The 68,641-nt window shown below is 49.5% G+C and overlaps 3 protein-coding genes across 6 annotated transcripts; 2 read left to right on the top strand and 1 right to left on the bottom strand.

Annotated features, from left to right (window-relative positions):
- The first annotated feature begins 16,393 nt into the window (after positions 1 to 16,393).
- Positions 16,394 to 34,379, top strand: RPN2 (ribophorin II). 2 transcript variants are annotated; one of them, XM_039728166.1, is made up of 18 exons: positions 16,394 to 16,443; positions 16,526 to 16,728; positions 17,672 to 17,767; positions 18,420 to 18,595; positions 19,432 to 19,507; positions 19,888 to 20,022; positions 22,051 to 22,227; positions 22,676 to 22,794; positions 23,164 to 23,269; positions 25,648 to 25,739; positions 25,848 to 25,962; positions 26,294 to 26,488; positions 27,000 to 27,086; positions 27,561 to 27,656; positions 28,784 to 28,859; positions 29,765 to 29,894; positions 31,509 to 31,592; positions 34,011 to 34,379. In XM_039728166.1, exons 1-17 carry the CDS (start codon positions 16,431 to 16,433, stop codon positions 31,558 to 31,560), a joined length of 1,944 nt encoding a protein of 647 aa, XP_039584100.1. In that variant the 5' UTR covers positions 16,394 to 16,430; the 3' UTR covers positions 31,561 to 31,592; positions 34,011 to 34,379. The 2 variants fall into 2 exon arrangements, with proteins under 2 accessions (XP_039584100.1, XP_039584101.1); XM_039728167.1 differs by lacking the exon at positions 31,509 to 31,592.
- Positions 34,380 to 36,472: 2,093 nt separating this feature from the next.
- On the bottom strand, positions 36,473 to 44,901 carry GHRH (growth hormone releasing hormone). Its single transcript, XM_039728172.1, has 7 exons — positions 44,775 to 44,901; positions 41,760 to 41,859; positions 40,818 to 40,949; positions 40,037 to 40,141; positions 39,313 to 39,450; positions 38,922 to 39,018; positions 36,473 to 38,075 (listed from the first exon to the last, which is right to left on the bottom strand). The coding sequence occupies exons 2-6, from the start codon at positions 41,837 to 41,839 to the stop codon at positions 38,955 to 38,957; spliced, it is 519 nt and encodes a 172-aa protein (XP_039584106.1). The 5' UTR covers positions 41,840 to 41,859; positions 44,775 to 44,901; the 3' UTR covers positions 36,473 to 38,075; positions 38,922 to 38,954.
- A 7,675-nt stretch (positions 44,902 to 52,576) lies between these two features.
- MANBAL (mannosidase beta like) lies at positions 52,577 to 61,051 on the top strand. 3 transcript variants are annotated; one of them, XM_039728195.1, is made up of 5 exons: positions 52,876 to 52,962; positions 54,242 to 54,289; positions 55,971 to 56,165; positions 58,633 to 58,742; positions 58,864 to 61,051. In XM_039728195.1, the coding sequence occupies exons 3-4, from the start codon at positions 56,016 to 56,018 to the stop codon at positions 58,738 to 58,740; spliced, it is 258 nt and encodes an 85-aa protein (XP_039584129.1). In that variant the 5' UTR covers positions 52,876 to 52,962; positions 54,242 to 54,289; positions 55,971 to 56,015; the 3' UTR covers positions 58,741 to 58,742; positions 58,864 to 61,051. The 3 variants fall into 3 exon arrangements, with proteins under 3 accessions (XP_039584128.1, XP_039584129.1, XP_039584127.1); XM_039728194.1 differs by lacking the exon at positions 52,876 to 52,962 and adding an exon at positions 52,577 to 52,613 and having other exon boundaries at positions 58,633 to 61,051; XM_039728193.1 differs by having other exon boundaries at positions 58,633 to 61,051.
- Positions 61,052 to 68,641: the final 7,590 nt, after the last annotated feature.

The following is a 68,641-nucleotide window of genomic DNA, read 5'->3' as shown; positions in this document are numbered from 1 at the left end:
GGGGATCTGTGAAAAATGAGTGGGAATAAGCCTGACTGACCCACTGGAACCCAGCACTGTGCTGGGGCAGCAGGAGCCAGCCCTTTTAGGGCTGCAGAAATTCCTGAGTTCAGTGTGATGTGGCACAGTGATTTTTCTGCCCTACAGAAGCAGTCATCTCAGGCAACAGCCCACAAAATGGCTCTTCTCACAGAAGGCCCTCAGGGTATTAGCAGATTTGGATGGGGAAGGGGGTCCTGGAATTCTTGTTGGGTTTTCATTGTCCTCACAGCTGGAATGACCCTGTCAATTTACACAAACTTCTCCAGACACATGCTGGGGTTTATGCTCTACTGGCATTTGCATTTCTACAGTCTGGACTCAGGCTGGGAACTTTTATGGGGTGGATTCTAGCAAAACAGAAGGCAAGGAATAAAAATAACTTTTTCTGGGCTGTGTTGATTGCTCTCACACCGGCAGAAATCCAGGCCAGCTCTATTGATTCTTAAGGAATAACTGGGTTTATGCTGGTGTAACTTTGTCCCCAGAGCTGCATGAAATGTTCACAGCAAAACCTGAAATTGCATGGAACTAGCAGAGCTTCACTGTTGGGGTTTCATTACAAATTTGAATCTCAGACCGAGCTTGTCAAAAAATTCCTTAAGGTTCGTGAACCTTTCAGTCAAGCCTTGGCCCAGAGTCAAACCGAGCCCAAGCTGATTTATGGCTTTGCATGGAAATAATGTGAAATCAGTGGGTTTTGTTTGGTCTCTAAGCTGAAGCTCAATTCTTGCAGCTGAGCTTGGCTTTTGAGAGGTCAATTCTCTTTGAAAGATGAACTCAAACCTGAATCTGCAGTGGGAGCTGTAGGAGATGCTGTCAGGATTAAAAACACAGGCTGGATTTGCAAGGGTAATGAGAGGGGTGATTCCTACCCAGCCCTTCGAGTATGAAAGAGCTGTGCTGCTGCTCCATGCTCCGAGCTGGGCAAGGAATCAAATGCAATTCATTAGGACATAAGGGCATGTAAGGATCATTTGATTCAGCTGGCTGCTGAAGTGAGCTAAGTACTATTAGTCCTAATCTCCGACAGTCCCTGCGACAGCCTCTTGGAAAGGCAGGAGATAGCAGTGCTCCTCTGATACTCCACTTCACACTTCAGGGCTGGTGCAGCTCCTGCTGGTTATATATTGCCCGTGGGATTAGGGTCTGCAGGCAGCAGGGAAGCAGTTGACAGTGTGGTTTGGCAGCACAGGCCTCCTCCCCAGCCAGAGCCAAGAGCACAGCGCTCACGGCAGCCCCGGAGCAGAGGGAGAGAAACCTCCCTTAGCTGTGTGGGGCCACGCTCAGAGCCCAGGCAGCTCAGCTGGCTTCTCTTCATGGCCATTTTGGGGTGAAGGAGGCCAGGAATGGACCTTGTTCCTGGATTTGTGTGGAAATGGCCATGCCAGGAATGGACCTTGTTCCTGGAGCTAACGTGGAAATGGCCATGCCAGGAGTGGACCTTGTTCCTGGAGTTGTGTGGAAATGGCCATGCCAGGAATGGACGTTTTTCCTGGAGTTGTGTGGAAATGGCCCTGCCTTGGTGGTACCAGGGCCCAAGAAGGGCAGTGTGACCCACAGCATGGGCCAAATCCTGCTGTGGCACAGCTGGGCTTGGGTTTGACCTCCTCATAAGAAGACCTGTGTTCTCTTGGCAGCAAGTGTAACAGCCTGGTGTGGGCTGGAGGGAGGAAGCATTTCTGCCCCAGAAGGAGGACAACAACCTCATGAGAAGACCTGTGATCTCTTGGCAGCCTAGTGTGGGCTGGAGGGAGGAAGCATTTCTGCCCCAGAAGGAGGGCAACAGCAACCCTGGACCCATGGCACCATGTGGCCTCTCCTTGAAGGCTGCTGGGATGAGGAACATCTCCTCTGAGACGTGCCAGTCGGGTGCCTGGGTCTTTCAGAGTGGTGGTGGTGTTGTTGTTTTAGTGCTCTGGTGGTGCCTGGGGCACCCAGATGCAGTGAGAGCCCTGCATGTCCCAGCCCTTGCTGGGAAGTGCCGTCTTGGCCGTGTCACTGGGCTTGCCACCACAGAAGCAATTTTCAAATTGACTAGAAATTAGGAAAAGAATCTTCATTGAAAGGGTGGTCAGGGATTAAAAATTGTGAAATTTTTCAAATTGTGTTTGAAAAATATCTGGATGTGGACCTGGGGATGCAGTTTAGTGCTGAACATGGCAGTGCTGGGTTGACAGCTGGAACTGATGATTTTAGAGTTGTTTTCCAAACTCAACAGTGCTATGATAAACCAGGAGCTGAGGTGTGCTGGGAGGTCCTGCAGAAGGCACTGAGATACCCCAGGCAGGGTCTGAGGAGCCCCAGACAAGGAGTTGCAGCTGAAGAGCTGGGCCAGCCTCACCTGCTCAGGGAGCTGTGGCCTCAGTGATGGAAAACATCCCCAGAAATGGGACCCGGCCCTAGGGCACTAAAGCCAAACCCTCCAATTCCCCAGCCCTGTTTGAGCAGCAGCACGAGCCTTCCTCCTGCAGGACTATTTACTTGGACCTCTTGGATGGCTGGATATGTTCTTACTTACATTTGTTGTGGTTTTTCTTTTGAATATATGTGAGTACTGTGTCTGGTGGCTTAAGAGCAGTCCTGTTGGAGCATTTTAGGTACTGAGACTCCCTGGCAAAACCGTGTTTACCTAATCTGAGACCAGAGAGCAACATGTAATCTTCCTGGGCAATCAAAGCTAATGAGTGGAGTTCACATGTTAACTTTTGGCCAGCCATGCACAGAGCAAACAAGCCAAAATGAGATTAATTGAAAATCAGTTGAAGGGACTTGACATGTGCTCACAGAGATGGCCCAAGCAAAACGAAAGGCGAAATTCAATGGATAAATAACTCATTGTGAGTTATTTGCTCGGCTCTACTTAAGTGGTTGATTATGTGGGTCTTTGGTTAATTGACTTATTGAGTGGCTGGCGTGGGTTTTTGGCTGCTCGCTCACTCCCTGCACGTTTTTGCTATTAACTCAGCTGTTTGATGGAACAAGTAGTCTATTGTCTGTTTTTTGCTGGCTAGGTTGGTGTTTGGTTGGATGTTGGCTCTTGGGCTAATTGAACACATCTGCTGCTGGCTGTATGGTGGCTTGCTGGGTTCATCACTGGCTCTTTGTTTTGTTGCCTGTCTGGTGTGTTGGTGGCCCAGTTTGTCACGGGTCGGATGCATGCCTACCTAATTGCCCTCCTAATTTCCTGCTCCTCTGAACTTGCAAACCAGGTTCTTGCTTCTCCCCGTTGCCATTTGGGGTTTCCACTGCCTCTTCCATCATCCTTGGGCTCCCAAGAGAGGGCTCCTCCTCCCTGCCCAGCTGCACTCAGTGTATCATCTCTAGGACATCTGGGCATTGTCGCTGGGAAGGATGGACATTTTCTGGAAGTCCATTCCCAGCTGTAGCTGTGTTCTGCAGCCCTGGCACGGCTCCAACCTGACCTTTTACCTTTTCCATTGAATTCCTCATCATGTCTGCTGGGAAATGTGGCACAGGAGTGTTTGGGTTGGAAACAGGTGGGATGTTGGCTTGTAGGGAGGCTTCAGCTAGAGCAAAGAAAGGGGAGGGAAAGAAGAGGAGTAGAAAAGAGATGAGACCTGGGGAGGAAATTATCTCTGGAAGTCTATTAAAAAGCTCACTTGATTTTGACAAGCGTTCTTCCTGCTCTTCTATTTGTCTTTGGCCCTGACCTAACTTTAATTTTGGGGTGAAAGAATATTTTCCCACTGTGCTGAGAGCCATTCCTCAGAGTTTCATGCTGGGTAGGGTAGAAATTGGCATCATGCAGTGAAATGTATGTCTGAGAGCCAGGAGCCAGCTGAGGGGACGTCATGAGGGGCGAGGATGGGAAGGAGGGCGAGCATTCCCTGTGCTCTTCCTCCATGCCTTGCTGGAGCACCTGAAATCCATTAGCAGACACGTCCCTGCGGGCAGCCTGGCTGGGCTGGGCCCTGGCTGATGTGGGAGGTGTTGACTGGAGCTGAAGCTGACTTGACAAGGCCCCGGGGAGACATTCAAATGAGCTTCTTTACAGCTCTCCTGCTCTTTTATTTCATCTGCCATGCTTGTAAAACACTCTCATGGAGGAGATGGCAGCGTGTGTGTCCTGCTGCGCTTCCTGCTCCTCTGGGGAGCCTGGCAGGACGCTTGGCAGTGTGAGCAGCTGTGACATGTGATGCAGGTGGCCCCTACAAGTCCCAGGGTGGCCCTTTTGTATGCACCCTGTCCCTCAGGCACAGGGAGTGAATTGGCTCTCTGGGTCAAGGGTAAAGTCATGGCCAGGGTAGGAATGCAATGAAATATGCTCTTGAAGGAGTCGTGCCTCAGATGAATTCACCCCTGGGCTTTGCAGCCCTCAGAGATCTCATCCCCAGCATGGCTCAGTGGCCCATCCTGAGGGATGCTTGCTGCTCCTCTTGACACTCAATGAAACAATGAAACCCCTGGTGTAGATGCAGAATTAGCTGCTTCCCTGGCTAGGGACACAGAGGAAGAGATCCTGCATGTCTGGGCAGTTTCTGCTGCCCCAGCCTCCCCCTGTAATGCCACACACAAAATATCCTTGGACCTTTGCTATCCTCTGCTCCAAGCCTGGGTTTTCCCAGTGAGCTGCAGCACTGGGTTTGTCCCAGTCCCTCTGCAGCACTGATCTCCAGCTTGGGGACAGGAGACAAGTCATTTTTATCCTGTGACCTCCAGGCCTGGCTCCCAGCAGGGGAGAAGGATGTCTGTGCCCTTGGGCAATTCCTTGGAGGAAAGGGGTGGGATAAAGAGGTCAAGATTTCTGCTTCAGACCTTACCTTGGATTTCTCCAGCTGTACATTGGCCAAAACCATCTAGGAGAATGTGATGAATGCAAATCTAAAACTCTGGAGTCCCCCTGAGCAGCCACACTCACTCAGTGGGGATAAGGAGCACATCTGGTATTGAAAGATCTTCCTCCAGCCATTTGGTTGCACGAGGAATGTGCATGGAAACAATTCCTACATTAGCAGTCGGGTCATCTTCTCCCCACCTGTCTCATTCCTTCTCTTTTTCCTTTTCTGTGGCTCATTCCCCAGCAGGCAGCCTGGGCTGGGCTGGCAGGAGCTGTCCTGGGGCATGACAGGGAGCAAGGAACACGCTGCCTAAAGCTCCCTGAAGGTCACCAAAAGGTAAGGGAAGAGAAATAGGCCAAATTCTACACATTTTTGTTGCTGTCTGAAGTTTCTCCTGTCTTGGAAAATGCCTGCAGGGCTGTCTTGCTGGAAGCCCTCAGAAAAACACAAGGCTTTGGGAGGGCAGATGAAATGAAGGTGATCCAGGGGGGTAGATTTGTTTGTTTAGCTTCTTGGAGAGGCAGTGAGGAAGAAAAAGGTGAATGATGGGGTGATTTCCACTTAATGTCAGTTGAAACAAGGGGGAGAAAGACAGAAGAGAAAATGGGAAGAGACGAGAGTAGCAATGGATTATGTGTCTGTAGTCTTTGAACTTCAGAGGGTCAGACACGTGTCCTGCAGAGCTGGTCCTTGCTCCCACTTGGAGCCATCAGAGGCACCAGAACAGTGTCCCCATAATTCCTGGGAGGAATGCCCTTGGAAAGGAGCCCTGCCTGTATCCCATGGGATTATCAGTTTACTGGGGAGTGTGTGGATAGCACAGAGCCCTCCAAAGTGCTGCTGCAAGCACTGGATCAGCTGCTGCTCCTGGTGGCTTTACTGTGATCCTTTGTGCAGATTAAAATAAGACATGACCTGCCCAAAGCCAGCACCCCAGCCACTGGAACAGCCAGGATGCAACCTCTGGATCAGCTCCACAGTGTTTCTGCAGGCTGGTGGTTCCTGTGGTGCTGGTACCTCTGTCCTCCCTGGCTTCCATCAGCCCCTGGCAGGATGGTTCCTTAGCTGCTTCCCCAGCACATGCAGCAGAGTGTGGCTGCTTGCTCCAGTGCAGCCCAGCTGAATCAAGCAACGAGCTTCTCCACAAAGCTAAGAGCTATCCAGAAGGTTCTGTAAGGATGGGGATGCAGGAGGAGACCAAAGGGGAGCTCGGAGTTGTCCTGGAGCCAGCAGGGTCTGTGAGTGCTCAGCCCAGCAGAAATTTCATTTATCCTAGGCTTCCAAACTGAGTTTTTTAGCCCCAGTGAAGTGAGGACAAGTATTAATGTGTGGATTTTTATTCTATAGTAAGGAAGAATTTTCTGGATGAAAGCTTTAATTAGATTTGTTTGGACCATGTTCACATGCCTCCTGGGCTCACTTTCTCTGAATACTTTAAATAACAGTTTTATTGGCAGGAACATTTGTGCAAACTGCAAATTTGGGGTCAGCATCTCAGCTGATATCAATCAGCATGGGCCTCTCTGAGGTGGTGGAGGTACACAGATTTACACCCACAGAAAGGCAGACTCCCTAAACGAATATTGAGAAATTAGTCTTGGAACACAACCTTGGAGAGAAAACCTCCAAGTGTTTGTACTGGAAACCCTATCCTGAGGCTGCAGCAGCTTTTGAATTGCAGCAGGGAGCATCAACCACCGGTCAGGGGGGATCCTGGCATTGTCCTGCACCTCCTCACCTCCTCTGTCTCCCACACTGCAGTGCTCTGCTCCCAGCCAGCCCTTCCACACTGCTCACCCTCCTGCTGCCACCACCCAGGCTGAGCTCACAGTCTGGACTGGTTGCCCCAGCTGCAAGGAGAGCCCTCACCCTTCTGGGACATGGTCCAGCCCAGCTCCTCGCTGGGGGTTTTGGGGGTGTTGAGTTTGGAGGCTTTGAGGGATGGAAAATTAGGGGGGCTGGGACTGAGCCTGGGGATGGCAGGAGAAAAAGGAGGTGAGGGGCCCTCTCATTGCTGCCTCCTGGAGGAACTGGAGCATGCCCAGAAACAATAAATGTCCAGCGATGATTTGATGTGAGTTAGGATGGAAAAGCATCACAGAGGGTGCGTCTGAGACAAACTCATTTTAAACTGCAGTGAACTCTTGAACAAATTATTGTGCCTTTGCAAAGCTGTGTTCCATATGGGCCAGGAATCCTTGGAAAGGGGGCTGTTCTCTCCCTGGGATGCAGAACCTGCTCAGGACACCTTTGGCTAGCACTGCAGATGGGGAAAGGTGAGGTCAGGGATGGCTGGGCTGGTGCAGGAGCACAGGAGGGAGCAGAGGTGCTGGGTGTTGTGCAGAGAGGATAAGCTGCCTGAATTCCCTGTTAATCCAGGGGGCATTCAGGACCAGACTCAGCAGGGATCAGGTCTAAAAACGGCATTGCTGGCAGGATACTTCACTGGGTGCAACAGTCTTTGCACCCAAAATGTTCTCCAACACATACATCTTGCATGATGCAGACTGCAACATATTGTAAAAATTATCTGTAAATCTAGAAGAGGCAAAAGCTACTCCCAGGTTACTGCAGGTAAAATTGGAGACAAGCATCTCAGAATCATGAAAAACCCTGAGCTGGAACAGACCCACAAGGCCAGAGCCCAGCTCCTGGCCCTGCACAAGACAGCTCCAAAAATCACACCACATACCTCAGAGCATTGTCCAAGAACTTCCTGAACCGTGCTCAAGGTCTTTGTGGACACAAGTGACAAATCCCACACAGTGATGGGGGACAGAACCTCTCTGGTCCCACACAGAGATGGGGACAGGACTCCCAGTCCCAGCTGGTACTGGCCACTGAAGCAGCACTGGAAGAGGACTCAGGTGGGGTTCAGGCACCTTCTGGGAGCAGCCTTGCAAAGCCCCCATGTGATTTCAGCACCCGTGGCTCAGCCTGGGGCTGAGCTCTCTTGGGAAGCCCCAGCTCCCTCGTGCAGCAGGGCAGCTTTCCCTGGGTGAAACAGACAGCTGGAACTGGAGCCCCTCAGCACTGTGCCAGTCTTGCAGGGCTATCACAGTTGGCTGGCTCTCACAGCCCTTTTCAGGCAAATTTTGCACATCTGGCTGGAGCTCCCAGCTCCAAAACCCCCTGTGCAGGACTGCAGGTGGACAGAGGGTTTTCATCCTTCACTGACCTAAGCAGATTATTCTTTCTTCCCAGGCCAAACCTCTTGGAAAGGAAGAATGGCATTGGGTGTGCAAAGCAGGCATAAATACCACCCAAACCAATTAATCACCTTGATCACCACTGCTCTGCGTGCAGGGCCAAGGGGAGCTGCTCCCTGCCTCCCCAGGCAGCCAGAGCCACAGGGAGTTACTCAGAGAAGGGAAAGTCCTGTTTTGATGAGGGGGGCTGAGAGGGGCGTGGGGGATCCAGGCCAGGACTTGTCCATCACTATCCACCCCCAGAGCACTGGAGCTGAGCCCTGGGGTCAGCAGGTAAGGGGCTCTGGGTCTGTGCAGTCACCTGGAATAAGAGGGGGAGGAATGTGCAGAGACTCTGACCTCACTGAGGGGTTTGGGGTGATGGGAGTTAGAAGAGGAGGGAACAAGTATCTCCTGAGGCTTTGCAGGGGGCACTGCCCTTCTGGGAACTGGCTGTCAGTCCTCAAAATAACAATGCAGTGGAGGGAAATGCTGCATCCCACACATCCAAGGTTTGTCTGACATCAGGGCTCAGCAGGCAGCACCCGAGCAGCCCCAAAGCCACCTCAAAGAGCAGTTTGGCTTCTTCTCCTATGGCTTCCCTGCAGGGCTTCCACAGCACAGCAAGGGGGTCCTGCACACGAGCACATCTGTGCAGAAGGTCCTGGCACACACAGCAAAAAGTATCCCATGCAAACAGTGTGAGTCCTCCAGCCCCACTGCAGCAGGGTTTTGGGGAGGGAGTGGAGGAAGGCCGGATGTGGGCAGCCCTGCCCTCACACCCTATAAAGTGAGCCTGTGTCTGGTTTGTATCGAAGGCAAAATGAGAGAGAAAAACCTCTCCAAAACGAGATTCCTTACATGACAGCATGCTGACATGCTCCGGAGTGATTTTGGCAAGAAAGGGGAATACTAAGCAGGAGCTGGGGTTTGTAGGATTGCCCAGGCACTGGGGGAGCTTGGGGAGGGCTGCTGTGCTCCCCCTCCCCAGCCCTGCACCCTCCTGACACCTCTTGCTCTGAAGCTGCCACCCAACCTTGGTGCTGATGTCCCCAGGGCAGTGCCCTGCTGAACAGGAAACTCTTTATAATGCAGGGGATTGAGGTTTGATTTTTTTCCCGTTTTCTCTCCCTATGATCCCTTCAGCCCTGGCTAAGCCATCAGTGAGGGTGCCAGCCCCCCTGAGCTTTGCAGGCGCTGGTGGTGCAGGTGTGTCCCCAGTTGGTGACAAGTCGAGTGGGCACATGAGGTGGGTGGTGCTGCCCCTATCCCTGGGGGAAAGGGAGCAGGAAAACATCAATCTCCCGTGCAAAATATCTCCCTGTAACTCCATCCCCCCTGGACTCGGATGAGCTTTTGGACTCACTCTTGGACAGCAGACCGAGAGGGAGCAGGCAGTGCGCTCGGGGGAGCAAGCATGAAAAAAAACCTGCATGTCCCGGGAGCCGCTGCACCCCCGTGGCTCTCCGGGAGTGTCCCTCCAGAGCCATCCCTGCTGTCCAGGGCATCCCAGCCCGCAGCCCCTCAAGCTGTCCCTCATCCCCGCCGGGTACCCGCGGGCTGGGGAGCGTTTCGGCACGGCGCTTCTTTACGAGCTGCCGGCTCTGGCCCGGCCGTGTGCTGTGCCTCGTCCTCGGCACGGGCCGGGACGGAGCTCGGCACGGGCCGGGACGGAGCTCGGCACGGGCTGGGATGGAGCTCGGCACGGGCTGGGATGGAGTTCGGCACGGGCTGGGATGGAGCTCGGCACGGGCCGGGATGGAGCTCGGCACGGGCCGGGACGGAGCTCGGCACGATGCGGCCGGGATGGAGCTCGGCACGGGCCGGGACGGAGCTCGGCACGGGCCGGGACGGAGCTCGGCACGGGCCAGGATGGAGCTCGGCAGGATGCGGCCGGGGACCGCGGGCGCCGCTCCCACCGGCGCGCGGGGGAATTCGCAGGCGCTTTTTCAAGCATCTGGTGGTTGAATATTTATGAAGTAGGAGAGCAAACCAAACACGGGGAATCAAAGAAAGCTGAACCTAATACTTGCAGTTGCTGAAACAGTCGGGAACCGGTTTCTTCCTGCCGGCTGGAGGGCAGGAGCAGCGTGTCCCCGCGGACATGGGGCGGGAGGGAGCAGAAGAGCCCATCAGCCAGCTCCATTCCAGCAGGGCCAAGCCGGGCTGTGAAACCGGGCACAGCTCATGGCAGCCCCGCTGACTTACACCCCTGCTGCTGCTCCAGCCCCAAACGATCCATCTCCTTCAGCAGGATCCAATCCTAAGGTCCTTTTGAGAAATTCAGTGCTGTCTCTGCATGGGTCTGGTGCAAAGAAATGCCTGCTGCTTCCCTGCCTGCAGGCAACAGAGGGGCAGGGACGGCCTCATCCAGCCAGGAGAGGAAGAAACCTCTAGGTGACTGTTCCTACCTGGGCTCAGAAGTTTTGGGATCTCTGTGCCACAGCCTTGGCTGCCATGCCAGCAGCACCAGCATGGGCAGGGACTTGGACTGGACTCCAGTGCCAGCAGCACTGGAGGCTGGGACTTGTGCAGCCAGGATGTATTTCTTCAATCTCTCTGCATTTGTAACAGTTTTTCTGAGTGGTCCCTGCAGCCTTTTTTCTTAGTTAGGGACTTGAGCAAAGCTGGAGCAGGAGGGAACTATTGTCAGCCAAGCTGGGATTTCTAACACATGCAGGGGTTTTGTGGCAGCCCCACGCCCATCAGGAGCACCCCCCCACACTCACACACTGACAAAAGCTAAGGAAAGGGTCTTTTCCAGTCACTCAGCCCTGGGAGCACAGCATCCTATCCTGTCCCTAGCTGGCTGCTACCTTTGTGTCAGCACCAAAGCTTTGCTGGTGACTTGCCTGTGTCCCTGCTCTGAGGCCATCAGGAGGACACTGGGAAGAACCCACCCACCCACTGCAGCAGGCAGTGCCAGGGGTAGTGATAATTTTATTCTCCTCCCCAGCAGAGAGAGGACCTCAAGCTCAAATATCCCACATTTCCAGGCTTCTCCATGCTGCTGGTTCCAGCCCCATCCTGATGATGTCCTGCTATTCCCCAGGCTGACAAGCCTCACCCCAGTGATACAGCAGCACCTTGGACACAGAGCCCATGCTGAACCATCCTTTGCTTGCCAAGCAGAGCTTTCTAAAAGGCTTTTGAAGACAGATGTGCCAGAGTACCCTACGCTTGCAGATTTCATCCCTCAGAAGTGCTCTAGGAGCAGGGGATATCTCTTACCCCTCCTTGTCTCCAGCAGTGTGGAGGATGGAGGCAATCCTGGAGCTGCTCAGCAGTGGTACCCATGGCCCTGGCAGGAGCTCAGTGCTGTGCTGTATCTTGGCAGCTGCTGCTCCCAGAGTTGCAGTGGATCCAGCACAAACCCCAGCCCCTCTTAGAGGGTTTCCAGCTCCAAAATCTCTGGGTTTCCAGCACATCTAGGGAGGGCTTTGCTGGGATAAGTTTCCAGCAGTGCCCATAACCCTTCCCTGCCACTGCTCCCATGGGATGTGGAGGGAAGGTGTGGAAATGTTCCCCACATCAGGAGCACTACTTTGGGCTGCTGCACATCTTCAGAGAAGGCAACGCCAGGAGTTGTGTGTGTTCCCTCCTGCAGAGGAAATCCAGCCAAGGAGCCCAGATCTGACATCCAGGAAAACAGGAGAGTTTCAACATGTTCAATGGGAATGATGCAAACAACCCATCTGTAGGAGACTTTCATGAGTTCCCATCCCACTCCCAGCTCCCATCCACCCTCCTGTCCAGGGCTGGGCAGTGCTGGGATGCAGCAGGTCTTATCACTGGGGCAGCACAGAGCAGAGCAGATCAATAAATCCTTTGCCAACAGGAGATAATGCTGGAGGGGCTCACATGGAGGCTGTTTCCTGGGAATGCTGTCAGGATGGCATGGAATGCTGGAGGCACTGCCAGCCCCAGCCCTGCCAGCTGCCTGCTCCTGGAGGGACTGGGCTGACTGGGAGAGCTCTGCAGCAGCCAGTGCTCCCAGGGGATGGGTTTGGGTCCAGGCAGCCTGGCAGGGGGATCTTAGTGGGGCACAGAGTAGGACGGGAAGGGGAGGACTAATGGCTCTACAGAGAAATCTATATCAATAATTTAATAAGACCTAGGAAAAAAAAATGTCTCCCAGCTGGGATTCATCAGCAAGAGCTTTCCAGGATTAATAATAAAGAAAGCAGACTCCTGCCAGCACAACAATACCTTCGTGCTGGCTGGGTGAGGTGTGGTCCTGGGAAGGCAGGTTGGGCAGCTGATCAGCTGAGTATCGGGGTGCCCCTGCAGTGGGGCAGGAGCTGCCAGGCACAGAAGGGCTGTCTTGGAAAGCCCTTTGCAGGCATCTGGAGCAGGGACTGCTTCCCTGCAGACAGCCCCTCAGCCCAAAGCTGGGCTGGGGAACAGCCTCCTGCTCCTTCCCAGCACTGGTGGTATTAAGCCTAAAAAGGGAATTGTTGGAATCTTTACCAAAGAAGGAAGGCCAGCTGCGCTGCTGGCAGGCAGAGCTGGGGGGAAGGATGCCACACCCAGCCCACAGGTCTGGGGCTCACTGCCCTGCTTGTCCTGGGCTCCCCTCGAATGCACAGGGGCCAGATGCAGCCCAGAGGTGCTGCAGGAGCTGGTGCTGTGCAAGGGCTGCTGCAGGGAAGGAGCTGCCTGGCCCCTGTGTGCAGCAGGTGTTGGGAGCAGTGTGGGTGAGAGCTGCACTTCCCTCCAGAGATTCACCCTGTTCCTTCCCTGCCTGCACAGGTTTAAACGAGGTTCCCACAGGGGGAGAAGGAGTCATACCCCAGCTTCTTCCCAGTCCTCCTCTATGCTCCACCTTCCACCTGTTCTAAGGCTCCAGCCTCAACTTTCCATCCTCCATCTTCTACCCTGCACATCCCACCCACCATTCTCCATGTCCTTCACCCTCACTGCTCCCTCCCCAAGCCCCCTGGCAGCAGGTGGAGCAGCTCTGCCCTGGGTGTGCAGAGACTTTGCACTGCCCTGCACCCCACAGAGGGGCCCTGGCCCTCCTCCCCAACTGGCAGATGTGTTCCATCTCCTCATGCCTCTGTCCTTGTCACCACCAACAACCAACCGAAGCTCAAGCAGAGACAGGCAAGACACCCTGAGGCTGCAGGGCTGTGCCACGAGGGCAAACATTGGAGTGTACCAATCCTGCCCTGATCAGTGAGTGCTGCTGTGTCCAAAGGTCCCAGCAAGGACAGCCAGAGGATCTGGGGGTGACACTCCCTGGCTTTTTTATAGTGAGAGATTGCAGCCCTTGATGGGCTGCAGGTCAAATTCACAGTTATTAGAACTTAGTAAATGTGGTTTTAACAATCATCTGGTTCTCCTTTTATATGCAATAACCATCCCATTACATCGAAATAAAATCCACATTTAAGGCTCTTAATTGCACAAATGGCCTTTAGCTTTTTTCCTCTCATCTCAAAAAAAAAAAAAAAAAAGGAAAGGAAATGTCCCATTTCCATCTGTCATAGCAGAAGAATTTGGCTGAGAGTCTCCAGCCTCCTCTTGAGGCTGGGCTGGTGCACGTGGAGTGTTTTAGCCCTGGGAGAAGGCACTGCAGCCAGCCAGGCTCCCCGTGGCCCTGAGGATCCTTCCCCCAGGGCAGTGGTGGGGTCAGCCCCCCTGCAGCCTCCCAGAGGAGTCCCAGCTTCCCTGGGGATTGTGTGGCCATTTCCTGATATGGACTAGAACAGGGGGAGGTTAAAGACTCACCTGGTATCTTGAATAGAAGAGAACGCCATCTCACAAAGGGTTTTGAGTTCATTTTAGTTTGGCTTTGCTCCAGTTCTGGGCAAGTGATCTTCCCCTCAGCCCAGTTTCTCACCAGGAAGGGCAATGGAATGGGAAATGCCATCTCAGACAGCCAAAATGTGACATTTGGTTAATGCAAAATGTCAGGTGAGACAAACCCAACCTGGCAGAGCAAAAACACTTCCTCAGACAAAACAGTAAAATCAGGCACACTTATGCAGGACATTTTCTTCCTTCCCCCAGGAATGCTGACAGGACTTTGCACTTCAGAGGAGCTACATCTCCCAAGGGAGACCAGGACAGGAGCAACCCAGTGCAAGGGAGCATCCTCAGCATGGCACATCTCAAATGTGAGCATCTCCTGCTGTCTCAGACGTGTTCAGGCTCAGTAATTGGGGGGGTTTATGTGAGATTGGTGGTTCAGCACACCTTGGCTGGGCTTTAAAAACCACCAGGGAGCCCTTCCAGAGCTGACACCTCACCCTTACTCTGGCACAGAGGGGGAGGCAGGGGCAGAGCAGGCTGATTTGTCAGCAGTGGTTTTTCCACATTAAGCAGCTCCATGTTCCTGGCTTTCCCCCAGGAGCCCTGTCCATGTCACACCAAGTGTCCCCAGCTCCAGGGCGAGCAGAGGCAGCAGGGAGGGTGTGCAAGTGGCAGCTGCACCAGCTCCAGGGGACATTTCCCAGAAAGGAGAAAGAACAAGTTCCCAGTGCCATCTGCAGGAGGAATCACAGCCCTTTTCCCCACATTTTGGGGCTTTCCAGGAGGACAGTGAGCAGTGGGATGGGTGTCTGTCACCCATGGCTTGCCGTGTCCCCTGTGGGGCCAGGGACAGGGGGGCCCATTGCCCACCCCCAGGGGCTCACAGGAAAAAGCCATTTTGCACCTTGACTTGTACATTGCTTTGCTGAAGGAACTCCAGGACCCTGATAGCGTGGCCATGGCCATTCCCAAGAGCCACCTGAAACAATCTCTGCTATTTATCCCCACAGCAAATCCACCTTGGTTAAACGAGAGGTTTGGGTTGTGCCCAGCAGAGCTAGGGCTTAACATTACACTTGGTTTCTTGTCTCTTTTTATTTGGTACTTAAGGAAAAACAAGGGAGAATAAATGAACAGATAGAAAACAAGACTGAGCTCTACATGGCCTGTGGCACAGGACTGTTGTCCCAAGCACAGGCTTGTTCCCTAGTGTGCAGCACCAATTCACACACCAAGGGGACGTATTTTGGGGTTTTTTTCTAATTTGCATGAAGTAGGGAGCTGGGTGATAACCCACAAAAGGTTGGCTCCCTGCTCATCAAGATTTACATTATTTATACATTTTAACAAAGCTATTACCATTCACTGGTTGTAAATATCAGAACTTTTTGTTAACTAGCACTCAGTCTCCTACGTGCTAGTTAAATCTTTTGTGTCTCATTGTAATTAGTCCACAGGCAGAGCCTTCCCTCCCTTTGAGTCAGGGTCTGTTTGGAGTAGGTGGTCAATGTGGCTGTGATCTCCCACTTCCAAAATTACCTCTTCTGTTCACTTCCCTGACTTCACTCCTGGCAGCTCCCAGCCACACAGCCCATTCCCCTTTTCCTTAAAACAAAAGGCTGGAATCACAGAATTAGAACAGAACATAGACGAGAGTATTGTGAGCTGGAAGGGACCCATGAGGATCACGGAGTCCAGCTCCTGCTCTGCACAGACCCCCAACACCCCCGCCCTGAGCCGGGGAGCAGTCCCCATGCCCCGGAGCTCTGCCAGGCTGGGCTGGGCCATTCCCTGGGGAGCCTGGGCAGCGCCAGCACCCTCTGTCAGGAGCTTTCTGCCCCCACCCATTATCACAGCCGAACGGCAGCTGGCAGCACAGCCGGCCGCAGCCAGCTCAGCGCCATCGCCTCAGCACCGCGGGCACAGCCACACCGCACAGCCGGCCAACACCGCAACACCCCAAGTCTGACTCACGGCCCCGCTCAGATCTCCAGGGGCTCGGTGTGACACAGCAGACTAGACTAGACTAGGCTAGACTAGGCTCGGCTCTCACGGCGTGAGGACACCGGGACACGGCAGCCCGGCACAGAGCGCACGCCGTGCCTCACAGCCCGGCACAGAGCGCACGCCGTGCCGCAGGCACGGCACACACGGTGTGAGGACACCGGGACACGGCAGCCCGGCACAGAGCGCACGCCGTGCCGCACAGCCCGGCACAGACCGCACGCCGTGCCGCACAGAGCGCACACCGTGCCGCACAGCCCGGCACCGCCGCAGCCCTCAGCCGCCTTCCCGCCGCGGCCCCTTTAAGGCGCCCTGGCCAATCAGCGCAGCCCACATCCCCGCCAGGGGGCCGCCCCCGAGGCCCGCCGGGAGGCCCGTACCACTCCCCTCACCCGGGGGAGTAATTTCTTCCCGTGGTCTAGAGACCCCGCCGCCGCTGCCCGCCCCAGCCCGCTGTCTCTCTCGCCCGGCTCTCTTCATTGTCATTCATAGTTTCTCTGCTGTCGTAGCTGACAGCAGTGGAGCTGAGGGACTCTCTCATAATACATCGTCCCTCTTACCCACCCCTATGGCATGATGGCGCGTTCCAGGGCGGGGCGCGGGGCGGAAGCGGCGCCGTGGCGCGGGAGGGGGCGGCAACATGGCGGCGCCGGGTGAGGCGAGGGCGGCCGGGCCGGGCCGGTGTCGGTACCGCGGGGATGGGGGACGCGGGCTAACGCGTTTATCTCTCCGCAGGCCTGCGGCTGCGTCTGGAGGCGGCGCTCAGCTTCCTGCTTGTCCTCGCCGGTGCCCAGGCCCTTGTCCCCAGCCATCGTCTGGATGCCCGCGACCTGGCGCGGCTGCGGGCGGTGCTGGAGCGGCCCTTCACGGACGTGCGGTCCGCCTACTACTCCATCGTGGGGCTCAGCAGCCTCGGCGTGCGGGTGGCGGATGAAAAGGTGAGCGGGGAGGGCGCGGCTGTCGCTGCCCGGGGGCGCTTTGCTGTGTGAGGGGCTGCTGCACAGCGGTGAATGACGAATTATTAATGTAATGTGAGTCTATGAGAGAGCTCTGCTTGGACAGGGCCGTGGGGGAAATGTAAAACCTTTACAAAAGCGTTGTATCTTCAGCAAGCACTGGAGTATCAGTGGTGATTGGCGACTCTCGTGTGTTATTTGGATAAATTGTATCTTTGTGCGGGCAGTAAGGTGGCCCTGACTCTCCTACACTCACTGCCTGTGAGTGGTGGCTGCAGGGCTCGCTCCTCACGGCCCGCTGTGAGGGCACTGTGCATAGCAATTTGTTTAACTGCCTTGTGAATAAGTTCCCCGCCTGTGGCACGTTTGGTGCACTGCACTCTCAAATAGAGCTCCCATTAGATTGTTTCAGTTCGAGTACTGAATTCGGGAGCAGTTACATTCTTGGTTGTTTTCTGGTTAAAATGCATCCCAGTGATCCATCTATCCAGCTGTCAGCACAAATTAACAAGCAGTGCCATTGCTTACCTTTGTGCTGTGCCTGCTTGCCCCACTTTTCTCTCTGCACTCTTTGAAATTCTGTGTTTGTATCCATTAATGATGGTGTGAGATACAGCTGGAAAGGAAGCTCACCTACAGAACTTCTGTTCATCTGTTCTCTATCCTGGAAGGTTTGCCCTACTAAATACACCTGTTAGACTTTAATTTTGATAGGCTTTATAATTATACTCAATTTAGGTTTGAATTGTGGTTGCAGTAGAGCTTATGTGAAAATTCTTTATGTCTTTTAGGAAGAACCACCCTTGTTTCTGTGCAGCACTTGCCAGTAGGATCTGGGGGGTATAAAAATGCACAGTGTTCATGGAATTGTCTTAGAGTATCATTTAAATCTCCTCTCAGGGGTTTATCTTCTGTTTCTCCACAGGCTGCATGCAAGTTCATCAAATCTCACGTGGACTCCAGCAGTGTTGAATCCCTCTTTTATGCTGCCCAGTCCATGCAGGTCCTGTCAGCCTGTGAGGTGAGTGTGGAGTTCTGCAGACAGATACCACCAGGGAAATACTTGCCTTGATATTTTTCAGTTCATTTTATGCTTAAGTTTTACTTTCTTTTAGTGGATTGTTCTCTGTTGTGCCTTAAGTAAATAAATGTTTGGCTGTGCTCTACACAAGGCAAAGTATAAATATCCAACACAAGTATTTGGGCCAGAGTAATTCTGAGGGGATGTTTTTTAATTAAACACTGGCTAAGAAAAGAGGCAGCACATTTTGTTAGAACTCTCAGAACTGTGTCACTTAGAAGCTCTTTATGTGGGTGACAGTGTTTGGTGCTGGGAACTGCTGGATACAGATGTAGAGCACCCCTGCTGAGCTGGGGTGAGTTACCCAAGCCCTCCCTCATCAGTGCCCCTGGCTGCTAACAGTGAGTGATGCCACATGAAAAGCAGTAGCAGATTACCAGGATACATCTGCATGGATTAGCCTAATTGATGGTTGACAGCAATACTTAAGGATTTAATCAGTTAAACTAAAAAGTAATGAGTGATAAAAGGATTTTTCCCAGAAGCTTGTAGAAGTTCACCACTCTAGTGTTGGCTCCAGGAGGGAATCAGTGGTGGTTTGCAGACCACGTTTTGTCAAGTGTGAATCAGTGTTCCCTGTGCTCTTCCTCAGGTCACCATTTCAAATGAGACCAGAGAGCTGCTGCTGGCAGCTGTCAGTGAGGACTCCTCAGTCACGCAGATCTTCCACGCTGTTGGTGCCCTGAGTGGCTTTGGCCTTCCTTTGGCATCCCAGGAAGCCCTGAGTGCCCTCACTGCCCGGCTCAGCAAGGAGGAGAGCGTGCTGGCGTAAGTCCCACACAGGAGGGGTTCGTGTGATTGCCCTCCAGGCTCCTGGGGTTTGAATTAAAGGCTGTTTTAATGCTTAATCCTTGGAATGCAGATGGGGTAGAGTAGGTGCTGTCCAGTTCATTGTTGTTTCTCGGGGGAAGAAAATATATGGGGGCTTGATTTTGGGGCTATTTTTGTATGGTTTTATAAATTAATATATTCAATTTAGTTTAAGGATAATGATCAGTAAAGGGATGGTATCCCAAAAAAGCCTCCTCTTAGAAGCATTGATAACAGAATTTTTGCTTTATACCCAGCCATGATTCTGTGTCATTTATGGTTGCAGCAGACCTAATGCTCTTTCTCAGCTCTTTTTTTAGTTTGGGGTGCCTGCGCTGTGAGCTGGAAAATATGTGCCAGTAAGCTGAAAGAATCTTGGCATTTATCACCAAAAAAATTTGTTTCACTGTGAAACACGAGAACAGAATGTCCCTTAAAGGCTGGGGAAGAAAGGGAAACTTTAAAACTTGCTTTGTTGACTAAAAAAGCAGATTTCTGGAAGCCTCAGTGGCGAGTCTGGGATCTGTGCTCTGCAGGGATCAGTTTGTTCTCTGCTCTGCCTTTGAGTCTGTGAGTTCCTTGCAGCGCTGATGCAGCTGAAGTGAATTCTGTAATGAATGCTAAGTTCACACTAAATCACTTCAGAGTCATTCTCTTGAGTGACCTGAAGGCAGGAACAGCTGTTTTACACTTCATTCAGAATAGAAAATGCACTTGCTTTGATTTAAATGGTGTTTGGCTTTTACGGAAGGAATAATCACACACTTGTTTGGTTTTGTTTGTTCTTGTTGAAGAACCATCCAGGCTTTGGAGACGGCATCTTACCTGTCCCAGCAGGCAGATCTAAGTAGCATTGTTGAGGAGATTGAGGTAGGAACACACTGTGCTCTCTAATTACTCAGAAATTTGCTAGATTGCTTAGAACTAAAAGATGTATTAATGTGAAAAACAAAATGAAAAACCAGCCTGGCTAATTGTCTGCCTGCGTAATGTGGCTTGGCTTTCAAGCAGATAATTCCTTGGGCTTTTTTCTGTTTCACAGTGGACTGAAAAATAGACAGTCCTGACATTTACATATAATTAAATCCACTAAAGGCTGGAGGATTTACTTTCTTCCTGTTTCTAAATAACTATCACAAAATATATCATTGATCCCATACAGATAATTCTTGATTAAAGACCTAACAGCAGAGTTAACTTCTGTGGATCCTCTAGAATGCAATTTAAATTTTAATAACTCTTTCTGTCAGGATCTTGTTGCTCGCTTGGATGACCTGGGTGGAGTTTACCTGCAGTTTGAAGAAGGAATTGAGACTACTGCCCTGTTTGTTGCTGCTGCCTATAAGCTGTCAGACCATGTGGGTACAGAGCCAGCAATAAAGGAGGTCTGTACCTGCCCTTTCCTTCCTTGCACACTCCAGCTCCCAGAAAGGATCTGCTCAGTCCCTGTGGTGCAGTGCCAAAGCCTGGTGTAACTGGTAGAATTTCTACTGGCAAAAGTATTGAGCACACCCAGTGAAAAGGGACATTGTGGGGGGAATGCTAGGAAACAGAATCTAAGAGGAAATTCCAACTTAAAGATCACAGGCTGGGTTTGTTGTGTTTTTTCCTTTTAAAAGTGTACAGGCGGAAATTGCAAGTGAAACTTAAGTTTTTTCTTTGTTTATTGAAGCATGGTGTTGAAAAAAAACCCTTGTTTCAGAGTTTGTTCTGGCATTTGGCACTTGTAGCACTTTCCAGCATTTCAAGGTGTTTTGCAAATGTTATTTATCTATGAGGAAATGCAGGCACCCCAGTTTGGGGTGCCCAGAAGAGAGACAACATTACCTTGTGCCTGCAGGAATCAAGATGAAAAAACTTGTTGTCTAAGATGAAAGACTGCTGGAAATTTCTTTTGATCTTGGTTAAGCTAGAAATCATTACTGCAAGCTATCCACTTGATTTTTTTTTCCCCACAAGTTAATGGAGTTAAATGTACTTTGGAGTGAGAATGGCAGCTCCCTAAAGCATGAGGCAAAGTGGCAGGGTTAAGACTGAAGCCAGTGTAAGACATCTGAGTTCAGGACTGGCTCTTTTCCACACTGCTGCCAAACAGGCTAATGCAAAGTAATTTTGATGTCATTTTTGAGGTGGTAATTCTGTCACGTGCAATTCAAACTGTCAGCATCCAAATTATGCCTTAAAAAAAGACCAATTAAGGGAAATTGTTTCGGTTTTTTTCAGAGTTATGCTGTCAGAAGTGCTGCTGTTGGGGCTTGAGGCTTTATCTCTGGTGAATGGTGACAGTGCCTTTGGAATGCTACAAAACTGTCTTTAAAAAATAATGTGTAGTATTTGAAAAAAATAACTGCCTGTTTGGTTTTTTTCCCACAACTTCAATGAGAGTGTCAGTTGCTGATTAAGGTCTGGAGCAGTGCCATGCCCTCCACAGACATTAAAAGCACTGCAGGATTTGCACTGTGGAGGAGTTCTGTAGCACTTGTCTGGATGCTTTCTCTAGTTTGTTTGGTGTTCACTGGTACAAGCAGAAGAGTGAGAATTTAATGTGCAGTGAATTTCATTTAGAAGTGTTCTTTGCAGGTCATGAAGTTGTGTCCTTATTGCATTATTTGGGATTGTCTTTGATTGTACTCATTCTCATCAGAATTCAGCCCAAAATCCTTGGTTGGGATCAAAGTCCAGGAAGCCAATCCCTCTGTTTTCCAGACTAGCAGGGAGTGATGGAAGAAGCTGAATAATGAGGGGTAATGAACAATCTGCAGAGAGTGGTGCAGATGCCCTAACCCTACTGAGTCAGCCTGCAAAACCAGCTGGGGGGATGCTGTCCCACTCCTGCCTTGGAGAGAACAAATTAGCTTTGGCACACCCCAAAGGCAGAGCTGGCTCTGTGCTCCTGGTGGTGCTGCTTTAAAGCTAATCCTCTTAGCCTGAGGGGATAAGCCTGCATGGGCCTAGGCTGCTCCTTCCAGAGCCATTGGGGTGCTTTGTTCCATGGCCTTCCCAGCCAGGACATCAAGCCTGGTTCTGCTCCACTGTATGAAGATAACAGTGCAGCTCTTGCAGCCAAATTGTCTTTTTGCAGCCACATGCAGTCTGGGTAGTTGAGCTGATGACATCTTTTTACTCTGAAACACATCATTTGCAGAGGTGGATCTATATTCTGCTTTTCCAAGTTGTTGAGGCAGTTCCAGCCATTGTGGTTGGAGTCTCCCAGCCAAGAATGAGAATGCACATGAAATTCCAAAGGTAGCTAATTTTTGGGTTGCCTCATAATTTGAACTGTTTTTAAAGCAAATGGAAAATTAAACAGTCTTTTATGAATGATGTTTTCATTAATAACATAATACTCAGCCAGTTTGCAGTGTTGTGGGAAGCTGCTGGTGCTTATATGTGGTTGGCTTTTCCTCTTTCAGGATCAGGTTATCCAGCTGATGAATGCCATTTTTAGCAAGAAGAACTTTGAGACCCTCTCGGAGGCCTTCAGCGTGGCCCGTGCTGCGGGTGCCCTGTCCCAGAACCGCTTCCACTTGCCCATCGTCATTGTCCCTGACGGGCCTGCAGCTGTGTCCCACCACCAGCCCCTGCTCAGGGTAAGGCCTCAGCCCCAGCTCCTGGCTCAGTCTGCTGTTGTAGCTCTTTTGTGAAGTGATTCTTAGGAGCTTTGTTTTACCAGGCACTGCCTCAAGAAGGAATGGTGTGGAAGTCAGCTCTGCTGTTGTAGCTCTGGCTGACTGAAAGTGTGAGCTGATGTCTTTCACTTTTAGCTCTGTGGCTGAGGCTCCAGCAGATCTTGTAGTGCTTTTGTGAAGTGATTCTTAGAGCTTTGTTTTACCAGGCACTGCCTCAAGAAGGAATGGTGTGGAAGTCAGCTCTTCACCTTCCCTCTTGTGTTAGAAAGAACAAGGGAGGCTGGGATGCTGAGCTCTCCTCTCTCTGGGGAGAGCTCTGGGTGTGGAACACAGAGGGGTACTGAGTTGTCTGTGCTCCTGCATTCCTTCTGGGCCAAGTCTCACAGAAATGCTGGTTTTTCTCTCGTAGCTGCAAGTGACCAATGTTATGTCCCAGCTACTGACTCAAGTTTCTGTAAAGCTTGACCAAGCCAAGTCTGTGTCTAGCAAAGCCACTGTCCTTCAACAGCTACCATTTACTCTCTCTGGGTAAGAAAATAAGATTATTTTTAGAGTAACAGGTATTTACAAACAGGTATTATTTAGTCAATGTTAGACTTACTTTTCCATAAGCGTTTTTCCACCAGAGAAATGTTTCTGTGATAGAAAACTAAAAATGCTGTGGTTGTATTTTGTTAGTGTAGAGTGACTGATCATATTTGGTGGAGGTGGTGAATTTCTGTTGTTTTTTCTTTTGACTGGAAGTGGGAAATTCCAATGTTCTTTTGGCTTTGGTCAGCTTTGAAGAATTCTTTTCCTACTGCACTTAGCAATGTTAGTTTTATGCTGTGTTTGTTTACCTGTTTAATGTAGCATATTTGGAGGCTTCTTAACACCTTGGGGTTTTTTTTGTTACAGAGATTTCTTTGAGCTGAACTTCATGAATGTGAAACCTGCTAGTGGATATTATGATTTCTCTATCAGTGTAGATGGAGATAAGCGATTTATTGCTAATAAAGTGGAGGTGGGTGTGCTCTTTGATTTATTTTCATTCTGTGCCTATTCACTGAAACAGCTTTTTGTTTATACTTGTGAAAGATGTTGCCAGTTATATGGAATTTTTATCACATGCTTTTCTGTAATGCATTGGATTTTGACTCAGGATTATGGCCAGTAACCAGATTAATACATGATCAAAAGGGATTTGTGTAAATTTCAAACCTGTCTTATCACTTAGATGCTGATCTGACAGCATCTGAACCAAGGGTAACAGTGGAAGTGTTTATATGGCAGCCCTGAGTCGATATGCAGAAATGATTACAAGTGTTAGTTCTCCTGAGCATTCCAGAGTCGAGCCCATAAATCTCAGGGCTTGGCTGGCAGTTGTCTGGGGGTTGCCTGCTCTGTGCAAGCTGAGCATTTGTTGTTGTCTGTTTGTGTAAGCTCTAGAGCACTAGAAGAGAGTCAAGGGGGTCTTCTGGCATTTCCAAACCGTGCATATGGTGAAGCTTTTGTAGTGGAGAAGCAGTGACCAAAGCAGATGAAGTCTTCTTTTCATGCACACACAGCACTGTCTTGGTGGCAAAAGCTCTCAGACAGCACCTTTTTGACAAGCAGTTTTATATAAATATTTGGAGTTTTCCTTTTCTCAAGTTTGTTACAGTGAGAGGAATGTGACCTCTCTGACTGTTCATGTAGTCACCCCAGTGTCAACAGCTGAGAATGCTCTTCTCCAAAGAAGTCCATTCCCAGGGTTAATTTTTGCCCCCAATCACTATTTAAGGAAACAATTAGCATTTCAAGTCTTCCAGCATATTTAGCTTGGAGTGGAGGAAGACACAACTGCTGACCTTTACTTTGAGTATCAAATTGACTCTGTCAGGGAGCAGTAATGGCACTCAGGGTGTCAGAAGGGGCTGGATTGTCCTGCTTAAGCTGGGGCTGGCACAGGGAGGCACCGGCAGGAATGTATTAGTGCAGCAGCTTTGTGGGAACTGCTGCTAATAAGACACATTGTTACGGGGGAGGACTGCTGGGGAGCTGCTTTTTTCCTTACTGTTATTAGCATTAATTGTCCTTAATGCACCATCGTTTTGACAGTAATGAGCTAAACCAGTGGGTTATTACTCAGGCAGAGACTGCATTTCCTGGCATTAAAATATTTGAGAGATGTTTGTGTACTGTGCAGTTGAAGGGGCTGTGTGCAGCAGCTCTGAGTTGCCTCCACACAACTTTTTAAAAATTAATATTTCTTAGTCCATCTTTCTTTGCTCCCAACTTGGAACAAAGGAGGGCTTTGCTAAAGTTAGCCTGAATCATCTGCATGTTAATGGATCCATTTTTGGGGGTAGCCTCTCTCTTAAATTACACTTTTTGTTGTAAAGAAACTGCCAAGATGATTGTGTTTGAAGTCTGACCTGAATAGTTTAGTTAATGTTTTTACATATTTTTCCTACAGGTTCTCTGTGAATTATTTTTCAGACTGAGGGTGTGGGGCTGGCTCACATGAGCAAACCTGTAATAACAAATTGTAGTATAAGATGAAAAATGTCTTGGCAATGAAACTTCAATTCTCATGGGGAGCATTTGTAAGCTGTGAGAACAAATGTGCTAATTAAAAACTACAGACTGCAGTAACTGCTTATGTTTGAGAGAAGAATTGAAATCAGTCAAACCCAGTCGGCTCAGTGCCTGAATGGGCTGTGGTTTGGGGCTGGGGAAAGGGCAGGAAATCATTTCTCTGCTTGGGGTTTATATTGCACTTAGCACAGAGCAGTGAGATAAATGGCAGGGCCTTATTGGCTGCCCTGCACTGAGGGGTGAATGCTGTGACTCTGCAGGAAAGCTTGCTGGACAAAGCGCAGGTCTGCGGGAATGCTTTGGCATTTGCCTGCTGGTAATAAAGTCAACGGAAACCTGTTGGGCTTTAGGAGCCAACAGAGGCAGAACTGTTGCTGTCTGGAGACCTCTTGTCTCAAATTGCTGTCCAGAAAGTAGAAGGACACATGCACAGGCAGTGTGAACTTGTATTATATGTGATGTACCTTTAATAGGGAGCTTCTGCTAGTTCATAAGGGAAACTGGTTGGATCTGGGTGGTTGGACTGTTTCATTCCAAACAGCTCTCTCCAGGATAGCCAATTCCAGCATGCCTGAGAAGCTGGTGTCTGCAGAGCTGGCAGCTTGTGCAGGGAGGAAAGGGGATGGGTCAGTGACTGGTGCTGGAGCTTTGCCAGGAGGTAAATTGCTGTAGATCCTTCTGTGCAGGTCAGGCTCTGACTTGGGCTTAGTCATAAGACCCTCTTTGAGGAAGGACAGAAGAGCTAAAGCATCTGCAGTGAACTTGACCATAATTGGTGTATGTGTAGTGCTCTGAAGAATTTTCTGTTGTGTTTTGTTGCAGCTGAAAGTAAAAGTTTCCACAGAAGTGGGGATTACTAATGTAGATCTTTCTACCGTGGATAAAGATCAGAGCATTGCACCAAAAACAACCAGGTAAAACAGCGTGGGGTGTGTGATCCTAGACCAGAGCCTTGGTTTCTCTGAGCACCAGGCTTTCTCTTGGAACAGCACCTCAGTTCTGTGTGGTTTTTTCCCTCCTAGGGTAGCTTACCCAGCCAAAGCCAAGGGCTCATTCACTGCTGACAGCCATCAGAACTTTGCTTTATCCTTCCAGCTGATAGATGTGAACAGTGGAGCTGAACTCATCCCTCACCAGGTTAGGACAGTTTTTGTCATTGCTGTGTTACCAAGATGTTCCATCATGAAGCATCTGAGGTGACAGTTGTTCTTGAAAAGATTTGATAGGTTTTGAGAAGCCTTATGTTTCTGACATGTACTGTGAAGATCACTGCTCTCACTAGCTGGGAGATTCACTTCATTTGTTTTGTCTGTCTGTTAAATGAAATCTCTGGCTCTGGTGTTGTGTTGTATTTAACTCCACAGATTGAGTGCACATAGCCTGCCCTGTAAAAGCACACTTCTGGTTTGGTTTTTTTTATGTAAATTGCTGGCTGAAAAGTCCTTGAATGTTACATTCATCCTTGCAGACTTTTGTTCGACTTCACAACCAAAAGACTGGCCAGGAGGTGGTGTTTGTTGCAGAGCCAGACAGCAAGAATGTGTACAAATTTGAACTGGATACCTCTGAAAGAAAGACTGAATTTGACTCTGCCTCTGGGACTTACACTCTTTACCTGATCATTGGAGATGCCACTCTGGAAAATCCAATCCTTTGGAATGTGGTATGTAACTGGAAGTGGGGTGATGTGGTTTTGTCATTACTGACATTCTAACAAGAGGATATGGTACAGGCTTGGAAGCAAAAAGCTCAAATATTTTGTTCTTTTTAGTGAATCAGAATCCTTTTGGCCATTTATGGGCTCTGAGGTTTGCTGTTCTTTGCGAGTTTCAAGTAAACATCAAAGCAAGACAGAAATAAACATTAATTTCATCATGTAGTGGTGCAGAAACTTCAGAAGATTTATGGGTTTGATGCAATTTCACAGCAGGCTCTTGAGGTTTAACCTCTGTTCTTTCTCTGCTGGAAATAAGTCCAATTCTTAATGGTGGGTGAATGACATTACTGCCCCTGTTTAGGAGAGGTTGCTTCTTAAAAAATATGGTGTCTTTTTCTCAGTTTCCTTTAAAAATTATGTAATTCATGGATCATCAAATAAGGAAATAGAGCACAGTAATGGAATAGGTTTTATGCATTTAGATCTAAATGCATGAAGCTGCACGATTTTATTTCAGGCTGATGTTGTGATCACATTCCCAGAAGAGGATGCACCATCCACAGTCCAGTCCAAGAACCTCTTTGTTCCCAAACCTGAAATCCAGGTACAGTCAAGATTATATGTGGAGATGAGGGTTTAGTGTTACGTGTTCTCATCATAATTTATTTATAAGTAATGTAATTAAAAGAAGACCAAAGTTACTGCTTAATGGAAAGAAATTTGTTGGAGTTCTATGATGTATGAATAAAAAAACCTGTGTTCTAGCTATGGGAGAGCAACTGGTGTCAGTGAAAAGATCCAAACATGAAAATTTGGCCAGGTAAGCACCACAGAAAGGTCTCTGGGCTGATGTCAAGCTAACAAGTGCTTCTGTGAGTGCAAGGAAGAGTTAACTGTGCAAGAAATTAAACATGCAGAGACTGGAATAGACACTGTGTTAACAAGTCAGTCTTTGCCTTAAAAAAATGGCTCCCACCCAGAGGAACCTCTGAGAACAGCACTGGGGCTGCAGCTTGGGAGCAGAGGAGCTGCTCTGTTGGAACACTCCTGCTCATGAGTTGGTTTTGTTTGTTTGCAGCACCTCTTCAGGGAGCCTGAGAAGAGGCCTCCCACAGTGGTCTCCAACACTTTCACAGCACTGGTTCTCTCCCCACTGCTTTTGCTGCTCATCTTGGTGAGTGAGCTGGGTCACAGAAGAACAACACTTCTTCCCATCCAGTCAGAGTCACTTAGGAGGTTGGACAGCTCAACTTCTTGCTAAAACTCTTGGTTAACTTGGTTAATCTTGACTGGCACGGCAGTGCTGCAGTCACAGCTAGCAGATGTCAGTGCAGAGCACTGGTCTGGTTTGGTTTTTTAGGTTCTAGTCAAAGCAGAATAACAGTGCTGCCAAGTGGAAGTAGGTGGATGAGTTTCTCAGTGTGCTTCAGCTGGGGATGGTGAATAACACTGGGCAGATTAAGTTACAATAACATTAGACTTCCACAGGAAAAAGGCAGTTATTCTGCCTCACATGTAATAAATCCATCACAAAATCTGTTACTTAATCCTATCAGATTGAATTCCCATTTATGGACATTTGAGTGTCTGTAGTTGAAACATCCCCTGCTACTTACTGTATCATCAGGTCAGTGCTTTGAACTTAATGCAATAAAAATCTCAGTGAGACAAGTTAAATTATTCATTATTTGGAAGATGAAACTGATTCCAACAGTAATTTCCCATTAGCCAGACTCAGTGAAAGCTGTGTCCTCTGGTCTATGGAGTTCACAATATACAGGTTGATGACACTTTAATGAAAAAACTCATTGTTGCTGCTTCTCTTTTCCACCCTTAATGCCTTTATCTTTTGTAGTCAAAAACTATTATTACTGTGAGCAAACATCTTGTATCTGTAGCTGCTCTTTGGATGAGTCCAAAATCCAAATGAGAGTATTATCCTTTTTTTAAATTATTATTTTTAATGGAAATTAATTCAACTGGGTAGAAATACCAATGTCTATTTTTTTTCACTATTTAAATTTGGAGCAGTCTTCTCTCATCTGTTTAAGATATTTGAGGAACTGCATTAGGGCAGTCAGAAGTAACAGGAGACACTTCCACTGAAGGAGCTCAACAGTGCTGCCTTTAGCAAAATTACTACTGTCTCTTCTTGCAGTAGTAAACAAGTGCTTCTGTAGAGAATACACTGGATTCACTGAAGATCCTAAAACAAACAGGCTTGAAAGATGTTGAAGCTTAAAATAAAAGTTTGTGTTTACAAGGCTGTTCAACTCCAGTTTTGTTTCTTTTCCTTTTTAGTGGATCAAGATAGGTGCCAACATCTCCAACTTCAGCTTTGCTCCCAGCACCATTGTTTTTCACTTGGGACATGCTGGTAAGTGTCAGAGGCTTTCTGTGTGTTTGACCTCCTCACCTGAGAGTTAGAGATGAGAGCCTGTGGTTAATGGGCTCGTGGTCTATTAACTCTAATGACATAACAGCATAACACTTGTTCTCTTGTTTCCATCTGCCTTCCTGCTTTTCATGATTGTTAATATGGTGATAAACCTGTTTTGGCCATCAGCTTATAACAGCCATCATTATCCAGGCCCCTCTCTCACTCCATTTATCTGTACTTAATAGAACTTCTTATTTCCAGAGTCACACTTTATTGCATGTTTATCCTCTGAGAGTGGGGAGGTTCTGTGGGGATTGAGACCTGCAGGACTCTCAACAGTGAAAAGCTACATCTTTTCCTTAAAGCTCTTTCCATAAAAGCACTTCTGGTCCTTTGGCTGAACCAAATTTTTTCATCCATTTTATTGTGTTTGTAGTTACACAGTTATTTACTGTCTTGGTAGAATTTCAAAAGCGCAGCAGGTTGGGAGAGCACTGAATTGATTTCCAAATGTCACTATGTTTCTCAGTCCAAGTCAGGATACTTGGAAGCTTTAAAAAGCTGTAAGGCCTTACAGATGTGTGAGGTTAATATCCCCTATTGAAATCCAGGGTATCCTCCTCTTTTTAATAGCCCTTAGTGTCTGTAATATGTCCATAATTGTGCCACAGGAGAGTTGGTTGCAAGCTGTCAGTGTCACATTTTCACTCCAGAATGGGAACCCAGATGTCTTCATTCCCTGGCAATAATGTGTGGTCTTTGAACCTGCCATTCAGAGCTTCAGAGATGGGATAGGAACCAAATGCTTCAGCCTGGCAGTACAGTTGTTCTGAGGATGACAAATGGTTGGTCTTTGAAATGCAGTTTCAGCCATGGACTATCTTTTTTTTTTTTTTTCCCAGCAATGTTGGGACTCATGTACGTCTACTGGACTCAACTCAACATGTTCCAGACTCTGAAGTACTTGGCCATTTTGGGTGGCATCACATTCCTGGCAGGCAACAGGATGCTGGCTCAGAAAGCTGTGAAGAGGTAAGGGGGGGACAGAGCTTTGACATCAGTGGGGAGGAGGTCACAGGGTGCTGCTGTGTGTCAGTGACCACTGCTCTGGGCTCTTGGACCTTGTGTGTGGGGCTGGGCTGCTCAGCCCCACTTGCCTGCCTCTTGAACTGAGCAGGGCAGTGAGGGGCTGTCCCCAGGGAGCAGCTCCTGCAGAGAGAATTGGCCATGTGGCATGTGCTGAAGGCAGCTCTTAGAATAGTGTTAGGTTATAGAACCCACTATAAATGTAGAAGAGATCCAACTATCTGGGAGCTCTGCTTGTGATAACAGTTTTAAGAGGAGGAAGGTAAGGTGGGAGTAAATTACTGCTGTGTTCCTCTAGCTAAGGGGTGATTGTAGGGAAAGGGAAGCAGCTGCTTATCAGATGTGCAGCAACAGGCAAGAGGCAACAAACACTAGCAAAGCCAGAGAAAATTCTGCTAGATATGAGGGATACAGCATTCCTTTCTGTCTGCACACTTGTGTCTTCTGCCGCAGTCTCTGGTGACTGCCCTGGTGTGGGCAGCCAGCAGTTTGCTGTCCCAAGCTGCCAGGGCAGTGCCTTGGTTAGAGGTCACACCATTCCCTCTCCTTCACTTCTGCCACACACAGTTTCCATGTGAGACTTAAGCTTTTGTACTAATGTAGTTTTTGACTTTGAAGATGATTTACTGACCCCCTATGCCATCACACCTGTGCTTTCCTTACTTTCCCCTTTTTGAGCTGCTGGATACCTGCCTGCATAGATATCCCTGGGGTCTCACCTTTTTGATTACACTCTATTAAAACCAGGACAAGAGCTGTAAAAAAACCCCATAAGATTTTCAGGAGGGTTGCATTGATTTCTTTTCTTTAAAACATCTCTACATTTCTGGCTGTGTCAAGGAGGATGGTTAATGTAATTAACCATTTTCATACTGTCCTCCCAGCTTTCTCAGGCTTTCTCCCTCAGATGTCCAGCTCTCTCCACTGGCATTTTACTGTATTAGCATAACTTCCTATGGGAATTTTGTTGCCCCTGGGACTGTTATGTCATTCAATAACGTTTCCTTTTTCATTGAAAGAGTAATGAGACATTGTTATTAAGTGCAGATTGCCTAGGATACAGATTTGGGGGAAAATAATACAATGAAGCAAATTTCTAAGTGTCTTGGCTCAACCAGGGCTTCTGTTAACACATAAATGCAGGTGGTTGGTTCCTGCTTCAAACCACTGCAGGGGGTGTCCGTGTGCTTTTTCACTGCAAATGACACGAAGCTGCAACTACAATGGCAAATTTGAAAGTAAAACTTCTCTCTGAGGCTAAAGTTAAACCCTTTGTGCACGACTTTAAAGTTCAAAAAGACATCTTCTTGTGAAGGCAGTGCCTGCCTGTCTCAGATGCTGAAGTGCAGTGACAATTAAGCAGCTTGCACTTTGAGCCAAAGCTGTGGAGGCCAGCAGCAGGCGTGGGAAGGGGGCTGTCTGTATAAACCATCTTGTTACACAAGTTACCAGAAGGCCTGGTTTTGCTTTTTGCGTTTCTGTCACTGGGTCTGGCTCCTGGAGCAGGGCTGCTTTCTTCCTTCCTGTCTCTCTGAACCTTCTCCCTCTCTCCTTTGGCAGGATTGCTGCAGAGCAGAGCAGTAGGTTGGCAAAGTATAGAACGCTGCGGTAAAGGGGGTGTGCTAGTGACCAGCTCTTCAGGAAGTAAGGGCCTTCTTGGATTTTGCCTTTCCCTGGCCATGCTGCCTGTTTCATTTCACCTCATCCCTCACTCCTTTGACAAAAAATATGTGAGCTGAAGCTGCTTCCCCCAGCATTGCTTAGTGGGCTTTAAATCAGTCCTTGGGAGCCCTGGCTGCAGCTGGGTTGGGCTGGTTAGCAGGACATGTTCTCTGAGACTAAATTGCATTTGTGGGATTTCCTGAATTATCTGAAGTCTGTGTGGTGATATGTGCACATGTAAATATGCTGTTGAGCATCAAGCAGCTCTCAGGTGATGAAATAAAACAATATTATTGCTCCTATAAATAAATTATTAGCAATGTCAGCTGGAGGAGACCATGGTGAAAGTGGCTGACACTGGGCTGTTCCCACCCTGCTGCTGGTACTCCCCATCCCCACCTGCAGCATTCTGGCTGTGCAGCTGCCAGGCACTCTGCCTGCTGAATTACATCCTCCTTTGGGGTGGTGAGAGCTCTGCACAGAGCCAGGTCAGCACCACCTCTCTCAGCTGAGAACACAGTCCTGGGTCACCCTCCCATTGGGCTGTGCTGGTCATGATGGCTCAGGCAGCAGCAGCTCCCAGCCCCCTCCATTCCATACAGTCATCTGCTGGGTCTGCACTGCCCTTTGCCAGGAGAGAGCCCTTGGTTTCCTTTCATTCCCAAAGGTAAGGTCCCAGTTTGCTCTGTGCACTGTGGTGTAGGGGGCAGGACTGCCCAGTTCTGAGTGTGTGTGCATGAGGGCTTCATTCCTTGCACTGGGTTGTTGTGGGGAAAGGAAGAATTTGTGGGATGGGTACTGTGATGACATAAATCACTGTACAATGTTCTGCACAGGTACATCTGAGCATCTGCTTCCCCTCACGTCACAGCTCCAGGCACATGGGGGTTGAATGGAGCCCAGTTTTTGTGGTGCAAATCAAAACCAGCACTGGGAGGTTGTGCCACACAAAAGGTGTGTGCACTGTGCTCCTGTCTGCAGATCAGGGAGCATGCAGGATGGTTGCATGGAAATTACCTGTGGAAAATTTGGCACCATGTCCCTCAGAAAAACACCCTTTTGCTGCCTTTTCTGTCCCTGGAGTGTTTTGAGGTACTTGAGCACAGAACAAGCTACAGCAAGTTACTGGAGAGGACCTGGAGGTGGCTGTCACTTGTCCTTTTGACTGCTGTGTTTGCTGTTCAGGCTCCTGGATGCTTCTCTTTAACATCACTTTGGGCCAGTGGGTTGCAGCTTTTAGTGGCCTATTACCAAGTGCCTCACGAGTGTGTTCTCCACAGCCTGCATGCTTCCTGTTTCTCAGCCTGGTATTTTAACTCCTTCATTTCTTATGGGCTGTAAGTAATCCTAGAGGATCATGGAAATCATAGACTGCTTTGGGTTGAAAGGGATCTTAAGGTCCTCCAGTTCCAACCCCCCTGCCACAGGCAGGGACACCATCCACTAGACCACATCCACCTGGCCAGGGTGGATCACATCCACAGCCAGGGCCTCATCCACCCTGGCCTTTAACAAATTCCAGAGCTGGGGCAACATCAGCTTCTCTGGGCAACCAACCTGAGGTGGGCATACTCACCACATGCTGAGTTTAAAATTTCTTCCTAACATCTAATCTAAAGTTGCCCTCTTTCAGTTGGAAACCAGTGCCCCATCTGCCTGTATAAAACATCCCTCTCCTTTTCATAACCTCCTTCAAGTCCTGCATGGCCCCACTGAGGCCTCCCTTGGGCCTTCTCCAGGCTGAGCATCCCCAACTCCCTGAGCTTTGCCTCACAGCAGAGGGTGCAGCTCTCAGAGCTGTCTGTGGCCCTGAGATCTTGCAAATAACTTAATACCCACCAACCCTCATTTAGATTTTGCTTCCATGTGCAGTCACAAGCATTTTTCCTCACTGCTCAGTTTCCTGATGCGTGCCCCAGCTCTGTCAGTTGAGTGCCATGTGTGCCTGTGTGGCATCGTGGAAGGAAAAGGACCTCAGAAGGTTGGGTTTGCTGTGCTAACCCTGCCTGAGCTTCCTGGGGAGATGAAGATCTTTGTGTTAACATGGACCAGCAATTGCCAGCAGATGGATCAGCCCTGTTAAAATGAGCAGTTAAGGTACTTGCAGGCTTTGCCTTCAGCCTAGTTGGGGTTGGTTTTTTTGGTTCAGTTCTGTAATTTAATAGGCACATTCATCCCTTTTGCACCAGAAATTAATCTTCATTTTCTCTGACCACTTCCATGCTCCTTGAATTCCATCCCCCATTCTGGAGCAGTGCTGGTTTATCACTCACAGAAGCTGCTTTGGGGAAGTTTGTCCAACGAGCTGCTTTTGAGAGAGAATGAGGGGTCTGGGAGACTTGTACTGTACAAGCAAGTGCTTTGCTGCCTGGAAGAGTTAATTTTTATTTTTCTTTCCAGGACACAATAGTACCAGAAGAATGGAAGAAATGTGGAAAAACAAAGCAAATGCTTTCAGAAGAGAAGCAAATAAATAACTGAAAGGCCAGAAGAAGGAAGGCAGAAGATAATTCTTTTTTTATACATTAAGTCAAAAGGGTGCCAGTTAAACTTTTTTTAAAGTCTTTTTTTTCATCATTGTGTTCATGCTACTGGAGTGCTTTTCATATGAATCTGGAAAATCTTTTCTTCCCTGGATCCTCTCCCCTTCTCCCAGGACATTTGAATTTCTTTTTGAGAAAAAGGAAGAAGAAAATACAAATCTGCTTTTTCCCCAGGTGCCCTTTCCTCATCCTGAAGATTTGTGAATAAAGAGGAGGAAAGGATGGTCCTGAGTGTTGTGTTTTGGCTGTCTCAGAGGCAGTGATTGGAAGCTGGGCTCGCATGAGAATGAAAAGAGCTTTTTCTGGTGGGTGATTCTGTGTGTGAGTCAGTGCTGAGTGTGAAGCTTCCTGTTCTTTCATGTTCTTTCCCTGGGGGCTGTGTTTATTGGGGGGGACTTCCCTCCTGCCTGTCCCTTGGGGAGGCTGTGGCTGCCTTTCCCCTAAAGGTTTGTCTGTCCCACTCCAGGCTGTGCCCAGCTGCTCTGGCCCTTGGGGTCAGGCATGGGGGAGCCAGCAGTGGTGCTGCTGTGCCTGGCTGTGTCTGACCTGGCAGTTTTGGGGGTCCTGAGGGGCCTCACTTTCTTTCCAGCCTCTGGCAGTACCCTTCTCATTCCAAATAGCAGTTTGCTGGAGGCTGTTGCTTTTGGTTTTCTATGAAACCAAAATCCAGGTGTCTGCTGCTTGCTGTGTGGTCATGTTGGAGTTACTCAAACTAATTTCTCACCTAATTACTGCCTTCAGGACCACCAAGCAGTGCTGAGGCAGCAGCTTTGGGTGTTACTATCACAGATAGTAATGAGCAAAGGCCTAAATCTCCTCCTGATGAGCAACTTTCACATGGAAAACTTAACAGTTGCTCCCTCCCCTGCTCCTGTGCATCCTGTGTCAAGGGTAGTGGCTTTTAAAGCCTTTTGGCAAAGGAACCTTATCAAATGTGTTCTGGAAATCCAGGAACATTACATCAGCAAGCAAGCATGTGGATAGAGGGTGTGGAGCTGAATCCTCCAAAGCATTTCACGTGTGTGAGACGTGACCCCACTTTATTAAATCCACCTTGTCTCTTCCCCATGCTGTTGCTCACACTTAGCTCACTGTTCCTGCTCTTTGTAGCTGTTCCTACCTGCTGGTTCAGTGTAAACATTACTGTGGACCCACAGAGGTTTAATGAACTTCTTTCACCTCCCCTGCACTCCTTCAAACACCAGATCTCAGGCTGCATTCAAGTCCTCTGGGACTAAAGGAGTTTTAGACAAGAAATAACTAAGCTACTATTCATAGACATTTACCCTGAACTATTTTTTAGCCTTGTATTTTGTTACTGCTCACTTAGCAGCTTTGTTTTGTAGCTAATTCTTTCACTTAACAGTTTAAAAACAGTTGCTCCCTCCCCTGCTCCTATGCATCCTGTGTCAAGGGTAGTGGCTTTTAAAGCCTTTTGGCAAAGGAACCTTATCAAATGTGTTCTGGAAATCCAGGAACATTACATCAGCAAGCAAGCATGTGGATAGAGGGTGTGGAGCTGAATCCTCCAAAGCATTTCACGTGTGTGAGACGTGACCCCACTTTATTAAATCCACCTTGTCTCTTCCCCATGCTGTTGCTCACACTTAGCTCACTGTTCCTGCTCTTTGTAGCTGTTCCTACCTGCTGGTTCAGTGTAAACATTACTGTGGACCCACAGAGGTTTAATGAACTTCTTTCACCTCCCCTGCACTCCTTCAAACACCAGATCTCAGGCTGCATTCAAGTCCTCTGGGACTAAAGGAGTTTTAGACAAGAAATAACTAAGCTACTATTCATAGACATTTACCCTGAACTATTTTTTAGCCTTGTATTTTGTTACTGCTCACTTAGCAGCTTTGTTTTGTAGCTAATTCTTTCTGCTGGTGCTTTGTGCTAGGACAGAAGTTTCCCTGTGCCTATAGAGCTGCAGCATGTTATCCAAGGAGAGAGGGATGCAAAAGGAGAATCCTGGAGTGCCCCTGTGATGTATTCTCTAAGCTGTGTGTGTTGCTATTGATTGTACTACTTGTAGATTAAGAAAGATTGTTTTTATTGTTTTGGTCTTTTAGTCCTCAGATATTTTTTATGTGCTTTATTTGTTTTTATATTTAATCTCCCAGAGATTGTCTCCTCATTTTGAAGCGAACTGAACCTCCAAAGGAGTCTCTTTTATTCCCAAGAGCTACACTCACCCATCCATTTAATCACAGACTTAATCACCCAAACACTTTCTGAAATGTTTTTGAAAGGGTTTTGATTTTATTGGCAGTATCCAATCCAATGTTTGCATATGCCTTTCATGCCACTTAACAGAGTTTAAATTCATTTTGCTACTATGTCTACTCACTGCTTTAGGAATCTTCATTTTTTGTAATTCCTTTCCTTGGAGGGAGTAAGTCCTAATGGCTTTGGGTGTGTTGTTACAGAACAGGTTTACAACCCCATTTTGAACCAGGCTACTCAGGTGATTCTTCCTTTGTGTACTCCTGCACTGTGGAGCAGAAGGATGGCTCTGGCAGCTGCCTGCCCCTGCAAGGGTAGCAGTTATCCATCAGTGCTCCTGCTGCTGTCACAGCTTCACTGCTCTCCCTCAGCATCCTCTCAGTGTTCCCCATCCTGCTGGGGGGTTTGTGACACTTCCCTGGAGCTGGAATTGTAAAACCTGAACAGGCTGTACCAGGCAGGGAGTTGGTGCAAGGATGAAATCATTTCCATGCACACTGGAGCCTGCTATCCTAAAACATGGCACCTGGTGATGGTAACTACAGCAGACTAACAAGGAATTGTTGGAGTGCAAGGAGGGAAGATTTCAAATGCCTTAACACACATTTATACATCACTGTGTTTCCAGCCTGGTGTTGTTATTGGTACTGGAGCTGGTGCCTGCATTAGCCCAGTTTTGAGTCATCCTTGGTGCTCTTGACAGCTGTCTCTGAGGAGCATCTTCCATTCTGGGCCCAGAACCAAGAGAAGGTCTCAACAAAAGAGCCATCTTGACCTGCTGTTGGACAGGTTTATTTACAACGACTCTTATTTCCTGCTGCTGATGGGAGAGCAGACCCCATCCCGGTGTTATTTACATTTCTGAAAACATAACTATTACACAAACAACAGGGGGATTGGGGTGAGAGGGAGCAAGGAGCTGTATGAGATCACTGGGCTAATAACTTACTCCTTTTAAAACATTTACAGCTGTAACTGTAGCCACGGTGGATTCAGAGGCAGGGGATGGCACTCAACAGGAGGTTTGAGTTAAAACAGTGAGAGCCCAATCTGATGCACAGGGATCTCCCTTAGTTCTGGCAGGGCTGTACCTTCAGCTTGAACTCCTCAAGGCTGAGCAGGAACCCTAGCTGAGCATTTCAGAGTTCATTCTGTGTCAGGCAGCAGCAGCCCTGGGCAGTGTTCCCCATGAATGGGAGATGTGTGGATTCATCTCTCACCTCACCCTGATCCGTGCTGTGTGTGGTTGTGCCATCAGCATCAATTTAGAGAACACTGTAATCAATTTGCTAAGTTGCCTAAAGGTGCCTTTTGGTGGCCTCATATTTATTAATCAGGCCCTCAAACAGAAAGATGACTTGGCAGAAATTTTGCCACACTTTGTGATTTGAAACCTTAATTAGCAGACAGAATATCCTCAGGATTACAAGTGTGTTGCTTGTTTTAGTCTCTGTGTAAAGCAGCCTGAGGTTAAACCACAGAGGTGGTTTTTTTTTTCTGATTTAATGCAGAGCAGTATTTCAAGAGGGGAGTTAAATTGTAAAGGCTGGAGTAAATTAAGTAGTGCTTCAGCACTGCATTCCTTTGATCAGATCTGAGGAGTGTATGCATCAGTTTCCAGCTGCTCACATCTGGGAGTGTCTTCACTGCCATGAAGGGCTCACTGTACAGTTTGGTCCATGAGCTCTGAATTATTCTAGACAGAAAGAGGAGGAAAAGAGAATTACCAGAAAACTTCATAAGCACACACAGAATTTTTTTCATCCTTTGGAGGTTTTTCCTGACCTTATCTGTGGAAAGGTAACCAAGTCAAGCATGGCAAGAGAGATGCTGGAATATTATGCTCTCCCAGGTGAATCTACAGGTGTGATTTATGTAGGGTTCTGATCTTCCCTCTCTTCCCCAGCCCCTCTTTTGTTCAGTGTGCACACTGATCTCCCCACACCCCTTTGTATTGTGCTGGCAGGATTGGACAGGCTTAATTTCTGTGGAAAGGGCAGTAGGATGAGGTTGCTTCACGCAGGGCAGCTGATCAAGTGAAGGTACTCCCAAGGATGGACACTGCTGACACTCATTCTCTCAGGAATGACAAGACTTGGAGCATAATTCAAGTTCCAGCTGACTGTTTTCAGGAGTGAGGGATACAGAAAACAGTAAAACTTTCTCTCCAGTGCAGGGAAAGCCTGACAGGTCCCAGGGACCTAGAGACAGATTCTGCTGCTGGAGAAAGACTTTTGTCTGCCTTGAGCCTGGCCTAGACCCTCAGGCACTCCATCTCTGATAGCTTTGCAAGGCTGCTTTGGGTTGCTGCAAGCCTGTTCTGACATCCACATGCAGCTTCACAGCACTTCTGTTCTGTCTGTCCAAACCAGCAGGGTTTAGGTACTTGACAGTATTGACTGGGAGCTTTTTCCCCCTTAAATTGCAGCAAGCCCTTTTTCATGGGCAGCAGTGGGAGCTGGCACCACTGAAGGAGAGCTTTCAAACCTTGAGCAGTGCAGCAGTGAGTTATGCACAGGATTGAGCAGGGAATGGTACTCACCAGAGCACGGGGAGGTGGAAAAGGGAGAAGTATTTACATGAGCTTGGCCAGGGAGCTGGGAAAGCCTTCCAGCCCACTGCTGTCAATGTCCTGAGGCCTGTCAAGGAGAGGACAGGGATGGCATCATTGGGATCAAGAGAGAAATTCTCTTTTCTGCTACAATTTTACTGGATTACAAGGCTGAGAAGACAGCAGAGTGATGTGCTGCTGTGTGGTGCAGGCTGGCTCAGGACAGGCTGTTCTTTTCTGCACCCTGCTTCTGAGATCAGCCTTATTCTTTCCCTGACTGTTCCTGAAACTACACTTAATTCAGCAGGTTCACACGTGGCAGGCAGGCAGCAATAAGGACCTGGGTGTGCAACGAGCAGAGAATGACCTGATTCCCACCCACCTTTGGCTCTGCAGGATGGCTCCCAGGAAGTCCCTCAGCACCATGTGCTGCTGGTACTGGCTGTCCATCAGGATGCTGTCGGACTGGCGCCTGCTCAGGAACTCCTGCACCCCTTCCCCTGGGCTGCTCTCGCTGCTTCTGTTTGGTGAAGATGAGAAACCTCTTTGTTTCGGAGATGCTTTTTCATCCCTCACTCAAACTTTGGCTCAGCACAGAAAGGGAACCTGCTGGGACTGAGCCTAAGGCCATTCTGCTTAATTTCAGCAAGGAATTGGTCGCTGTATTTGCTGCTTTGTTAGAAGATGGATTGGGCTGGCTTGCATCTGACCAGTTGGTCTTGTTTAGTGGCAGTCTAAGTAGCCAAGGGTAATGGAGAGGCTGTTTTCTGTGTTCAAACCAGGCCAGGGATAACAGTTCCCTACCAGTGAAGGATCATTGCAAATATTACCAGCAAATATTATTGCCTGTTGGTATAGCAGCAGAACTCTCAACTGATCTGATGCTTACAGCCTTGGAGGAAAGCATTAATTAGGCTGTTTAATGATAGCTGTGATTAGGGGTATCCAAGACTGTAGGGATGCAGGATGCCCTTTGGGATGTGGAGCAGCAGGAGACGTTGCCTCTGCTGCAGTGAAAGGCAGCTCCTTCTGCCAGGAGAATGGGAGACACTGCCCAGGGCAACAGGCAAAACCCAGCCCTAGGGCAGCAGGGTGCTGGGGCTTACCCAAGCCTCTTGCCAATGATGGTCTGGAGGAATTTTCGGGCTGAAATCTGCCCCAGGAATTTCCTGTAGTTGTCAGTGAATATGGCGTCAGCGTGGCGCTGCATCCTGGGGAAAGGAAGCACAGTGTGCTCAGTGAGCTGTCAGTGACAAAAAACTGAACAGCCCAGGTGTCACAGGGTGATACCAGGGCAGGTAACCACAGCAAACACCTGGGAGTGTTGGACTGCATTAGTGTGGGAGGGTAAAAGGGTTTGAGGGAGCTCAGTCCTGACATGGAGGCAGCAGGGAAAATAAAATATCAAGGGCAGGGCAGGGCAGGGCTGGGCTGTTCCTGTGCTCTGCAGCACCATCACCTCCTGGCAGGGCTGTGTCTGGGACAGGGTGGCAGGAGCCTCCAGCAGATCTCTAGCCTGTGGTTAGACCCAAATTCCAGAAAATCCACAGGTAAGGGAAGCACAACCACTGGGCTGGAGTCACTGTTGTAAGGATGGGTCCTCTGTGCTTCAGGCAGAAATAATCATCCTCTGTCTCCAGGCAGAGAGGGAAAGCAGAGGCTCTAGCATCCCTGCAGATAGATTCCCAGAGCTCAGTGAAAGTTCTGCTCCCTGCAGGAGCCCTGGGCCTGTGAGCCCGCCCCTGTCAGTGTGTCCTTGCTGGTGGGGACAGCAGGACATGGCTCTGGACAGGGATGATGGTTTGGAACTAACCGAGCTGTTCCTGGGCTGGGGTGAGACTGTAACCAGCACACTGCAGCAGCAGGGCTGGCAGGTGAGGTACAAACCTTTTCTCAGTGGGGTCTGTTAACAAGCCCTCCTCCTCCTGCTCCTGTGCCAGGGGGCTGTGGCTCTGCAGGGAGCTGCTGTGCTGCAGCTGGAAGCTCATGGCCTTGCCAGCAACCGGCCCTGGACCCAACCTGCAAGAGAAACCCCAGGCTTGCTGTGAGATGCCAGCTGGGGCTCAGTCTGCTTAACCATCATCCCCTACTCTCCTGCTTGTTCTTTCTCCATTTCTCATCCCATCTGAGCAGTAACACAAGTACTGCCTTCGCTCTCCCCAGCTGGAAACTGCCCTGCAGTGATGGTTTATAGATGGTTTGTAGAGCTGCCTCAAACACACATCCCCCTCTCTGAGCTCCCAGCAGCCTTGAGCAGAATCCCACTGTTTCTGGTCTCATTGTGCCATGGCTTTGCCACAAGGCTGAAGCATTTTTTATGGGATATTGCAAATCCACATTAGAGAAGCCGACGCTCAATTTTGGGCTTCTGTTGAGTTGTAGAGGTACAAAACAGAATTGCAACTTCTAAGACCCAACAAGGAAATACTTGAAATATTAATAGGTATCTGTAGATTTCATGTACTATAATATCTCCAGTTCTGACTTCAGTGCAGATGCCCTGCAGCCACAAATTTTTATCAGTGTTTGGGCTGGAGGTGCTGCCAGTTCTGGAGATTACCAGATTTCCCTTTACAGAACCTAGTATTCAATTATAAACCCAACTGTTTGGGCTGAAATATTCCATCAGGTGTCTGCCTTCTTTGGAAATCACCCCTAGGCCAGCAATGTACCCAAAAAATTAAGACAGGGCAGAGAAATAGGCCTGGAAACATATTTAGAGCTCATCTGGCTTTCAGAAGTGCTGGCAACTTCAGTGTGGCACCTGCTTATTTTGCACAAGGTCAGAGATGAGGCAGAGAGAATGTGGATAGAGCACTCAGCACTTACCTGAGAGCTGGGTAGAGAGGGGAGGAGATGGAGCATGTGACCAAGTGCAGGAACAGGAGCAGGGTGGCCTTATCCAGCATCTTCCACCCCTTGGAGTCACCTAAAATGCAGAGCAGCCCGAGTCAGGGCATTGAGGGGAGGCCAAGTGCCACCTTTGTGCTCTCAGTCCCCCTGCTCGTTTCTCAGCACAAAGGGACTGGAAATGTGCCTCTGAGGCTGTGCTGCTCCCCAAGGCAGAGGGGCTGTGTGTGACCCCCTGGAGCTGCTGCCCTGTCAGGGTTTGAGGCTGTGGGAGCCCTCACTGGAGGAGGCTCTTGGGCTGGTGTGAGCCCAGGAACCCCAGCACGGGCTGCCACAGCACCTGGGTGAGGGCAGCCCTTGGCAGGGATGTGAAAGGAACCTGCACAGGACCTTCTGCAGCCAGCCCTGGGACCTGCTCACACAGATACACCTGCAGGGCACAGATCTGTGCCTGGGCTGCCTCACTGGCTGCCCAGAGCTGGGGAGAAACAGGGAAATCCAAAAACTCCTGGGCAGAGGGGTGACACTGGCACAGAGGTACGCCTGGCAAAGCCATCCATCAAAGGCTGAGCTTGGTTTGCCGAACAAAACACAGACTGCTCCTTCAGTGGAGAGGGGAATGGACTGAAATGTGTCCTTTGGAAGGGCTGCTGAGGAGAGCAGCTCCCCCAGCTCCGGCTGCCGAGCTGAGGATGACTCAGGCCGGGGTGCCCCGGTCACCCTCCCCCGGGGCTGGATGCCGGGGCTGAGTGCCGAGCTTTTGTCCTTGGAAGCGAGCAACAGCAGGAGGAAGGGATTTCAGTGAATGCTGCTCTTCCTGAGCCCCCATTGAAAGCGACTGATCTTCTGCTCAAAAAAGAATCTGTAAGAATGTGGATAGGAACCTTTAAAATACCAAGTTTCCCTATTCACTATCTTATTATACACAAGAAAAGAGCAGAAAGGTGTTTGATCTCCCTGAGAGGAGGAAAAAAAAAACCCCTCTTCCAAATGTATAACGATACTTCCTTGTAAAAGGAGCAGCTTCAGATGGAAAGGGTTTGCTTGGGCTTCTGATTGCTCAAGTGAACTTTCAAGCAGTGGGTTTTACCCGTGGGGGAGGAGAGAGGGAGGAAGGCTCTCTGATGGAAAACATCATCAGGGAGCTCTCTTTTCTGCTTGGACAGAACAGGGCAGCGCAGAGAGGGGGAGGCTGATGAAGGACCTGAGGTCTTGCAGGTGGGTTTGGTGTTGACAGCAGGGAAGTTAATAACAGAATTAGTGACAGACAGACATGGAAAGGTGTCCTTTAAGAAATGGGGTTCCTTATCACCCAGTCATTCTCATCCAGTCTCTGTTTCCAGTTACCTGTGCTCCCAGATGGGACCAGCAACTTCCCCAGCATTTCCCCTGGGAACAGCACATGGCACAGTAGCTCCTGCAAAGCTCCTTGTGCTCATGGGTGGCATCTCCTACCTCCTGCAAATCCCCTTGGCCCCCCAAAGAGCCAAGGAATGCTTCAAGGGACTTTGATAGATGTACAGGACTTCTGCTTTTAGAACAAATCCCCTGCTTCCCTTTGGTTTTGACTTTTTCATTTGAACTTGCAAAAACATGCTGCTTCTGTGCCTCTTCCCTAAATATCTTCTAGAAAATCCCAAATCAGATCTTTCTAGACAGAGGAAATTATCTAAGGCATCTATCAGTGGATACCAGCAGACTGTGGCACCAGCATCTATAGAAAGTTCCAACCAGGAGATTTAATCAGATTAGAGAAGCTTCTATGTGAGCTGAGAAGTAAAGTGCCAATGAAAATGAAAACCTAGCCCAACATTGTCTGCTTCCCCTTCCTCCTCCTAGCATATAGCCCTGATTACCACTTTTTTTCTGTCTCTGGTTTCTCTTTAAATGTTGGCTTTTTCTCTATAATTGCTTTTTGAACATTTGAGATATTTTTTAATATTATTTCTCTACTATTACTTTCTTTGCAATTATTTTTTGTTTGATTCTGGCTTTGTCTTTCTTCCCCTAACCAGCTTTGTCTTCTCTCCCTTAGCTACAGCCTGCTTCCAGATTTTGGGGTATGTCTGTCTCCCTTTTTCCCTCAGGAATAAATCAGAAATGAAAGTTCTACATCCCTTCCCAGTTGTGTCTGCTATTTCAGAAGAGAAGCTGGGAAATTGAAGTGTCACCCTGTGTGCAGGCAGCTTGACAGCTCTGCAAAACATTGTCACCTTCGAAATTCTCTGAGGTGAGGGACACCTTCCCCTCCCATTCTGGCAGCATGAGAAAAAATGATTAATAAATAAATCCCCTTAAGATGAAGAGCTTTAGCACCATTCCAGCAGATGAAGTGCAATCCTTTGTTCCATCCTGTGCAGTGGGAACAGCAGCATTGTGACAGTGATGCTGGAGAGCTGGGTACCTGCCTCTGGCCAATTCTGAAACCTCAACCTGAGCAGCCTTCAAAACACCTCTGTGCAGATGAAATGAAGCTTTTGCCATGCCTGCTGTTCTACAAAGCCAAAACTTTCATACCCTGAAATGCTGCATTAGAAAAGCAGAAATCCTTTTAAGTGCCTCCCTGTGCCTCGTTGTGGCTGGCTTTGCATCACCTGTAACACAGAGTTGTGTTCCTCCTCACACTTTGGCTGGGCTCAAACACAGTTTCATTGCTGGTGAGTAAAACATCGTTCATTTGCCAGGGAAAAAGAAACTCACATCAACATAGCAAAGGAGAGGAACTGTGCTACAGCTAGGAATCATCTAACATGTTTTATAAAGCTCATCTATAGCATAATTCCATTGGTTTGTATTTATGATGTAGCTCAGTTGTTGTTTCATTCTATAAGTTGGTACAAAAACATGTTAGTAAAAATCTTGGCATGGTACAAAGGCACCTGGTAAAGCTCGTTCCTGATGCCAGCTTTGATTGCATTTCAGCGGAATTTAATTGTCTCCAACTTCCAAATACACATTATCTTGTTAAATGCACAGAGAGAGGCTGCCACTTACCGTTCCTGGAGAAAAGAAGCTCTTCCTGGATCAGCTCCTTCCCTGCTGCAAATCCAACTTCTCCTGGGGCGCTGCCTCCGGGAGCCCGCGGGGTCGGTGCCCGGCAGGGAGGGCACTCCCGGACCCGCCGGTGTCCTCTGGCTGCCAGGGAGGTGCAACTCTGCCTTTTGTACCTGAGCTCCTCAGGACTCCTGTGGGCTCCCACGCGTCACAGCATCAATTATCCTCCTCAATTGCAAAGGCAGTGTTTGCATCCTGTGTGTGTGTGTGTGTGGAGGGGGCTGTGCCATAGCCCAGGGTCATTTGCACGATTTCTCTTTATCCCTCTAAGAGTGAAGAGCAAATAACAGCAATAATCCGGCAGAGTGAAGGACAAATTCACTTTGCTAGGTAAACTTCGCTTTTCCTCTGCAATTGCATTTTTTCCTTCTGGTCCACAATGAGAGTGAGTTAACCATTAGTACTTTCTCACACTGTGTGAACAGGAGGGTTGATCTTTTTTTGCTATTTTATCTTTCTTTGATTATCAGCCTTTTCCTCCTTCTCCTTTGTTACTCACACCTGCACCAGGGGGGCAGTTCATGCTTCAGTCCCTCACAAACCTCACAGCTTCACACCAAGCCCAGAGAGCAGCTGGAGAGCCCTGCTCCATCCTGTGCTCTGCACAAAGGCAGGGGTGTTCCCTGGGGTGCCATCACTGCCAGCTGTGCTCATTCCAGAAACAACGTTCATGAAAGCCCCATTAAAACCAGCACAGAGCCTTCACGCCAAGAAGACCAGGACAGTTCAGAGGAGCTCAGAATGAGGTGCCAGCATGAGCTCCACCTGCCAGATTTTTCATATTGACTTTACAAAGCCAAGAATTGATGGGGATGCAGCCCGTCCTGTCTGAGGGCTTGCACGACTCCATGATGGGAAGAAGTTTCAGCAGGTGAGATGACACATGTCTGCCTGCTCCAAACACCTTCACCTGGCACCACAGTGCCATCACAGCTGCTGGTGGCAGGGAGGGGTTTAGGGAGGATGGTGCAGCTGAAGTGCCTGTGTGCGCAGGGGGTCAGAAGCATCCAGTGATGGTCTAACTCTGTTATTGCCTCTCATTGCTTCTTGCAAATCAGGCAGGTATGTCATCTCTCATCCACTGGAGAGACTGGAGATGGGGATTTCTGGGCAGCACAGAGCAGGTTTTCCAAAATCCTTGTCCTGGTGCACACAGCTGCAGGCAGTCCCTGCAAACTGGAAAGGGATTTTTGTTGTTAGCTTTTTTGGATCTGTTCATGTTCTCTCGTGTGTGAGGCCGGTTGCACTAATTTTTCAGCATGACTTATTTTTCTTCCACTGTCTTGGTGCTGCACTGGCTGAACAGATGAATCAGATCAAGCTGTTAAACCAGTCAAGAGCCAGTGCTATTTCAAGGTATTATCTTCTAGCCTGGTCTTGAGCTGATTCTCCATCCAGCTGCCCCTGGCCTTATACAGAGCTGCATTTGATACCAGGCAATATTTCTCTCAGTAGATCAAGGAGAATCAGTCTACAACTGACTTGTTTGTAGCTGCCTGCTGCCCAGCCTGGGTGAGGAGAGCTGTGGTCCGTGTTCACATCTCAAGTGAGCTGCTTTCACAGGAGGCTCCATAAAGCTCCATCATCCCAAGGATCGCAGCACATTCCTTGTGCTGCCCAGGTTGGGTTCCTGCCATGCACAGCTGGACCCAGCAAGACCCAAAACAATGGCTTTGGGTTAATTGAAGAAGGCAGCAGAAATTTCTAAAAACCCTCGAGGCTCTGTTGGGTGCATCCAGCTCAGGAGTTCTGCAACAGCATAAACAGAGCAGCGTTTCTGTCCCTGGGATTTCCTGTCCCAGCTTCAAACAAAACCTTCCTGTCTTCCCAGGACTCAGAAAAGTCATTTTTGGAGCTTCTCCACCAGGCTCCACAGGCTCTCCCTCTGGCTCGTGCAGCTGCTTCTGCAGCAGAAATAGTGATGCAGAAATGTGATCCCCACTGCTGCCAGGAGGAAGATGCTACAGACTGTCACAGAGCTGTTTGGAGGCAGTTTTGCATCCATCCCTGCTGGTGTTGCAGTGTGTGCTGGAGCTGGCAGGGTCTGTTCTCATGGCCATTTTTCCAGTAGGGCTGTCACACACGTAGAGCTGGTGCCCCCTGCCCGTGCCAAGGGGGCTCACAGCAGCTCTGTGCTCCCCACAGCCCCAGAGCTGCCTCAGGACCATCAGTGGCATTCAAAGTCTAAACATGCTGCCTGTGACAACATTCCTCACAGGAATTTCACCTTAGGGTTAGTATCAATAACCATTTGGCACAACAGATGACAAGTCTGATTTGCAAAATGAACAGCTTTTTCTCTTTAGAGTATCTCTCAGTTTGCCCCTAGAACCTTCCCAGCTTCTCCCCATCTCTCCTCCCTACCACAGCAAGTGCTGTGTCAGCATTCACAGGCTCCCAGACCAGAGGTTTGTGACATTCACTGCCTCCCACAGATCCCCATGTCCACAGGGAGCAGTGGGGAACTCTCAGCTTGCCCTCTGAACCCAAGCCCACACCAGTGCAGGTGATGGGATCTGCAGCCAGGTACGAGCTGCTATCAGATCAAAAAACACTCCCCAACATTGGAGAGGAATGATGAGGAGGACTCCATGGATATCAGAAGGCTAATTAATTACTTTATTATACTATATTATACCTAATTATACCTATTACATTACATCTAAACTGAATCTGCCAAGCACTCATCTCTGCTCACAACTGCACGGAACTGCCCTCATCTCATGACTGTCAGACAGTCCTGACACACACACACACACACACACACACACACACACACACACACACACACACACACTCTGGGCCCTGATAGGGCAAGGAAACAAAACCCCATCACTTTGGGTAAACAATCTCCATATGGCATTCTTCTTTTGCACAAACACAGGCACAGCAAATGAGATAAGAATTGTGTTTCCTTTCTCTGATGTTCAGAGAATGTGAAACCCAGAAATATTCTTGGAAAGAATGGTGCCTTGCTTTTCTCTGTGAAGAGGAACGTGGCAACAACCTGCCACTTCAGCACCTGGACCTGCTGGATTTCAGTCACATCCAAGCAGACCCACCCTCCCCACGGCCCCTGGGTGAAGCACATGCCAGCTACTCTTATTTCAGTGCCCATCCTTTGCTGACAAAGGACACAGAGTGAGGATCCTGAAGCAATTTCCCAGTATTGATTTCCTCTCAGCTTTACCTCCCTCGGTCTCCATGCCATGCTTTAAAAATGACCCCTGTGTATTCCAGGTGCATGATCTAACAGCTTCAGCTAGGCTGAGCAGTGTGGGAAGTGGGGTCCAGCCCTGTGGGGCTGAAACTACTGACAGAGCTCATCAAATGGCAAAAAAAACCATCCTGTGTTCTCAGCTGTCAAAAGCTGTTCTGCACTTCCCCAAAATGTCACACAGGGTGGCTTCTCCACCCTCTGCCACTTCCAAGAGAGGCCTGGGGACAGAGCTGTTCCCTCTGGTTTGTTTTTACTTGAGGTGAGGTGGGTGGTGACTAACTTGTGGCAAATGCCCTAAGGGCGAATTAAACAGAACTGCCTAAGAGTAAAAGTTATGGTTTTTGCCTGGGTTTGCCACCATAGAGGTAGGATGGAACCCATTTTGGTTTAAGTGTCTTATCCCAAGTGGCAGAAGTCAGGCACATGATAATAAATTCATAATCATTTAATTGCAGCATTCATTACTGCTGTGTTCACAGTAACTTTCATTTCTAAGTTCCTTGTAAAAATCCTGTCATTTCTGTGGAAGGCAAGCAAACTTAAATGAGATGAGAAAGACAAGATTTAGCCTGTGATACCAGTTCCTTCTAAGGAAGAAACAAAAAATCCAAAACTCCAACCCAGTGGGTGTGGTGAGACTTGCCATTAGAAAATTATACAAGATTTGGTTTCTTCTTCTTGGAAGGATAAATTGTTGAGACTTGGATCTTCAGATCCTCCAGACTCAACCCTTTGAACATCAATAGAGTTCCTGAGGAGAATTTTTCCTGGAGGAATTCAAATTGGTAGGAAGCCCAATACAAACATTTATCAAAATAATCTCAAGGAAGGAGACGCTCTGGATGAGAGCACTGTTTGCACTCTGAGAATGAGTCTGAAGCAGGGGATCAGATTAAAAACAGACTAAATAAATCAGAAATTCAGAATGTGCAAGAAGTGCTGTCTGGTGGTGTTAAAAGCCTTCTTGAAAAGCCTGCTTAATCTTCAGACATGAGCTGTCCCTGAGCCTGTCCAACAGAGCAAGTGGCAGCAGCCTGTGAGATGTGCATCTGTCAGGAGGCCTGATGGGCTCTGCAGGTGGGATCCATTTATAGAGCCTGTACCTCTCTGCCTCTGTTCATTTCCTGGCAGAGCTCTGGAGCATTTCAGCATCGCCCAAGTGAGCTGCCAGGAGTTGCAGCCAGGCATCAGCACGTTGCACTCAGCTATAGGCTCGAGAGTTACTGATTCCTGAATTTCTGGCTCTCTAAATACCATCTCCTTCCTCCTCCAGCCGTGGCAGACAGAGCTGAGATGCCAGCAGTGAATGTCAGTAATTAAGGAGCTCATCTTTGGTCTTACCACTCTCATTGCAGTTTGGAAAGGAGCCTTGGCTAGAAGGTTACAACATGTTACAGCCAGGGTCAGCAAACAGGGAGAGGCAGCTTCAATCCTTTGAAAAGCCTCTGATAAAAACCTGAATAAAAGTGAGATGTTACTGGCATCGAGAAGGCAAAATGTGCTTTATGGACAGGGAATGAGGAAGGCTGTGTTTCCAGTAAGGGATGAGAAATGAGAGCAGTTGTATTTTTTTTTACCTGGCTGAATACGAATGTGCAACCTGAGGATGACAAGACCTTGGAGCACAAGGATCACACATACAGTGAGTGGTAATAAAGAGGCCTCACAGCAAAGACAAGGAGGAAATACCACAAAGAAGAAATGTAGAAATAACTTTAAAAAAGCCAAGAATTACTTGATTTGAAGAAAGACTTCTTGTTTCAGCACTGTCACTTCTTAGAACAGAGTACCAACAAAATTGCCTTGTCCACTTGTTGAATTGTTCAGTTTTAGCTTTGAAACCCACTTGCATCCGGTAGGCTTTGGGAAAATCTTCCCCTTTTTAAAATAAATAGCTTCTCTTTTTTGTCATTTCCCAGGCAGGTGCAAGGATGGGTCAGTGTGGTGCTGTGGAAGGTGGGGAGCCACAGTGGCTGATGGCACCACCTGCCTGTGGCTCCCAGCCTGGGGCACTCCTGGCCTCGAGGGTTTGGTGGCCTTGAGGGGAAATAGAGGGGGAGAGAAGGGGCAGGAGCTGCCCAAAACTTCACCTGCCTAATTCTGCTTGGAGTGAGTAATTCCCTTTCTGTGGCGAGAGAAGAAAAATAATAAAATATCCAGTAACAAGGGTCTTTTCCCCTTTTCCTGCAAGCTCCATCTGTGAGGACTGGAGCCTGTGAGAAGCTGTGTGGGCAGCAGCACCAGCACATTCAGTGCACTGGTAACACTGGGAAGAATTTAATCTGTCTGTTAATCCGTTCTGATAAGATCCCTCCTGACATTTTCAATAATTATTTCTTCCTTCTTAGTGGTTTTTTCTTCATACCAAACATTTAGAGTTTGGGAGGTAAGAAGGTGAAAGGGCAGAATTTACTGCTTTCCTGAGCTCTGACATTATCCCTTAGTCACTCACCAGGGGCAGGAGAAGTTCCATTTAAGAGTAATTTTCTCTTAGGATTATTATGCCAGAAGAGTTTCTGTGTATAAATGTCTCTGGCTTCTGCCACTCATGCAGCAGTGTTGTCCAGTTGTCTGTAATGTCTTCTGCACTAAAAACCATGAAGGATTATCTAATCCAATTGCTAAAAATCTTTGAAATTGTTATCATCAATATCCACTTAATCCAAATGCTTGGTAACAGCCTAGAAAATCCTTTTATTACAAATGCCATACCTTGCTTCCTCAGTAGATAAGTAACTGATTAGGTTTTTCCCAAAGTATTTAGGCTCTCTGGTAATAAAGCTCTGCAGAAAAACCAACCTGGCACTTCTGATAGTTTAGGGTTAGGAAAAGGGCAAAACAAATCAGATTCCTGAAATACCACAAACAAGCAAAACAGAGTCCAAGGCACTTCCCCCTTTGTAGCTCATCTTATGGAGACATCTCCAGTTCAGAGCCAGAAACTGGACATTAAAAATAAAGTCCCTGTCAAGAGCAAAGCCAGAATCACATCCTAATTGATCCTGCCAGAGTATGTCAAGGGAGCAGATGAAAACCTTGTGGATAAAGGGAAACCCACCAGGACTGGAAGGCCACATAATTGGTGGTGGGATTAAAACCCTCCCAGGGATTTAGGGAGTGAGTACCTAAATCAGTAAATAAATTTAGTACATAAAGCCTGAGGTGTGAAGGTCTGGGGTGCTTCTGCCATGAGCACCCAGCCAGGATGAGAGGACACAGCCTCAAGCTGCAGCAGGGAAGGTTTAGGTTGGACATCAGGAGGAATTTCTTCACAGAAAGGGTGATTAGGCATTGGAATGGGCTGCCCAGGGAGGGAGGTGTTTAAGGAAAGTCTGGACATGGCACTCAGTGCTCTGGTTTGGGAGACAGGCGGTGTTGGGCTGTAGGTCAGATTGGTGACCTCAGGGATCCTTTCCAGCTGATTCAGGGATTCTGTGACCCACCGGGGCTGGGCACCCACAGGCTCCCAGGGCTGGAATGGCCCACGGACCACGGAGCTGACTGACCCCAGGGGGCTGGAGGAACACGGCAATGGAGCCCCCAAACCCCCACTGCCCCCAGGCCATGTCACCCTTAGGTGCCCTCAGAAAGCAGAGCACAGTGGGTGCTGGGGGCAGCAGGGGGCAGCTCTGGGGGGGTTGCTGGGATGGTTGCTGGGATGGTTGCTAGGCACAGTTGCCAGGGATGGTTGTTGGGATAGTTTCTGGGATGATTGTTAGGGATGGTTTATGGGATGGTTGCTGGGATGGTTGCCGGGGTGGTTGCCGGGGTGGTTGCTGGGATGGTTGCTAGGGATGGTTGCTAGGCACAGTTGCCAGGGATGGTTGTTGGGATAGTTTCTGGGATGATTGTTAGGGATGGTTTATGGGATGGTTGTAGCTACATGATCTGGGGTGGTTGCTAGGATGGTTGCCGGGGTGGTTGCTGGGGTGGTTGTTGGGGTGGTTGTTGGGATGGTTGCTAGGGATGGTTGCTAGGCACAGTTGCCAGGGGCGGTTGCTAGGGCGAGTGCTAGGGATGGTTGCTCGGATGGTTGCCAAGGATGGTTGCTGGGGCGGTTGATGGGATGGTTGCTAGGGATGGGTGCTGGGATGGTTGTCAAGGGTGGTTGCTGGGACGGTTGCTAGGGATGGTTGCTAGGAGCGGTTGCTAGGGGTGGTTGCTGGGATGGTTTCTGGGATGGTTGCTAGGGATGGTTGCTGGGATGGTTTCTGGGATGGCTGTTGGAATGGTTTCTGGGATGGTTGCTAGGGATGGTTGCCAGGGGTGGCTGCTAGGGATGGCTGCCGGGACGGTTGCTGGGATGGTTGCCAGGGTGGTTGCCGGGGCTGTTGCCGGGATGGCTGTGACGGTCGGTTTCTGGGATGGTTGCGGGGATGGTTGCCAGGGCTGTTGCTGGGATGGTTGCGGGGATGGTTGCCAGGGGTGGTTGCCGGGGATGGCTGTCACGCTCGGTAGCCGGGGCTGTGCCGGGGCCGTGCCGGGGCGGGCCGGGGCGGGCCGGAAGCGCTTCCAGCGGCCGGGAAGCCGTTCCGGGGCGGCGCGGAGCGGAGCGGGCGGTGAGCGGGGCCGTGCCGGGGCTGCGGGCACGGGGCTCTGCCGGATGGCTGTCACGGTCGGTTGCCGGGGATGGCTGTCACGCTCGGTAGCCGGGATGGCTGTCACGGTCGGTTGCCGGGGATGGCTGTCACGCTCGGTAGCCGGGATGGCTGTCACGGTCGGTTGCCGGGGATGGCTGTCACGCTCGGTAGCCGGGGCCGTGCCGGGGCGGGCCGGAAGCGCTTCCAGCGGCCGGGAAGCCGTTCCGGGGCGGCGCGGAGCGGAGCGGGCGGTGAGCGGGGCCGTGCCGGGGCTGCGGGCACGGGGCTCTGCCGAGGGGCCGAGGAGGCTGCAGCACCGCCCCGGGAGGCGAGCGCTGAGCCGGGGGACCGCGCTGGGGCTGGCCCGGCAGGGACGGAGGGAGGAGGGATGAGGGACGGAGGGATGGAGGGATGGAGGGATGGGGGACGAGGGAGGAGGACGCGCTGTCCCCGCCCGGGGCTGCTCCTGGCCCAGCCCCGGCCCCTGTCGCCCGCTGGCCCCTCGGGCGGCATTCAGCGCTGCGGACAGGAGCAGCCGGTGGGAATTGCCCGGGCTCCATCCCCACACCTCCTAAGCCGTTTGAAAATCCCAACCTGGGCTTTTTTTGCCTCGTCCTTTGACGGAGTCTTTCCCTGTGCTTTATCTCCAAGAATACACTAATACATGTTACTTGAGCCGCTCCCGAGGCTTTGCCTCTGCCCGTTGTTTCTGTAGTGCCAGGTGAAAGCATCAGCTGGGAAACAGTGCAGCAGGAAGAAAGGTTTGGTCTCTCCTGGCTGGTGCCCGGCCCTGATCCTGCAAATAAGTTGTTTTTTTGTCTCAGGGCTGGTCCTGAGCCCTGGGGAGCAGCCACATGCCCCTTGGTGCTGTCACTGAGCAGAGCAGGAGCTGCAGCCCCCGAGCCCTGGCTGGTGCTGTGGGGAGAGGAGGGAGCCTCCCCTCCTCCAGCTGCTCACTGGGTACCAGACCTCGGGAATAAACTGGGAGGGGCAAGGACAGCTTCCTCTCAGGGTCTGACAGAGGAGCATTGATCTTCAAATGCAATTTAGGAAGAGCTGCTTTAAGTGTGGCCATGGTGAGGTGGTGTGAGGAGAAAGGCAGCTGGCAACCTGTGGGGAAGAAGAGATGTTTTCTGAGGAAAAAGTGGTGAAACTGAGCGTTTTGGGAACAGGGAGGAAGGCTCCAGCACCCAGACCTGTTGGTTTAGGTGCAAGGCAGAGGCTTTGGGCACCTTGTGAACCACTGGAGTTTTTTAAAACTGAGGAATGTGCTCAGAGTTGGGCTCCAGTGGTGGCAGGAAAATCAGTGGTTGGAGCATGGGTTGCCTGAGCAAGCAAGGACACTGCTGTAATTAGTTGGAGCACAATGCCAGGTTTTTCTGACTATGTTTCATGGGATATTGATTCAAATGGTGGTGGCAGCTGTTGGAGAGCTCTTGGTGCTGGTCATGGCACCTGGATTTGTTAGAGAACTACTAATGCCCTCAGGGGAGGTGAGCTAGAAGAGGGAAAAGGAGGGGAGGGTTGTAGAAGATGAGGACAGAGATTTTTTTGTTTTCATAGTATGTGTTTCCTTTTCCTGTTTATCTCTGTGTGTTGTGTTTCAGGTGGTGAATTGGGGTTATCAGCAGGAGTTTGTCCTGAGAAAACTCCAGGTGAGGAATGAAGGAACTTCCCTTCCTGCTGTGTTTGAGGACAGGGGCCAGGGGCAGGCAACAACAATGTTTTCAAAAGATGCCCAGATGAGATAAGTGCAGCTCAGAGGGGATTCTGTGTCTTGCTTAGGAACTGCTGCCTTGGTGGGTTGGGAGGGGTGATTTCAAAGGCAGAAGCAATTGGGATGAGCCACATGCATGCAGGCTTTGTTCAGAGCATTGAGCAGCTTTGGGCCTGGCTGAGCCTGGGTGGGTCACTGTGTGTCCTGGCTTCATGTACAGTCCCACACAGCCCTTGCTGGCTGAGATTCAATCAGAATTTGAAATATTTTCTTTCTCTGAAGTACAGACCTGGACAGGACCTCGAGAGGTCACCTATTCTTATCTCCTGGGTCAAAGGCAGAATTGTATATACCCACACCCATCCCAGGCCAGAGCTTATCTGATCTGCTCTTCTGAATCACCAGGGATTCCACAGCCTCTCCATTCCAGTGGCTGGCAGTCTGTGCAGTTGGAAATGTTCTCCTGTCTTAAAATTCAAAATAACATTCTGTATTTCAGCTGAATGAAAACAAAACAATTTTTTTTCTAATTTATATACCTCTCTCTTTAGTGTGTCACCAAGTGATAGTTGCCTCTTGTGCAATGGCATTGAGTTGATTCTCAAATTTATCAATTATTAATTTGCTGGGATTTGCCACATTTACCATCCTCTGGACTGGGTCACATCTGCAGATTGTAACAACCTCCTCCCAGCCTGAGAAATGCAGAGATCTCTCCTGCTTTGGAGAGAATTCCCAGGAGGCAAACTCAGCCTACAAGCTCAGTCACACCAGGCTTCAGTGGTACAGAGAACTGTGACTCTCAGTGAGCAGTGCTGATCCAGGGAATGCACACTGGGATCATCCAGGTCAGGAAAACCGAGTGGGGCACTAATCACAGCTGAGTGTGATGGCATCTCAGACTGATTGGATTTCCCTTTGGGGACTTCCTGAGGCTTACTCTAGCAGTTCTGGCAGGAGAGTTCTCCCTCGTTGTGAAAAGCCATTACTCATTCATAGAACAAATTGACAACTCCATTAGCAAAAGATAAAGGGAGGAAGGAAGGATGGGCTCATGGCTGAGAAGCTTGGGACCCAGGAGATCAATATTTAACTCTGCCACAAACTACCTGTGACTGTTTTAACTTGTATGGGGCTTAGTGTAACCACTAAAGCCACACTTCAGTTTCTACACATAGCTTGTTCCTCTGCCTTCAGCAGCTCTGCTTCTGTGAGGTTTAAGTAGTTGGGTTTGCACAGCATCTAAAACAATGAGGCTGTGACCACAGAGACAATATAGGTAAAGATAAGTAATAATCACCTTGCATGTGTGATCAACTTCAGGAAGAAATGTATTCTTGCTTATTAAGCTTTTCCCTTATTGTTTCATGAACATGGTTCATATTTTGTCTGCTCCTCACGCACAAATAGTCTAATACCAGGAGCTGAGTGCTATTTTTGTAGGCAGGTGACAAAAGACAAACACCCCAATTAAGCACAGCTTTCCTTTTCCTTTCTGTTATTCTCCAGTAGTTCAAGAGTATCTTCAAAACTCCATGAGGGAGTCTCATTTTTGGATAACAGGAAGCAATGCCAGAAAGGATGATGCCAAAAGTTGCTGTGTATTTTCTCCCTTGCAGTAACCAGTCTTCTTGAGAGCAGTAGAGGAGCAGGGTGCACTGACAATGGCTGCAGAGTTGGATTTCTCCCCACCTGAGATCCCTGAGCCCACGTTCATGGAGAATGTGCTCCGCTATGGACTCTTCTTTGGAGCCATTTTCCAGCTGATCTGTGTGCTTGCCATCATCCTGCCCGTGTCCAAGTCCCACAAGACAGTAAGTACTGCTCTTTAATAGTGATATAAATGGGCAGAGTCAGAGAAAACAGGATGGGAGGGAATGTGGAGTAGCTAATGGAGACACAGCTGCCCCTGGGATTGGTGACAGTTTCATTGTTCATTCTCCTTCCTTCCCTCTGGCTTTCCCATCTCCAGCTTCTGTCTTGTGATTTACGACCAGATAGGAAAGTCAGGAACAAATACCTGAGCCAGGATCTCTCTTAATATCAGTGAAAAAAGCAACCTGAAGCACTGACAGGGTGCTGAATGCATGTGCAGTTCCTGGCTGCAAGAGAAAGCTTTGTCCCAGCCCATATTGTCATCCTGCTGATTTGCTTCATTAATTGCCAGGCAGGACATCCCCTGGCAGGACTTGCCTTCAGGAAATTACTCTGGGCTTGAGTTTGTGTGTGATTTTTGGAAGCAAGATGCAGGTGAAATTTCTAGTATATCCTAAAGGTGAGGAAAGCAGTTTTCAGCACTGACATCCCATCCAGTGCCCAAGGGTCCTTTGATGCAGCTGGCACAGGAGAAGTTGAAAGGGAAAGGTTGAGGTGAAGTTGAAGTTGAGGTGAGCTGTTCCTCTAGACTGGGGGATGTCCTGCATCTGCCTGGCTTTTTTCATTTAAGAGAAAAATGTCTTTGGTGCTGGGGACAGGTATTTCAGTGCAGCAAGGTGATCAGGCTGCAAGTTTGGTTCTTTGACACAGATGTTGATGGTGTATTTTCAGTAACAACTCAGTATGGAGTTTTGTTTTCAGACTCTTTATTTCCATGTTTGCTCCCTCCTGTGCAGAGGCAGCCGGGAAATTTTCAGCCTCTTGGGGGAAGGGAATGCCTCAGGAAGAGGTACAGAGTGAAGGATGAAGTTATGACCCAATTTTTCCACCTTTAACTGCTAGTGTGATGTGATGCTGTCCTGCCATGGGCCATGCTCCCTCCTGCTTGTCCAGCCACAGGAACAGGCAGTTGCTGGACACCATGCAGTGGCATTGCAAGTCTTAGAATCTTAGAATCATTCAGGTTGGAAAAGACCTTGAAGATCATTGAGTCCAACCTTTGCACTGTTACTCTGCAGCCACCAGCACCTGTCTGTCAGAGCCCATCATTTCCCCAGTAAATTTTTGAGAAATACCAGGTAACCCCATTCTTGAAAGTTGGAAAGAGTGAGAGCTTTGGAGTAGGAAACTGGAGACCAGCCCCCAATTAAAATAAGGCTCAAGGATCTTTTACTGCTTACATCTGTAGTATGCCTTGATGTTTGCATACTCTAGTTTTTATTTTTTCCATATATAAACTTTGCTTTTGATGTGCCCATATGACTTGTTTACAAAGCCATAAACACCATAGGTTGTCCCTCCAGATCCTGGGAATGATGCTTGAGTCTGGGTAGGATATTGGGGAACTTGCTGTCTTGGAGCCTCAAACTTTGAAGTTTGGACATTAGAAGGCAGCAGTGTTCACGTTATGGCAGCAGCATTCTGCATCCCTGAGTAACAACCAGCTCCCTGTGCACTGATCACAGCTTTGGAAAGCCAGCCAAGTCTCCTTCCTTGGAAAGCCACACAGATGTGAGCTGTAATAGCCCAGTAACTTGAGAGACTTTGAACCAAGCTCTTTGATTAAAAGGACACTGTCAGATGCTGCCTCCCCCTCCATTATCTGGAGTTCTGCCTTGGAAGCCTGGAACTCGCACGTCTTGCTCAGCCATTTTTTGTGTGTCCTTTTCCAGTTGGCACACTCAGGCTGAGAGAACCCAAGATGCTAAAGCAATATTTATACTCAAATGCATTTAATGAAAGGAGGCAATCTGCATGTGTGTGCTTTCTCAGAGGAGACTGGCGCTGTTCCCTTGTGTTTTCACAAGATAACTAGATTTTATTTCCCATGGCTGCAATATTATCTCTCATCTTCTCTGAAGGAAACAAGCATCACATCTCAGTATTTTGTTAGTCCAGGTGAAGAAAGCTTTGCCTGCAATTCCCTCCTCGGATTTTAGAGGCTCTGAAGTTTATATTCTTACTGCTGCTTTGGGGAATATTTGCTTGTCTTGCACGTGATAGTGATTAATGTTTGGCAGAAATGCCTGCTGTCTGTTTCCATGCATCCTGGTGATTATATGTTATCTTTTCCTAATTCAAATAGTTTTCATTTAGTGTTGATTTTCTTCTTGCCTTCAAAGTTTTTCTTCTCCAAAGCCTGTTTTATATATTTAAGGCTTTAATGGCATCTCTGGTAACAAGCTGTTTCTGTGCAGAAACTCACACTCATCAAAAAGCACATGCAGAAGGAGCAGAGATGATGCTGCTCGAGTCTCATTAAATGTGGCCTCAGTTTGACATCAATGTGTTCCAACAGAGATACCCAGCACTTGTTTCCTCTGGCTTATACTTGAATCCCCAAAGCAACCTGTTAGCAAATGGTAAAAAAATAGTTACTGACTGTTTCTTAATTGATTCTTGTAGGACTCAGACAGTTTTGAGCCTAAGAATTCCGAGCCGGTGAAGAAGCCAAAGGCAACTGCTCCACAGATAAGCAAGAAACCAAAGAAGGAAACCAAAAAGAAACGATAGAGGTGTGACTGATGAGCCTCCCAAGACCAAATAACCACCTATAATCGTGCTTCCTCAGAGACAGCATCAAAGGCAACTAACTCTCTTAATGGTTTTCTGGCATTGCCATCTTTTACTTTTCAGGGGCAAGGGAGAAGAAATTTAGAAGAGTGGAAGGGTTGGGGTTCTGCCATAGATTTCTTACAAGCAAAGAGAACTTCTCATATCCAGGACTTCATTTGACTTGATTGATGTCACCATTATAGTGACTTCTTCCAGTTCTGGTGGGTAAAGAGGGCTGTTGGCATGGCTCCTCCATGCTGGCTGGGATTTGTAGTGAAGTCCCTCTGGAAAGTGGAGCATGGGTTTGCTGCTTTGGATACCAGTTTGTGTTGTGTTTTTTGAAGGCAGAGGGATCAAATGGATCAAGAATGCCACACTACACAGCTTTGTATTCATCTCTGTTGTCATCTAGTCTGAAATACATAGCTGCATTTTATGGCTTAATCATAATGCCTTTGTCATATTCTTTAATTCTTTAGGTAATAACTCACCAGATTCCAGACTGCTGGAGATGAAAGCTTTCATTTCCCAGCGTCGCTGCCTCGTTCCCCACCCATGCACTCTTCCTTTCTATTCCCACCTTTGAAAGCAGGCACATTGCAGGGAGCTGAGGCTGTGGTGGGGATTGCAATGACTACAGGAATCAGGAAACAATTTGACTCTGGAAGGTGCAGAATTTAATGGCCATGCTAGGGGAGTTGTTCTTGGAGACTTGGGAAGACCAGGCACTGCATGCTGGAGAAGGGCTGCTGAGGTGGGAGCCTGGGGCTGGTGCACTGGTGGTGTATCAGCCTGCACTGCCTCTCTGTGCCATGGATAACCCTCCTGCCAGCTGCCTGAGCCTGACCATGGGCCCTCTTTCAGCACAGCTGGGCATCACTGCCCTTGCAGATCCCTCCAGCCTTCCCTGCCACGGCCTGCTCCCTCTCCTCTGGCTGAATTCCTCCTGAGGGTGAATTCCTTCTCAGCCTGAGAGAGGAGGTATTTCAACATCCCAGGGGTGGCAGGCCAGCTGTGTACCATGACAGCATGGCAGGGGACACAGACACTGGGTTCCTTCAGGCTCTGCTCTCCAGCCCAGGGACAGTCCAGGACTGATTTAAATGTGGCTAGACAGGACTGCAAGGAGATAGGTGGTGACGTAGGCACGGAGTCTCTGTGGAGCAGCTCGAGCTTCCTGATGCCAGCTCACATCTTGGTTTGTTTGATCAGGAGTGAGTCAATGGGAGGAGAACCTGCTCTCTGAGGCGCACCCAGGGTTCAGAGTGGCTTTGAAGGAAGGGTTCTCCCTGGCAGGGCTGCAAGTCTGTGATCCTCTTTGCATACACAGACTCCCATCCTGGAGTCACAAATGCCTGGTGAGCCAGGTGTGTGTTGTTTGACAGCAGGTGAACAGCACATTTACAGAAACCATCAGTGCTGAGGACAGCCACGTCCTCTGCTCACTCTTGCTGTTGGTGGGGTGACAGATGGATCCCAGAACCAGTGGCTCTGACTTCCCTGCTCCAGGCTCTCTGATGCTCTTAGCCAGAATGCTGGCACCAAGGTGCACTTCTTAAAATCCACCTTGGAGTTCTGCTTTAAATTCTGCTTTTTAATTTTATTTTTTTTTAGCTACATGAAGGCAGTACCAGGAGGACAGAACAAAGCATGGGAGACACAAGGACTCTAAAGTTGCTTTAAGTTCTCAGTACAAAGAAAGATTACAAAAAGTTCCCACGCAAATAACAAAGAACAGTGTTGTGCCATGAGTTTCCATGGTGGACCTGTGCTCTGTCTCTGATCTGCAGGGCAAAGAAGAGCCCTGAGTAGGTTCTGCAGATCACTCTTTCCATTTTAATACATGAGAATGGTTTTATGTAAATTCCAGCTTTCTGCAGGTTACCTAAAGCAGGGGGTTAATGCTTTAATGGAATCACAGGACACACGTTATCCAAAACACAGACTCACTTCTGCAGCTCAGAACCAGTTAGCAGTGGGCACTGTGTGGCTGTTACCTGAAATAGCAGCTGCTACATCAATGTCCACATCCAGCTGTTTGCAGACTGGCTCACTCATTGCTCAGTAGAAATCATGGATATTGGGGTTTGGTTTTGTTGGGGGGAAGAGGGATGAGATAAATTCCCCATCTGTTCCTGACAGCTTTATACCTATTTGAATGCTCTTGTTTGCTGAACTTAGAGTATGTAGAGATTACCAATAACCCATGTATTTTAGTTTATCCTGAAATGTGTAATAAATGCCATCAGAATCTTTGTTATAAAAGAAATCTGTGTTTAAAGTTGTGCTGCCTGTTCCCTCACATTGAGTGTGAAAGCTGCCAGAACTCCCAGACTATAGAAACACAGGGACATAAATAACCTATTCATTAAAATGATCCATTAAGGGAAATCCTTTCAGATCCTTTAATCTGTGAGAAATTGGTTAGTTAATACTGTCAGGCATGTGTGCATCCGTATCTGTGTTTGACTTGGAAGTAGCAAACTATTTCCTAACACTGCCTCACCTTCCTGGAAGGAGGGAGAAAACCAGCCAGTGACTAAATCAATTTGCCCCCCCATGAGAGGTTTTTTGCTCTAAGAGCCCCCACAAAGGTAGCCCAAATAAAGGCATAATTTGTTAACAATGCAAGCAGGGGATTAGGTGGGGATTCAGTAGGCTGGTAAAAGGGATTTTCAGGAGTTTGCATGGCTGGAGCATGGGGCTGTTTGGTGGCTCCTCTTGGCTGCAGTGAGACCAATGTGGTAGCCAGGCTCTGGCAAGTGTGTGTTGGTTCTTGGTAGCCAGGCTCTGGCAAGTGTCTGCTGGTTCTCTCACCAGAAAACCCAAGCAGAGAAGGACTAGTGTGGTGACTCCTTTAATTCCCAAGCACTTTTCTCCAGGCTGTTTTGTAATTAACATCCCAAAGGGAGCTGAAGACCTCATTAAGTCAATTTTATTGAAGGGGAGGTTTTCAAAGGTCTGTCTCCAGGTTCCTGCCAGTAGGCAGCACCTCTGCAGCCACACCTTGCTCTGCCACCCAAAGCCAGGAGCTGGCTGAGGGCTGGATTTCCTCTGCTGGTGTGTGTCCCAGAGCTCCTGTCCCTCAGCAGGACATGCCTCAGCTCTGAAGAAACGAGGCTGGGATTGGGAGTTCTTTCCCCTGTCTCTGATCACACTCAAGCAGGTGCTCCTCTGCAGAGCTGTGGCCGTGGCTGTCCCCTGGAGCTGTCCCCTGGAGCTGTCCCACGCTCACAATGCATCCCTGTGCTCCCCCAGAGCCAGCAGCACAATCCCTTGAGACAGAGTGATAAGTAGCTCGTGACTGGAGTTCCAGTTCACATAGTTCAATTAAATCCCTGTTAATCTTGTTCAGACCTAATTTACTTTCATTCTCATAGACACTGCTCTCTCAGCAGAGCTCCTGCTGAGGTTCCCTGCTGCCAGGGCTGGAGAGCCCCAGGCCCTCAGCCCATCAGACCCTGATGTGTGCAGAGCAGCCCCCTTGTCGAGTCAATAAACTCAGATTATTTCCCAGCCTGTCACAAAGAATGAAAATACTCCTTCAGTGCCTGGGTTTAGGGAGGGTCAGGCTTTCTGGGAATGCTTGAGGAAACCATAGGGAAGCTGTAGGAAGAGAGGACCTGCTCAGTATCTGTTTGCCAGGGCACTGCTCAACCATTCCCCTGTGTGTGTGTTCATTTTTGGACAGCTGGGGTGCTGGACTTCCCTCCTGGGAGCATCTCTTCCACACTGATACTTCTTTCAGGCAGAAGTTGTGTTGTTCACAGCCTGTGGCCTGCAGGGATTGAGATGACTGTATTGATTTAGTTGTTTGTTTATTAATCTCATGAGGCATCAGGGACTGACTGCAGTGAGAAAATGGGATGATGAGTGGAGAGTGCTGGAGTACAGAGCATTGCTGTGTGTTTGATGATTAGCCTGATTGCTGGCCTTGGCACTGGGAAGGGATCTGACCCTCCTCTTCCTCATGCAGCCAGGAGGGCTGATTTGTTTGGGAAGCATTCCCTTTCTCCCTGGCCACAGATGTGGGCTGTAATCAGTGTTTGCATTCCTCCTCCAGCTGACAGTCACTGCAGGTCCAAGGTCCAGCTCTTCTCTGGCACTTTGTGGCTTTTGAGCGGTGGTTTGTGGGGGTGTCTTCTGGCTTTTGGTACCCAGGCCACTGGGCAGGAGCTGCTCCAAGTGTCTCCTGCTTGGAGCTGGCAATTGCAGGGCAATGAAATCGGCTTCCTGCCTCTCCCTTGAAATTCAGCTGATTTTCCCATTTCACGGTGCTTCTTCCCAATTTGTGGCTTTTCTGTCACCATAAATCACTCCTCTTGTTGCTCCCAGCCTGCAGACTCACATCCACTGCAGTAGTTCTGTCCTTGCAGACACATTTTACCCACCAGTGGCAGTGGGCATTGCCTGCTGTTGTCAAGGACTGATACAAAGAAGGAACGGGTGCAGGAGCCCCCAGGATGGAGGAAGGTGTCCCTTTGTAAATTTTGGCAATGATTTTTTCAGCCAGCAGATGTAACAGCCAGGGAAGGAATTCTCCCTGCCGTGGGAGCCCCGGGTACCCCTGGAGAGCTGTGCCAAGCACATCATCCCTCCAAGCCATGAGGAGCCAAACCCATCCCACAGCACACTTCTGAGCCCGTGATGAGTGAGTGCTGTGGTGCTGCCTGTGCCCCACAGCACCCCTCAGATCCTGCTCCTCACCAGCACGCACAAGGTTTGTCTTGTGCAATCCCAAACCTCTTGCAGTGCCCACTTCCCTCCTCAGAGCTTCCCTGGTTTCATTTCCTGCCTGGAGGCCCTGGTGTGGCTTTGATGCCCCTTGCACTCTGCTTGGATCCCTGGGAATGCCCAGTCCAGGTGAGGGCTCAGCAATGCAGAGCAGGGGGTTGGAGCACAGAGGCTGATGGGCTCCTCCATGGTTTCAGTCCAGCCTTCCTGGCTGCTGGGTACAAGGTAAACCTGCTTTGGGTCACATTTTAAAACATCTGATGCCTGGTTGGTGTCTCGTTGTGTGAAAGGAGCTCAGCTCCCAAATGGGGGAGCTGTGGCTGGAAGGGCTCTCACCTCTCCCTGTCTCCAGCTCCAGGCACAGGGCTGTGTCTTTGGCATCATGCTCTGCTGGAAGTCCCATTTGCACAGCATTCCTTTTGTGCCAAACCTGCACTCAGGACAGCTCCACATTTCCTGCCAGAGGTGTCCCAGCTGCCACCCCTGGGTCAAGTTCAGCCAGTCCCAGTGCATGGGCTGGGGCCATGGAAGGCATCAGCAATGGCTGAGACATCTCACATCTTGCCCAAGCTGAACTCAGGTGTCCCTGGCTCCAAGGCTTGTTCCTGCTGCCTTCCCTTTGGCTGCTCTTGTGCAAAAGCCATCCCAAGCTCATAAATTCCCCTTGCCATGAGCCAAAGTCCAGAGTACAACAGGCAAAGCTCTCCTGCAGCTCCAGGAATCAGCTCCAGACGTTCCCTGCTGTTATTTGTGCCTCAGCTCTGGCTGCACAGGCAGGATCCTGCTGGAGCTGTGCTGCTGCTGTGGAGCTTGTGGGGTGACATCCCTGTGGCTGCCTGAGGGCAGCTCCTGCCCAGTGCTCCAGGGCCAGACTGCAGCTGCAGGAGAGGGTCCTCCTGGCTGTGGTTCCTCAGAGCAGCAGCTTGTGCTGCCCTGGTGGCTCCAGGAGGAGCAGATTTTGAGAAAAGCTGCAAGCAGTTCTCATCCCTACCTCCCCCCTCACTTAACTAGTTTTAAACTGAGCTGGGATCCAACCATCACATGGTGTAAGATTTTCAGATTCAGACTGGGCCTCCCTCGCCCATCCCTCGCTCCAAGGACCAAGACTGGAGGATGAAGGGGAAACACCCTGGAGTCTGCTCAGGCTGCAGGCAGGCCAGCAAGCAGCTGGGTGCTGGCAGGGAGGGACACCCAGCCCTGGGGCAGGGTGTCCTGGCTGTGGCTAGCAGAGCTCTGCCCCAGCCAGCCACCCTCTGCTGCTCTGCCACCAAATCAAGCCAGAAGCATAAATCTCATCTGCATGAGCTTCCCTGAGTTTTTCTGAATTGCCCTTTTCTATGGATACTAAGACTGGCCAAAAAGCAGAATTTCCATGCTGGGAGATGCCAACATCTTGTGTGTGGCTTTCATGCTGAGCTGAGGCAAGAAGCAAAACGTGTCAGATTTTTGCCCAAACGAGCTATTCCAAGATACTTAATTCAGATTGTATCAAAGCATATTTTACCAGTCAGAACCCTGACAGGAAATGTGCCTTTATTGACCATGCAGATAATTTCAGCCCACAGCTGTTGAACTCAGTGCCTCCTTATTAAATATTTGCATGTCACCGAGTCAGTGGCTTCCCCGCAGCTCTTTCCCCCAGGGAATTTTGCAATGACACTTCCTGGCAGGGGCTAAGGGCCCCTCTTGCACAGCAGATTGTCACCACACTGAGGGACACAGCAGGTCCTGAGCCCTCCTGGTAATTTCTTCTCTGGTGCCCCTTTTTATCCCATAACCTGCAGGATGCTGGCAATTTGCTGGGCTCCTGCAGCCCTGATGCTCAGTGTGGGAGAGAATGGCCAGAATGAGCATTTCTAGCATGAAATATTGCCAAATGGCTCGTGCTGCAGGGTTATTCTGGTCAATCCCCCTTAGTAAATCAGCTCCTGAGCTTGAAACTGCAGCTTCCCTAACGGGGCCGATGGTGCTGATCATTTCCCATCTCACACTCACTATTTGCAGGGCTGTAAAGCTCAATGAAAATCATAAAATCTCAGGGCAAGAGCCACGTCTGCCTCTCTCTCTCTGTCCAGCATCTCAAACACAACCATTATATTATTAATAGTAATAATTCCTGCAACTGTATTTGCAATTTGCAGTGAACAAAGTGCAGCCTCAGGAACAGAATCCAATAGACAAAACTTATTCACACGTGCCAAGGGGATGCTTAAAAATAAAGCTGGCTGGAGATGAATAGATGTTTTGTTGTAAATCCACGGTTACTTTGGGGAGGTCAGGGCTCAGATCAAATCCTGGACCCAACAAGCACCCTCTTACCTCACAGGAGGATTTCAGGAGCCCTGTGGAGCAGTTTGATCTGCACACCTGGAGGGGAAGGAGCCACGTACCTACTTACTTACTCATGAGCATGGCAGCATCTGCCCACAGTAACTCTCATTCTTCTTGTTGCTGATGAAACTCGTGTAAAGGTCAGCAAGGAAGCACAGAAATACCTGAGCATGCCTTCATTTCTTTTTAAAGTATCATTTCAAGACGTCCTGTAATAACCGAGCCACTGGAAATACTCAGTGCTACTTTTGTTCAAATTGAAAGTACCTGGTTTTAGTTTCTGTCACCCTCTTCCTCTCTCTGGGGTGGGTTTTATCAGCGCTATTTAAAAGTGAAGAATCATATCAAGAAAATAAGTTTCGGACGAGAGACTGAAATCGCTGGTTGGGTGAAAAAAGCAGCAATTTGCATCAGACTGCTTAAAGATAAATATTTGGAGAGATGCAGGAGGCAAAGGGAAGTGGGTGGCCAGGGCTTGTCAGGCTCCAGAGCTCATGTCTGAGCCAGGAGTGTCCTGAGGTGAGCTGCGTTGCTTAAATGCTCTTAAATCGCACTATCACCAGCACTGCGTGTTTAATGTCAGCCCTGTGAGGGCACATTCCAGCATCTGAGACCGAAAGATAAAGAGTCTGGGCTTAGACAGTGTCTGTTTGTCATTTTAGATTTGCACATTGGCACCATCCTAGAGGAAGGAGCAGGGCTTTGTCCTGGCCTTGCTCTGGCTGTTGAAAGGCTCAGCGCTGTGGGTGTTTGCCCTGCAGCCACGGGCCGGCACCGCCAGAGATGGGAACTCCGATTGGGAGGACAGCCCGGAGAAAAGAAGCTGATTGCAAAAGAGAAAAACAAAATACAAATATTTATAAGTCATAATTGCATCTTAGATTTGGGTCTGGATCCAGCAGAGGCTGAGTCATCCTCAGCAGCTCAGCCGGGGCTGGAGCCAGGTCCCCACTCTCCGGGGTGTTCTCCCCTCGGGCAGAGCTCCGGGCTGGAGTGGGCGCTGCTGGGACAGGGAGGGACAGGGGAGTGTCCCTGTGTCCCTGTGTCCCTGTGTCCCCGTGTCCCTGTGTCCCCGTGTCCCCGTGTGCCTGTGTCCCTGTGTCCCCGTGTGCCTGTGCAGCACAGCAGGGAGAAGGCGTGCGGCTGCCCAGGCATTGCTGTGACCCCCCATTCCCGCGGGGATGAGCACAGCAGCACCCGGGACTGCCCCGCACCAGCGGCTTAACCCCTTCATCCCAGAGCGGATGAGGAATCCTCCCCTCCAGAGCTGAACAGCAGAGCGGGTGGGCTGGGAATTAACACCCCCAAGGCTCGGGACAGACCGGGCTGTGGCTGGATGCTCCGGCCCCGGACCACACACGCCACGGGTGTCCGGGGAGCCCGGCCAGCCCTGGGAGGGAGCCCGCAGGGAAAGCGTCTCCCGGCCGGCTGCAGGGACCTTATCAGCGGCGCTCCTCCCAGGGAAGGGCCCCTCGCAAGGCGCTGGCCGGGGGTGATGGAGCGGCGCGTGCATGACTCCCTGTTCCTGGTGACTCATGGATTCGCTGGCCTTCGCCAGTGTCATGGGAAATATTTTTTTAATAACTCAAAAGGCTTGGGGGGGGAGGAGGAGGAGTGGGAAACAGAAAGAAAAACTCCACCACACAGTTCTTCAAAAGTTGTTAACTTCCCAGATTGTTTGTGAAATGTCAGCTCTTGCTCAGAGGAAGGAGGGTTTTGGGAAAAGCCCCGCGGAGTGGCTGCGGGGCTGCTCGGAGGGGTGGGCTCGGAGGGGTGGGCTCGGAGGGGTGGGCAAGGGCGGCACAGGCGGTGCTGGCTCTGCAAACGCGAGGGTCACTGCGGCTGGCCAGCACAAAAGAGCTACATGTGGGTTTAAGGAGTGGACTGCTTCACCCCCTTTCTTCCTGGAGGATAACGTGACAGCCAACACTTCAGTGGATCGCCAGTGGGGGAGGTGGGAGGGCTGCCAGCGCCGCTGAGCTGGTCGGGCAGCCCCGACGGGCTGGGCGCAGGCATCGGGGCACCCGGCTGAGCCCGTGTGTGCACCCCGGTGCCAGGGCAAGGCTGGGCATTTCCCACCTCCTGCTGCTGCTGCCCAAAGAGGAGGGTGCTGAGGCGCAAGGGAACAATGGGTGGAACCGTTCCCGTGTGCCCACCTGCCTGAATGGAACTCAGGGGCACACACACCCGAGGGGTGATGCTGCCAGCTGGGGAGGGGCCCCCAGGAGCAGCCGCAGCTCCACTCTGCCTTGTTTTGGATCCGGCACCGGCTTCAGGGCCGATCAGGGGTGGGAGGTGTGAACCCCTAAAAGGAATGGATGCCCCGGCGGAGCACAGACACCGGCTCCAAAGGGCCCCACAAAGTTCCCGGGGTTCTCAGGGAGGCACAGGACGTGGTTTATCTTTGCCTGCTTTTCCATCTGAAGTTTTGCCTCCTTCCTACTTCACAGAAGGGGGAACGTGGGTTGCAGTCCTCCGGGAAGGCGAGGTGTCCCTCCCGGGGATGGGGAGGAACAGAACCTGACAAAACAGCATTTCCCTGCAATTCGCCGTGTGTCAGAGCTGTTGAATAAAGCGAACCGCAACCCAGCCGGGAGGTTTCAGCCTCCTGAAAATCACTTTTGTGTTACCAGCTCCGGCTTCCAGGTACCACACCAAGCCAGCCCGCCGGGACGGGCAGCGCCGGGCTCGGCTGGGAGCACCCCCAGCCCCTCACCCGCGGGGCGACGCGCCCCGAGGAGCGCGGCCGGCGCTCCCACGCGTGTCCCCGGCACCGCCGGGCCCACGGAGGGAG

Source organism: Passer montanus, unplaced genomic scaffold, assembly GCF_014805655.1.
Source record: "Passer montanus isolate IOZ18808 unplaced genomic scaffold, ASM1480565v1 scaffold64, whole genome shotgun sequence".
Classification (NCBI taxonomy): domain Eukaryota; kingdom Metazoa; phylum Chordata; class Aves; order Passeriformes; family Passeridae; genus Passer; species Passer montanus.
The sequence above is the reverse complement of the archived record's forward strand: the minus strand, read 5'-3'. Positions and strand labels throughout refer to the sequence as shown.

What these genes read in the sequence shown, in the direction of transcription:
- RPN2 (XM_039728166.1), top strand. An exon ending in CTACCATTTACTCTCTCTGG is followed by an intron (nt 22,795 to 23,163) that starts GTAAGAAAATAA and finishes TTTTTGTTACAG; the next exon opens with AGATTTCTTTGAGCTGAACT. An exon ending in TTCCCAAACCTGAAATCCAG is followed by an intron (nt 27,087 to 27,560) that starts GTACAGTCAAGA and finishes GTTTGTTTGCAG; the next exon opens with CACCTCTTCAGGGAGCCTGA.
- GHRH (XM_039728172.1), bottom strand. Translation starts at nt 41,839, where the DNA reads ATGCTGGATAAGGCCACCCTGCTCCTGTTCCTGCACTTGGTCACATGC. An exon ending in CCTCTCTACCCAGCTCTCAG is followed by an intron (nt 40,950 to 41,759) that starts GTAAGTGCTGAG and finishes TTTCTCTTGCAG; the next exon opens with GTTGGGTCCAGGGCCGGTTG. An exon ending in ATCATTGGCAAGAGGCTTGG is followed by an intron (nt 39,451 to 40,036) that starts GTAAGCCCCAGC and finishes TTCACCAAACAG; the next exon opens with AAGCAGCGAGAGCAGCCCAG.
- MANBAL (XM_039728194.1), top strand. Translation starts at nt 56,016, where the DNA reads ATGGCTGCAGAGTTGGATTTCTCCCCACCTGAGATCCCTGAGCCCACG. An exon ending in TGTCCAAGTCCCACAAGACA is followed by an intron (nt 56,166 to 58,632) that starts GTAAGTACTGCT and finishes TGATTCTTGTAG; the next exon opens with GACTCAGACAGTTTTGAGCC.